The sequence below is a fragment of the Protopterus annectens genome, chromosome 8.part1, assembly GCF_019279795.1.
Source record: "Protopterus annectens isolate FY-2018-M chromosome 8.part1, PAN1.0, whole genome shotgun sequence".
Taxonomy (NCBI): Eukaryota; Metazoa; Chordata; order Ceratodontiformes; family Protopteridae; genus Protopterus; species Protopterus annectens.
Window position 1 is genome coordinate 437,053,983 of NC_056742.1, and position 72,089 is coordinate 437,126,071.

Genomic DNA, 72,089 nt, shown 5'->3' on the forward strand with positions numbered 1-72,089 from the left:
CAGATTCCAAGTTGATGTTTTGCACTATGCTATCCAACTCTTTCTGCACAAACTCTGGCCATGTGTTGACCACATGCTGGTATGTCTGGACATATCTAGAATATTGCCCTCTTTCACCTTTAGTAGCCTGACACACACATATATGTACTTTCCTATACAGTTATATTATGTAGCACAGTGTGGGCGACAGTAACCAGTGATACTTTATTATTCAGAGAAACTGCAACACTCACAATCCCCTACAATACCAGGGTGGACAGTACCAATGCAGGTTATATTTGTCTGTATTTCACAGCACAGTGCTCGTATCCAACGTACCTGTGGGAACAATGTTTGTTAGCACTACCTGACTGTTGCCACACAAGGTTCCAGATTACACATTAGTATTATGCACATACATTTCACTCTGTTACTGTATACACTCTGAACACAGCTTAACAGGTTGGGGTGTAAATGGGACATACATGGCTTCTTAATCACATAAGGTATTGGAGAGTTGCTAGTGTGCCAGGTTTGTTGTCATAGATGTGTGTCAATCAGTTGTATTTCCTGTTTGCTGCCTATATGTCTGGGATCATCCCACTGATTTCCCAGGGGGACAGGTTGATACGCATTAGAAATGGGCCACTTTAATAGACAGTCTGGACATATCTGTACAGTTGTGGTGTATAATTCTGTATGCCGACTTCTACCACTGGCAGGATTCAAACCGTGGCTGTGTGTGCTAATAAAGCAACAGTTCACATCTCAATTGCATGTGCTATTCGGGTTTTGTTGTCTGCATTGCCCCTGTTTACTGTCTATGTGTCTCTCAGTTGTACTAAATGCCTCTGGGGATTACACCTGTCATATACAGGCATTCCTACACATTCATGTTATGGTGCATGGTGTAGGTAACAGTTCTTAATACTACAGTACTATTACATGATTGCAAATCTACATTACCATATGATACCAGAATATATACATACAGTCCAGCAGTTAGACCTGCTTTGTCAGGGTATTACACTTTTATTGCCATACTAACAATATGAGACTCTTCCTGCCATATTCTCTAGTGTATGCAGTACTTGCATTGAACAATACAGGTTTTATACTAGCAATTACTTTGCTACAACTTTTATTTTTATTTCCTATGACAGTAAAAGCATGAGTATTACTAACCTGCCTCGTGTCGCAACTGCGCCAGGCTGCAGATGTGGGCCTCCTGGTTCGCAGCCCACTCCATTGCAGCTGTGGGGGATATAAGAGGAATATTTAGCCATACCTATCCATGATATACCTAAGTTGGCAATTGTTAAACAGGTAGTAGACTGATACTTACACATGGCTGGGACATCCCCTGATGCTCTTGCCTCTTGGAGCCACTCCTCCAAGAGGTTCCCCTTCCACAGCTTCAGGTTGACATAGTGGTGCCTGACCTGCTCACCAGTTCGGGGTATGCCAGTGGCACTGGTGAGGTCACGGGCAATACGGTCCCATGCTTCCGCCTTATATTGGGAGCCTAATTGATGCAATAGTGTTGAATACGACAACAAACAATGGTTGAACACTATTAAATGCCTGAAGGAAGATGCACACTCCACAAAGCTATAATACGTCCTGATTTAATAAGCAAAACACTCAACAAACGGACAGATAAAAACATCAAACAGATACAAAACGGATCAAGTGCTTTCATCCACCCAGCATGTGGACTTCATCAGAATCAATGAAACAATTAGCAATGCTAATTTATACATTTTGTGGCACCAAAACAATAAATCTCTTTAAAAGGATACTTCCCATATAGTACCTATATGTAGCATAGTGCATTTTCCTTTCCAATACACTAAATTTAATCTCTTCATAATCATACACTTTGCTACTGGATCATAAATATCCATTTACATAACAAAATGTATGAATGGTAAAACTATAAAAATATTAAAAATATACGTATTCATCCTATTGCAATAATTATTGGCGAATGCCTATGTACAAAACCATTAAGAATTATATAACCATAAAATTAATAACTTATGGGAATATTATTATATATACACGAATCAAACATAGAATGTGAATAAAGCATCATGTGTATACTTAAACATCACTAGACATAACACATTTATTGTACATATATCATCTACCCTTACCTAAGAGGGAATGGAAATTTTTATGGGGGGAGGAATTGAGGTGTAAAGACAAACTGGCAGAGGAACTGGAAATGGAGAGAAAACAGACAGGGATGGGGACAGAGGCATTTTTACAATTAAGAATGGAGGGAACATTATTAACAGAGAACTGTGACGAACTGAACAATAATAGTATAGAGCTCGATGCGACCTATAGCCTCACTGCCAACACGGCTGATAATAAAGATATTGTGGTTAGGAAGAATGAATTTAATATATTTAATTATACAGGATTGGAAATTAGTGATGAATTCTTTACACTTTTTTTCAAAGGGAATGAAATTTGTCCCTAGGAAAAAATTCTAGGCAGTAGATTGCATTACTGAAATAAAGAAATACCTCAGGAAGATAAACCTGGCTATACACTTTAACAATAAGTCAAACATAGGGGAGAAAACCAAACTAAAGAAAAAGAGTACGTATATACCACCCACTCACCCCAATGTAGCTATGTACGAGAAACTAGTTACTAAGGAAATATATTTATTAAAGAATGAAATCAATCCTAAAAGGGAGAATAGCAACTTAGACAAGGAAGAATTGATATTAATACAATGGTTAATTAATGATAAATCAGTAAGAATAATGAAGCTGGATAAAAGGGGTGGAGTCGTACTATATGACCAAAATGAATATAATAATAAGATGTTCGAAATATTAGTAGAGTCTGGAAATTATACATCTGTATCTCTGAATTAAATCAATATTGGATACAGGCAAATTGACATGTTCCTAGAGGAATTGTTATTAGATGGAAGGATTAATTTAGATATATATAAATTTTTGACTGTGGAACATCCCACACTGGCTACTATTGTGGGTGTTCCTAAAGTACATAAAAATCTAATTAATCCACCATTTTGACCAATAATTTCTGGTAGTCGATCAAAGACATTTCCCTTGGGAGTGGCCATAGATACATGGCTGAAACATATTTATAATAAAATACCCCATTTGATTAAAGATTTGTGGATTTTTTGGGGGGGAACTTGATACCACAATTGTGGAAAGAAGGATTGACATTTATTACAGTAGATGTTACTGATCTATTCTCCTGTATCCCCAAGGAGGATGATCTAGAAAGTTTTTATAACAGTATTAGACAGTATTCACACTTAGATTTGGAACATACTAATTTAATTATGGAGCTGATGTCAACTATTCTTGAGCACAACTACATATATTTCGAAGGGGAATACTACAGGCAGACCCAGGGAGTGGCTATGGGGGCTGCCTGTGCCCCAATATATGCAAATTTGGTCATGTTGGAATGGGAAACCGAGAAATTGTTTAAGAGTGAATATTTTAGGCTTATAAGACATTACATGAGATTCCTGGATGATATTTTTATATTATGGGATGGATCAGAAGTGGTAATAAAGGAATTCATTAGGTATTTAAATAGTACTAGTCACTACTTGAAATTTACTCACAATTTTAGTCGAGAGGGCATTGCTTACCTAGATACATTTGTTTCTAACAATAAAGAAGGTTTTAAATCCCGTATATACAGGAAAAACACTTTTTCAAATAATTACTTGGAGTAAACAAGCAATCACCCATTTAAGACCAAAAAAAGCATTTTTAAGGGAGAGTGCATTCGCGCTGCCCGAATGACTTCTATGTATAATGATATGTTAGATGAAATTGATTTCATAAGCAGCTTGTTCAGAAATAGGGGATATCCCTCTAAGTTAATGAATGAAATAAAGACATATGTAATAGGGGAATTGGGGAAAAAATGTCCCCAGTATTGGGCAAACCCCTAACAAGTAGTGTTATAAACAATGATTCTGTCATTGAATATAAACAAGCGTGCATTTTGGAATACACCCCCCAGGTTACACAAATTAAAGAAATTTTAAAACGGTATTGGAATATATTGACAGTAGATAGCGCACTGAAGGAAATAGTAGGGGATGCACCCATTTTTGTATACAAAATGGGAATAAATATGAAGTTTATTTTTGAAAGGAACAATAGGGTAGTAAGTATGAGTACACAGTATAAGGGAACCAGAAAATGTGGATGCTGTAGATATTGCCAGGTCATACTAGAAGATGAAGGGATCATCTTAGAGAACATTAATAGGACCCGAATTACCTTCAGGAGAGGTAACTGTAATACAAAAAGTATTATATATATGGCCAAATGTTCAGGGTGTACTAGTTTTTACATAGGAAAAACTGAACAAATGTTCAAGAGATGAATTTATGACCACCTATATGCTATTAAGAAAAAAGATAGTACAAATGCACTTTATCGGCATATAGAGGCCACAGACAACACTCATAATTTTAAATTTGCCATCCTAGAACAGATAAAAATGAACAGTAGAGGAGATAATATTAAAGTATATCTGGCTGAGAAAGAAGTGAGATGGCAAATTTTAACTGATGCTTCCACTTTACCCGGATTAAATGAATATATCACTATAAAACCTATCTTACAAAAGTTACAATAGGAGAATGGTACATATGTTGCTTACATGCAGTCTATATTAATTTCATTATGTGATTGTACACCAAATTAAAGGGTTTAGGATTTTACTTTTTTATTACTTTTTTATTATCTTTTATTGTTTTTATTATGACAGAAACATTTATGGTTTTAGGATATAGAAATGCAATTAGCATTTTTAAGTAAGGGTAGGAGATATATGTGCAATAATTTGTTATGTCTAGTGATGTTTAAGTATACACATGATGCTTTATTCAAATTCTATGTTTAATTCATGTATACATAATAATATTCCCATAGGTTATTAATTTTATGGTTATATAATTCTTAATGGTTTTGTACATAGGCATTCACCAATAATTATTGCAATAGGATGAATACATATATTTTTAATATTTTTATATTTTTACCATTCATACATTTTGTTATGCAAATGGATATTTATGATCCAGTAGCAAAGCGTATGATTATGAAGAGATTAAATTTAGTGTATTGGAATGGAATATGCACTATGCTACATATAGGTACTATATGGGAATTATCCCTTTAAAGATATTGATTGTTTTGCCGCCAAAAAATGTATAAATTAGCATTGCTAATTGTTTCATTGATTCTAATGAAGTCCACATGCTGGGTGGATGAAAGCGCTTGATCCGTTTTGTATCTGTTTGATGTTTTTATCTGTCTGTTTGTTGAGTGTTTTGCTTATTAAATCAGGATGTATTATAGCTTTGTGGAGTGTGTATCTTCCTTCAGGCATTTAATAGTGTTCAACTGTTATATTGGGAGCCCTGGTACTGGCTCTGCAGCAGTCTCTGTGCATGGTCTTTAACTAGGAGTCCAGCCATGACCTTGGACTCCTGCATCCACCAGCACTGGGCCCAGAAGTGCACTCCTTCTTCCCTTACTGCCATAGTGCCTGAAAGGGAAAGCTACAACCAGTTATGAGCTGTATTCCCACCTCTTGGGTTTATGTAGGGCCAATTTCCCGCACTTTTCCGTGATTGGCCGGTTTTGAAAAGGTTAAGTTATGGGCTAATCTGCTTACCTAAAGTTGGCATTGTTTAAAGGGGTATACCACTGGGCACAAAGATTTAGCTGGTCTACACATTGCTCACACCTCCTAAGCTGTCCTGTACAATGCTTGGTGTTGCCTACAGTAGACATTCATTATAATGCCTTTTTGGCATTGTGTTATTATTCATTACACCTTATATATATGCTAGCATCCCTGATTGATGTGTACGTACACTCTGTGAGGTCTTTGTGTTTTATTGGGGACTTCAACACTCTATTACAAGTACACCTCACTTCTTGGCTTGCTGCTGTACTCTAGTTCACATATTTATGTTATGCAGTTGGTTATGGCATATATGACTGTATACTGATGCCTTTCACAGGTTCAGTTTGGTTGTACTATGGTGAGGACATGTTTACTACTGCCTCATTCTTCTGTATTTTTATGATGGCTTGGTGGATAGCTACTGGGACTATGGTGTATAGAGTCCTAGGTTCAAGACCTGCATGGCTGTTTATTTTGTTGCTGGGCAGACAAAGGCCCGTTGGATACAGAGTGATTAAGGCACTTTAAAGCAGTTGTAAGCAGGTTTGTGCGGGTTTGCATGGAGCTAAGCACTGCTAAGTTCCTGTTACAGTGTCTTACACTCAGTTATCTTATATATTGCTTAACCTGTCTAGGCAGTACTTACCCCCATGCAAACAGGCTTAAATGTGCTTACTGCTGCTTAAAAGTGCTTACCCCACTTACCCCTGCATTAATTTCTTTAAAAGAAATGTAAAAGGGGTTGATAGGACAGTGGTGAAAAAAGGGGCACAAGAGGGAAAACAGAAGGGAAAATAGCCAGGGATGTACAGGAAGGGTGTAGGGAAGATCCATAGCTGCCCATATCTTTGACAGCAACAGCTGTGCATCAGGGGCAGCCCGTGCTATTGGACTGCTGGACTGCAGCCCCCCCAGCTGTAAAAAATAAAAAAAGAAAGAAAATAAAGATGAAAAAGAAAAAGAAAAAAATCACGGACTTACGCGCATGCGCGCTAGTCCGGACTGCTGCTGAGACAGTCTGGAGCATGCACAGACTGTCTCAACAGCACTCCGGATTAGGAAACACTTAACAACAGACATCCCAGAAGTCTATGCAGTTACAACTGCATAGACTGTTGCAGGAAATGGAGCCAACTCGGACTGCAATGTCGGCAGGCAGACTGGAGTCTCATCAGGAATGCGCGCGAAGGGATCATAAGGTCACAGGCATGGATTTAATGGCACAAAGGGATCACTCCAGATAAGTGTGTGTGTATGCCCCAGTTGCTATATACTGGTGGCTAGAACAAACTGATGGTGGTGTGGTAGGGAATACCTCAGGCTTGAACCCTGTACCTTGTATGCAGGTGTTAAGGACCTGAATTCCCTACCCACCACCATTTGTAAAAAAGTTGCAGATTTTTGCCTCATATTTGATCTGATCTGTTCCTCATAATATCTGTGGTTTCTAAATGTTGCAATGCGTGATATTTGATGGTGCAGTGGTAGCATTGTTGTTTTACAGCTGCAGGGTCTCAGGTTTGATTCTTGGCTGGAGTGCCTTCTCTGTGGGGTCTGCATCTTCTCTGTGTGTTTGCAGATTTTTGCCTCATATTTGATCTGATCTGTTCCTCATAATATCTGTGGTTTCTAAATACTGCAATGCTTGATATTTGATGGTGCAGTGGTAGCATTGTTGTCTCACAGCTGTAGATTCTCAGGTTTGATTCTTGGCTGGGGTGCCTTCTGTGTGGAATCTGCATCTTTTCCCTGTGCTTGTGTGGGTTTGCTTTTGTGTCCTCCCATGTTACAAAGACATGCCTGCATTATTTCTTCCTGGTCCTCTGCTGAAAATTGTTTTTTTGTTCCAAGTCAGACTGTCCTGATTAACAAATGTTAAATAAAATTGACAGGCATTTGAATTTCAGACTTCAGGTTTCTGAATGTTTAAATCCTTGCATATTTGATGGTGCAGTGGTAGCATTGTTGCCTCACAGCTATAGGTTTTCTGGTTTGATTCTTGGCTGGGGTGCCGTTTGTGTGGATTTGCTCTAGTGTCCTGCCATTTTACAAAGACATGTGTCTGCAGTATTTCTCCCTGGGCCTCTGCTGAAAATTGTTTTTGTTCCGTCAGAAGTAGAATTGACAGGCATTTGAATTTCAGACTTCATATTCTTCAGAAAATACATAGTAACACAACCTTTTATTCTAGCAATTTTCTAAGTTTATAAGATGAATATTTGAAATTTGTCCTTATTTTTGGGACTGTATTACCCCATTATTGGCTTTGTCCAGGTTTTTTGTGCTAACGTTGACAGCTATGGCAAGAACTGAATTCACTGAATATGTTTGAGGGCTGTATTCCCTCATTACTGGGTTTGTCCAGGTGTTTTGTGCTAACAGGTTGACAGCTATGGTGAGAACTGAATTCATTAAATGATAGCCATTTAAGTTTCAGTCTTCATCTCTTTCACAAAGCAGCTGATTTGGCATAGTGGTATGTTGCTTTGACTGTTTTGCACAGGGACCTTGGCAGTAAAATGTATGGTGGTAACACAGCATTTTTCTTTCACAAAGCAGCTGATTTGGCATAGTGGTATGTTGCTCTGACTCTTTTGCACAGGGACCTTGGCAGTAAAATGTATGGTGGTAACATAGCATTTTATTCTAGCAACTTTCCAAGATTATACAAGCAATGTTTAATGTGTCCCTGGTTTTTGGGCTTTTGGCCGCCCCCCCAATAAATTTGGCTTTTTCCAGATTTCTTGTGCTGTTAAGTTGAGACGCAGTTGAGTATTGAGTAGATTTTACAAGGAGCTGAGAGCTGCAGGGGAAGAGAAGTTTAGTGCTGCTTATGCTTAGTCAGTGTACATTGTTAATAGCACAACAGGTTGTGTACTTGCTTTTGATGCAGAAGGTTGTTGGTTCTACTCCCACAAGGGGTGGATACTGCTGTACTGAAGAAGTTAATATACTAACTATGAGCCTGTTATCAGTTTGCCATCCATTTCCTATTGCAATATTACTAGCTTATCATTCTTCAGAGATTGTGTATATTTACTGATAATGTTGGACTGTAGAATTGTGCATATTTACTGATAATGGTGGACTGTAGAAGATTGAGTAGACTTTTATGATGGAATTGTTCTGAAATGGACAGTTTTGTCATTATGGGTGCATGCATTTTATTTCATTGTTTACTGGAAAGATGTTCTGAATTGGGCAGTTTTGTCATTATTGGTGCATGCATTTTGCTTCATAGTTTTCTGGAAAAATGTTCAAAACAATAGGAAGGTGTATCAAAGAGCACATGTATGTTTCATATGCAAGGGGCCTATGATTTGAAAACAGCCCAGAATTAATCTTTATCTGCCACTGGTAAAATGTATTTTCTTTGAATGTGGGTTTCAATGCTGTTTCAATGAATGTGAGTTTCAAGGGCGGAGAAGTTTTAATGCTAAGTTTGTTTAGCAGATGTCTTTGTGTTTGTGCTGTAAAATGCAAAATAAAACTTTCAAATGAAGTCCAAATCATCACAGAAGTAATGGATCATTGGAATGGCTGCAGGGGGAGGCTCCATTCGACCATGATTTTGTGAGGGGGAAGGGCGGCAAACTTAAAGACAGCCCCAGCTGAACTATACCTCCCAACTGTCCATATTTTAAAAGAATTAATACATTTTTGCTTCTTATTTTTGGTTTGTTCCTCATAAAATTTGTGGTTTTCTGGCAAATCATTTAGGAATTAAGTCACTAAATAATGACACACTGAGTTTCAGACTTGATAACCTTCAGAAAAATGCATGCTAAAGTAAGACCTGTTCTATCAACTGTCTCAGTTTATACAAGAGCAATTTTTAGTACTGTTGATATGTTCCCCCAATATATTTGGCCTTGTCCAGATTTATTGCATTAACAGGTTGAGAGGTACATGCAAATAAATTATAAATTGCTTTATAGAATTAGGCATAGCCAAACCTCTCAACTGTCCCTGATTTTGGCTCAAAATGTTGCTGTTCCCCCTAATAATTCCTCCGCAAAATAGCAATTTTGGAAGAAAACATGGAGGATTTACAATTAAGAAATGACTGTAATAATCAGAGTTATAGAATACTTCTATTTCAGAAATGCATGTAGATTATTTTATTTTGTCAGCTGCTCAAGTTAGCAGTACTAATATTAGTGTCCCTTCTTTGACAGGTTCCCAGCTGTATTGTGTGGTTATTTTATATTTTTACATCACATTTTGGTCCATTTTTCATAAAATTGTGTTTTTTTTTGGCAAATTAGTGACAAATCATTAAAGACTGAAGTTAGAAAATAATGACAGACATTTGAGTTTCAGATTTCATACCATTCAGAAACGTCATACTAATGCAAGACCTATTCTATTATCTTTCTAAGTTTATAAGAGCAATATTTAAAAATTGTCCTTATTTTTGGGCCTTTGTCTGACTTCTTTGTATGGCTTTGTCCAGATTTCTTGCTTTGAGGTTGAGAGGTATGACAAATGTGTCAGGGCCATCACAGTCAGCCAGAGACATTTCAAATTGTGACATACTTGTTGCACCCCACTCCCCCGTGTAGTGACTCTGGATGTGTCGAAGCAAGGCAATGAGTAGTTATGCAGTGTAAATGTGCAGAGTATCCCCCCCATCCAAGGTAGACACAAGTACTAGAGTGGCTTTTCATCTGTCCTTGATTTTTGCAGAATGGTCTGGTTTCTGTCATATTTTTTTGTACTGTTGATTTATGCTTATTACTCAAAGTGCCTATTGCTCTGTGTTTAAGTAGCAATACTTTAATGACCATTAGGTAAGCTTGACTGAGATTGTAAGATGCAAGTAAGCTTTAATAAGCCTACTGTTAAAGAATTGCCAACATTGAAAGTCTTTCTGTTGTTGCCATGTAGAGAATACTTAACTAGATAATGTATAAGCCTTGGGTATTGAAATGCATATGACAGTATTTGTAATAAAGGACAGGATTACATTATTTTAAGAAGCTCATTACACTTGGAGACTTCCAGTCATCTCTGCAGGCTTTACCCATAAACTAAACAGAATGCCAATCATGTGGTCCATAACCTGTACAGTAATCCTTTTAAGCAATGTATCTTGAGCTTATTTCTTGTTTGCTTTTCATTTTTTATTTTGATCATGTTTTCCCCATGAAACAAATAGATAGTTGTCAGGCAGCAGGTCTTTTTTTGGATAAGAAACATTTTTACAAGTGGGGGCATCAGAGATTTCTACTTTCAGCATGTTACTTAGTACTTTAATAAAGCTGAAATATGAATTATAATTAGAACTGCAGTGCAAGAAGTGGTTTGAGTTGAGTGCTGCTTGTTTTTCTTATACTTGATTTTGACTGGCATTCCATTAATGTATTTAAAAAGTAATTTATTTTTTCATGCCACAACCTTTTTGTTTCTATCTAGATATTACGTAAGCTGTCATGCAGCCAATGCATTGAAATATTTTTATTCTTCTACACTTCATTTGTCTTGACTGGACTTTCATAATGACAGTTTGGCACCCAGGGCAGTGTATTTAGTTAGTTTTTGTGGTTTGAGCATAGCTCCTCCCCTTTCTAGTTGGCCACATCCCTTCCCATTGACCCCACCCATTCAGCTGTCTCCTGCAGCCCCCCTTTGATTTGAAGTCACCAGCCACCACTGCAGTGTGCATATACACTGGATTTGGAGGTAGATTTGGACACTTTAAACTCCTGGGTGGGGGTGAGAACAACAATAATAAGTTGTGATGCCAATTAGACCAGATTACATATGTCCAGTGGACATGAGTGCAAAATGAACAGCTATGTATGGTGCGAGATTTTTTTGTGGGAACAGATTGCCCTTTTTCTTCTTTTTCAGGTGAGAGGGCGATGTTGGGGAGGGGTAGTAGGTATATTTGGGGGGGGGAGGTAGGTTGGGTAAGTTAAAAGACAAGACAAACAAAATGCATACAGGGGCGGTATATGACACATGTGGGGGATACACACCTTGGACAGAGAGGTGTGTTTGGAAGTCGCAAGCCCATGAGCCCCAAAATGGAAACAGTGGGACTGAGGTCCCCACCCATGGGCAGTCACCACTGCACTTTAATGGCCCCAAAGGTGGCTGTGCTGGGGGCTGGGTAGGAGGGGCAGGCTCTGCCTCTAATTGCATCATGCGGCCCTGAAGCTGGCATAGCTGGTCTTGAAACTCCCTGTAGACCTCCCTACGCACCATGGCCTGAACTTGTATTTCAGTGGTTCAAGATATTGTTCACAAATATTGGCCTCTTTTGCTCACTTATGATTCCACTGCTAGAATTGTAGGTGAGACCCCACATTTTATATTTTGCAATACTGCTAACTTGAAACAGCTTTTATGTAAGGATAAGAGGAACAAGCATTCTATAGAGAGCAAAAGATTAGGTACCTATGCATGTAGGAAGTGCAAATTTTGTGATGATTTATGTACACAACAAATATTCAACTGTCCCAACACTTTGTTTAAATTTGAACCCAGGTCCTATGCTGATTGTGATACTAGTAATCTGGTGTACTTGGCTACGTGTGATACATGCTCATGTTATTACGTGGGCAAAACCACTCAGAGGCTGAAGGAATGTATAAGTAAACATCTATATGAAATATGCAAAAAGAATGAATTGAATGCTTTGGACAAGCATGTAATGATATTTCCTGAACATCGTTTTTTGTTTAGGGTTTTACAACAAGTGTACAATAACATCAGAGGGGGTGATACTAATAACTTCCTTGAACAGCAAGAACTTCACTGGATACTGAGGTTACAAGCACATAAATATCCAGGAATAAATAACAGTATCTCTTTTTAGCCTATATTGAAAGGACGCAGGCTGAGAAAAGTTTAAATTTGTGTTCTGTGTTTTTAATGCTCAATTGATACTTAATTAGTTTTAATTGTTATGAGCTGTTGATTGGTTATACTATTGTATTTAAACTGAAGGTTTTCATTTGATTTTAGAGGCTCTGATGAAGCGTACTTGATACGTGAAAGCACATGTCCTATTTTATGGTTTATGTCAGCATTAAAAGAGACTTTTTTTGTGGTGGCTGCCCTACTGGTATTTTGTTATCATAGTTATGTTATGTAGCAGGTTATACAACAGTACACTGTACATAGATTCCTCTTACATGTTCAGTTTGATTTTCCTATGGTGAGGATTTGTTTGTTGAAACCTCAATCATATGTACTGCTGTGATGGCTTAGTGGTTAACTACTGTGACTGTAGTGTACAGAGTCTTGGATTCAAGCCTTGCAGAGGCTGTTTATTTTGTTGCTGGGCAGAACATGGGCTGTTGGATACAGAGTGATTAAGGCACTTTAAAGCAGTTGTAAATGGGTTTGTACAGAGCAAAGCACTGCTAACTTCTGTTTACAGTTTCTTACACCCAGTTAGCTTCTACTTTGCTTAATCTGTGTAGGCAATACTTACCCCCGTGCAAACGCACTTAAACATGCTTACCTGTGCTTATATATGCTTACTACTGCTTATCTGTGCTTAAACATACTTACTAGTGCCTTATTCATTATGACACTGACACTTCACATGTGCATTTAATGCAGTACATCAGTTCATAAATATATGTTACTTCGTGGGTTTTGCAACAAAAGTATTGGTTATAACGTGTTTTGCCATGTGAAATAGACTGTGTGGCAGTGGGACTTGAACCAGGAATGCCTGTTCATTAAGCAAATGCTCTGCCTACTACACAATTGCTGTGCTGCTTCATTTGCATATATCTTCCTTGTTATCCTCTTTACCTGCTTTAACCATAGCTAAGCAATGGGCACACCCACGTACCTATGCTTAGCTATACTCGGATTTAAAAAAAAAATAAAGGGGTTTCTTCATTTGATTTTTATGTACTGTTACTGTTGTACACATGGGGGACTGTTGGTGGGGATATTCAGACACCTATGAACAGTCTTGCTCATTTATTTCCACTTTCTGTTGTTCTATATTGCAGAGGCATGTTTATTCTGAGAGCTCTGCTCTCAGACATGCCCCCTGCATTCATACATGCTCCATTTAAGCCTAGGAGGTCGGGCAGCGTGCCTTCATTAATATGCATGTTGCGCTGCTGTTCTGCTCCTAAACAGGCACTTCCGTGCAGGACTAAGCTAGTCCTGCATGGAAGATTAGTGAATCCGGGGGAGTATGTTTTTGTCAGTAGTATCACAGACTTCATCAGACAACAGATACAGCAATGTAACCCTTAATATATACCATTGTAGTAAACCTTAATTAAATAAATTACCTAATTATGTCCAATAAAAAGCATTGTTGAAAACCAGTGTATAAAAAACTGTAAAACTGCTTGCCAAATGCTATTAAACAAGTTAAATGTTCTGCACATTAAAACTTGAATATATACATACATAAATAAATATGTAGAAAATTTTAAAAACATTAAAAAATGTTAAAAAAGGACAACTGACGACTCCAACTGGCAGCTATAACTGGCTGTTAACTGACAACTACTGATTCAACTGTTTTAAGCAGGCTCTTTTATAGATTAGCTTAACTGTCACAACTGTTCCAGTTCTAATTTTCATTTCAGATTTTGAAAATCAACCAACAGCTCCTTACTGAAGTTCCTTCTTGTTTTTCAGCCTCTGGCAGTAACACATAGCAACTGCCAACATTCCAATGGCATAATTTGCAGATAAGTTGATCCTGAGACAGTCTGCATTTAGAATCTTCTTCACAAATATGTGCAGTTAGAAATGTAAAGGAATGCTGTTAAAGTCTTTAAAACATTCTGTACAGACAGATTAAAAAACAACCTGTAAAAACTTATTTACAATATCATAGCTAGTTATGCGGGCATATAATACACGTTAATCTGAAATTATGTACAAAAACTCTGCCAGACATGCTAGCACAAATGATAGTGTCTAATTTCTTCACACGGGTAAATTGCCATTTCTTTTTAATTTGATCAGAGACAGAAAACAAGTCCACCAGTCTATGGCTCATGCCAGGATAGTTATGCTTCCATAATGAAGTAACAGATTGAAAACTCCTGTGGATTTCAGATCAATTTCATTATTGAACACAGATGATAAAATTATAGTGAAAATGTTAGTGACTTGGTTAGATAGCATGTATACTGGGTGAATATATTTTGATAGGACAAAATTATTTTGTTAAAAAAGGCGAGAAATAGATAGCTGGTGGTTATTAATTAGCTTTCTAAGTAAATATCATTTTGGGAAGAAATCAGTGGGTGTATTGTTATTTGACATTAAAAAAACATTTGATTCTGTGAATTGTGATTTTCTTTGTGCTTTGCCAGAACATAGGGGATTTGAGAGACATTTTATAAGATGGATTAAAGCTATTCACTCATCACCTTGTTTTGTTATATGGGTGAATAGGGGGGTCTATATTATAACATCAAAGTTCTCTAAAATCGGATGTTATAATATCGAACCCATAATGTAGAATGCTGAACACAGCAAAGGTGCAGGACACCAAATTCTTTCCCAGGGAAAGAATTTGGTGGGCCGTTGCTGTGGCTTCGCTGTTTTCAGCATTCGATATATTGGAGCATTATGGGTCGGGTTCAGGTAAGTGTGTGATTGTGTGTAGGTTAGGATTAGGGGGCAGGTTAGGTGAGTTAGGGTTAGGGAGTGGGTCAGGTAAGTGTGCGGTTGTGTGGATGTTAGTGTTAGGGTGCGGGTTCAGGTAAGTGTGCGATTGCATGTAGGTTAGGGTTAGGGGCGGGTTAGGTGAGTTAGGGTTAGGGCATGGGTCAGGTAAGTGTGTGATTGTGTGTAGGTTAGGGTTAGGGGTGGGTTAGGTGAGTTAGGGTTAGGGCACGGGTGAGGTGAGTGTGTGATAGTGATGGACCGTAGGGTTAGGGTTGGGTTAAGGTAAGTGGATAGCTAGTACTGTATGTAAAGTTTAGTTTAGGTGTAGGATTTTAAGTGTATATGTGTGGATGGCTGTTTTTTGTGTGTGTTTGTGCTGTGTATATGTTTCTTGGAATAGCAAATTTTTTCCCATTCTGACTGTTCGATGTTTTCACACTTTGGTATTTAAGGTTCGATTTAATAACATTCGATGTTAGAGAACTTCGATGTTATGATATAGACCCAAATAGGGGTGGTACAGAGCAAAGACTGGTTTTAAAGGAGCTAGTCCCCTTTGTCAGAAGGATATTAACAACACTATCAGGGAAGGGAGAATGGGAAACATGGTATTTACTCCCTGCAGATGACTGTATTGTGATGGTGGAAAACATAAACACAGTGTTATTGCCAGTATTTGACATGCTTTCAAGACTTCCAACAAGTATTTGGGCTGGAGATTAATCATAATAACTCTAAACTGCTAAAGCCAGGCAGGGAAGAAGATAAAGGACGGTGCTGGTCAATACAAGAAGTCAAAGCACCTATATACTTAGGGCAGGTAATAGGACAAACATTTGAACAAACTATTGAACATAATGTCACTATGATTAAAAACAAGCTGGAAAATATTACTCATTCTTTTATGCTGAGGATTCCTTCCTTGACACAGACGATCAGTATCATTAGGAATATGGTTCTACCTCTTATTAGCTGCTTCATTTGTAATATCTGTACAAAGAGTAACAGTACTTCACACTCAAGTCTTCCAGAACTTCAGGAATGGATAGAGAACTTTATTTTAGATAAAATGAAACACAAGATTGCTAGCTCCCTGAAGACAATGGGCTGAGGATTGCCTCACATTCATAGCTATTCCTTGGCCTATGAGTTGGTACAGCTAATATACTGTGACAGGACAACAGGCCAGTTTATAGGTTCATAGATTAGTACTAGGCTAACTACCCTTGTGGGCAATCTCAAGCCTATTTAATTATCCCATGTGAGAATCAAACCCTGCACCTTGTGTTCATAAGGTAGACACCTTAACCATTATGCCATCCTCCCACCACTTAGCTTGGTGGACAATATCAAAGTTGAGAGAAGAGTGTAGAAACTAGATTGAATAATTTAGTGCAGCAATGACAAAGGGATATGGTAGAGCTAAGTGATCTGAAATGAGGAGGGGGACTAGGAATCAATACATGGGAGGAGATATATCTCCAAAAGCAATCAAAACCCTCAGATAAGAAAGTATAGATAAGTTGTTGAATTACAGAATGGGGTCAAGTGGTGTCTAGAGCTGGGATGATGATAAATGGCACTATATCATTTAAATTAATTCACAACTTGATGTCTGATCCTGGGATCCCTTGATCCCAGTCATTCACACACAATATTTTAGAGTCATATTATGGGTTCAGGAATGCTGCTAATAATGATACCAGGAATTAAGAGGCTCATCATGATAGACAGAAAAAAATTAACAGTAATAGGGGAAGAGGTATTTATCTAGATTTATATCAGAGAAGGTAGAATGGGAAATATTTAGGTTACAGATCAAATGGTGGAAGGAAGAAGCAGTCAATCTGACTGAGATTCGATAGAAGGAGGTTTGGGCTAACATGGATATTTTGGAGAGGTAGCTGAGGTAGGATCAACAAATGGATTCTACACTTTTAGTATGTCACCCATTGTATGTCATATCAATGGGGGAATGGCTAGAAATAAGTGTTGGAGATGTGGACAAGAACAATCAGGGAACAAACCGATGTTTTAAAGTTGTGCCATAGCTCAAATTAGTCAGAGACAGCTTAGGGGTATCTTAACAAAAATGGGCATGAAAAAGACTAGTTTAGGAAATTTTGGATTTAGTTCTTCAGACTTTTCATCACTCCTGGGGTAGTCAAACATTCAAATGTTAATGGTGATATCAGAGATTATCAAAATGCAACTAGCTAAGGGATAGAAGAGAGTGTACTAAGCGCAACATTGTCTAAAATTGAAGTTAGCATTTCCACCATGTGAAGTAACATTTTAAGGTATTTTAATTTGAGTCCTTAGGTAAAAAAAAAATCACCTAGTCAGAAAAAGACTTTCAATATCTTTTTATTCAAAGTATAATCCAATGTAAATTTCTTACATAAAGAAGGCAGAAGACCTCTATTTCTGGTGTTGGTATTTTATAAGTGTTTTAAAAATGTCTGGGTAAAGGCAAAGTGGAAAGGACCCCTTTATAAGCATAGACAGGTGGGAAAAGTGCAGATATTAAATTAAAGTGATATCTGACATTGTATGTTAATAGAATGTCACTGTACAATGCAAATTTTTCCAGCTTACAAATCATGTTTAAGTAAAGTGCTGTATTACTACGTACTTAGCTTTTCAATGGTTTTGAAAGAAATGTATCGGATATATAATTAACAAATTTTAATAAAAACAATCCTGTAAACTGTAATTCAAGAAGTATTACTTCTTATAATGGATCTCTAAAGGTAATCTAGTATGCCAGCCAGGCTGTCTTCCCTCCATCTCCTGCCTCATTGCACATAAACAGTATGTTGTACAGCAATGTGCAGACCAGTATGTTTCCAAAGCTGAGTTGGATTCTCTTCATCTTTGACAATCTGAACACACTGCAGAAATGCATTTCTTCTCACTTTGTGGAAGACCCATGGGTATCGCCCCTCTTCTGGGCCAATAATCAAGAAGGAGGACCTTCACTTGGAACAGAAATAGATACACATAGTATTTTAGATGCATCTCTCTTCACCAAGCACAACTTCCCATAACAGCACACAGGGAACACACTTAGTCTGGGGATTGGGTTTCCATCTCTCTATCCAGGCCCCAGTAAGAATTCCCACTGGCACAGCTGTAGAGTTGAGTCCTCAGCTGAGTGTCTCAAGCCAAGCCCTCCACCACCCACTCTGTGAAACCAGTGCTCTGTGTCTCTGCTCCAAGCAGCTGAAACATACACACTCTGAGATTTGATTTTCACACACACACACACACACACACACACACACACACACACACACACACACACACACACACACACACATACACACACACACCTGGTAAAGGCTGACACACATTTAGTAGCTATGCTCCTCTGCCCAGACTATAGATGGTAGACACTGCCACCAGGACACTTCGAAGTCAGCTACTCTAAGGCTCTTACAAGGGTACCCAGTTATACTGAATAAAATAAAATTAATAATAATACAAACGGTAGTGCTTAGCCAATGCAGCAAGGCTTTCAGGAGTGGCCACAGTGTCACCAAAAAATATATATATAAGTACTCTCAAAGGTTAAAATATTTTTTAAAAGACCAGCAACAACAAAAAGATCAAATATATTTAACAATAAATAATAAAAGAACATGAAAATACTAAATATCTATTTACAATACACACCAGAGTTTCATTCACAGGAAATATTAAAAATACCACAGATGGATAGATTCACACAGATACAGAAAGAACAGTACTTAAATAATCTCACTATATTTTCCTGACTGTTCTAAAGAGCTACTATTCCCTGGTTACTTACTAAAGCAAGGCAAGATGAAGTAGGTGAGTGGTGTTCTTGTAAGGTTTCAAAAACATACTGCTCTGAGACTCCTGTTTCATCCAGTATTAAAACATAATTTTAGTCCTGGATTACAGAATGACATTGCACACATCTGGTCACCTGAACCAGAATCTCACACATATGTGTTACCATACACACAGCTAGAGCATTGCTAAGATGTGTTATAGCATCTGGAAGCCATAAAACCATTTCAACACTTCCACCATTCCAGGGTAGTAATTAGTTCACTGCTAAGGATGATACAGCAGGATTCCTAGTGCTTGTTTTCACGGATATTCTATCTCTGGCTGCAATCAGAAATGTAAGATATAATCTTTATGGCCTACCAGATAATTTAATTTCAGGGCATTTTTCAAAGTTAGCTGGACTGAGATTAATCTCTTCTCTTCCAGTATCCTCTGTTACAATATATTCATTTTAATAGTTACCATACTGTGTGACATACAGGTATACTTAGTTTTCTGTGCAATAGGACCCACTGTCAGTACATAACACAAGCAACTTCGCAAATATATTTTCAACACAAGCACCTGTACAAATCAGTTTGGTATACAAATGCCATATAACTCTTTAAAAACTCCAGCTAGCTATGCTGGCCTATGTTATTCATAGGTTCATAGGTTCATAGGTTTATACTAGGCTATCTGCCCTAGGGCATTTATAAGCCTAGCCAGAGTGTGTGTGGCTTTCACCACCCCTTAGGATGAGAATACTATACCCATTAGTTTGCTGTGCCTCTGTCCAGCAGTGATACAGAGATGATTCCCGGGGTAAACCTACGATCTCCCATCCACTCGTCAAGATTTCTCTTGAACAGAGTCAGTGATGGGCTCTGCCTCACATGGACTGGGATTCTGTTCCATAGTGTAGGGAGTCTCTGGGTGATGAATCTGTCCCTCCAGCACATCCTATTTATATCCATGTTGAGGTTTAAGTCTCTTGCTCTCGTGGCTCTGGTGGATTTGGATTTTTTGAGGTGGAGCATGTCCATTAATTCCGGGTTGGACATGGCCTTGTATGTCAGGCACAGATCACCTCTGAGCAGATGGTATGCGACTGAACAGAGCTGGAGTTTCTTCAGTCGGGCATCATATGGCATATGTTTGAGCCCCTTTATCCTTTTGGTGAGGAACTTTTGGGGTCTTTCCAACTGCTGCAGGTGTCGGGTAAGGTACATTCCAAATGGGGCGTTGTACTCAATCATTGGTCTGATAAGTGAAGAATACAGGGTACAATGACCTCTCCTGATCTGGATGTGAATCCCTTCATGATCAGGTGGGCAATGTAGAAGGTCTTCCTAACCACTTTGGCAATGTGAGTGTCAAAAGAGAGGTTACTGTCAACTTGGGTCCCCAGGTCCCTGATAACTTCTTCCATGTTTAATGGATTACCACCTATGTGGTAATTAGGGGTTACCTTGTTTTTCCCAAAGGGTATGACTATACATTTTTTGCATTTAGCTTAAGGCCATGGCTCTGGCACCAGTTATCCATTTCTATGAGACCTCTCTGGAGGATGTCTGTGTCTGATGGAGTGTCAATTATGGTGCCCAGTTTGCAGTCATCTGCAAATTTTGTCAGCCACAATCCCCTATGTTTGCCTGCACTTCAGAAAAATAAATGCCAAACAAGAGGGGACCCAGGACTGAGCCCTGTGGGACACTGCTCGTGACCGGCTTAGAGTCTGACATGGCACCAGCAACTCTAACCCTGTGTGTTCTGTCCTTGAGCCAGTTTGCAACCCATCTTGTGACATATGGGTTTACATCTAAGCTGGTGAGCTTTTCTATGATGCTCAAGTGGGGTATTGTGTCAACGCTTTGCTAGGTCAAGGTAGGCTGTGTGAACTGCCTTACCCTCATCAATGGCCTTAGTGACTGTTTCAAAAGTCGACCAAGTTCAAGAGGCAGGATCTGCCCTTGACAAAGCCAAATTGGGTAGGATCCAGTGTCTGTAGGTCCCCAATGTCTTTATTTATGAATTTCATTATGATCCTCTCCATAGCTTTGCAGACAAGGCTCATCAAGCTTATGGGGCAGTAATTTCCAGGGTCCGTAGAAGCACCGCCTTTGTGGAGTGGGACCACAGTTGCCGTACGCCATTCTTTGGGTACGTATCCTGTAGTAAGGCTAAGATTAAACAGCAGCCTTATGTGTGGGTTTAGTTCCTCATTGAGTTCATGTAGCACACAGCCGGGGACACCGTCCGGTCCCATTGATGCTGTGTTTTTTGCTTTAGAGAGAGCAGCTCTCACCTGGGCATCTGAGATGTTTGGGAGGCTAGACTCTGGTGGGATAGATATTTCTCCTTTTGGGGGGGGGAGGGAGAAATTTGCACTGAACCTGTCTGCCAGTATGTTGGCAATGTCTGTGGGTTCAGTGATTTTTTTATCATTTTGGACTAATTCTGAGCATATCTGGGAGTTTCCACCCAGGTTTCTAACATAGCTAAAGAAGGCTTTATGATTGTCTTTTGTGTCATTAGCGATTTTTCTCTCAAAGTTGGCCTTGGATGATTTTATGAGTGATCGTAGTTTTTTGCTAGTATTGATCAGAGATGCCTTCCCTTTTAGGGATTTTGCTCTGTCATGTAGTAGCTTTCTCCTCTTATTGTAGAGTTTGTTTATGGCTGGGGTCCACCAGACCGGGCGCCTGCCTTTGGTGGAAAGGGTCATGATTTTATTAGGGATTGCTTGATCCATACATTCCTGGAGGTGCTCGTAGAAGGCATTTGTAAGGGTTTCAGCAGCGTGGGTTGTGGTTTCCACTGGCTCGGGGGCCTTGAAGGATACCACTCCAGTCTTAAGAAGTGTGAAGTTTGCTTTTGAGAAGTTCTTCACTGTGGTCTTTTTTGCTGGTGGTGGGGGCGGGATGTGGATCTCCAGTGAGATTAATTTATGGTCTGATCTCACCAATGAGGGATATACTTCCGGTGTGGAGCATTTTATCCCCATGTTTATGATGATCAGGTCTAGTATATTTTCTCCTCTTGTGGGAATGGTGACTAGTTGTTCCATAGCATTTGAGTTTATGAACTCAAGGAACCTTTGGGCTAGGGTGTTGGGGCTTGAGTAATGTTCCCAGTCTATGTTTGGGTAGTTGAAGTCACCCAATATGATGGTGTTTGGAGAGACATTCATACTCTCCAGTGCCTTCAGGAAGGCTGTGTGGGTTTCCTGAGTTTGAGAAGGTGGTCTGTAGCATGTTACAAACTGTAGGGCAGTTTTACCTATGGTTAATTGCACCTGGATGTTCTCCGATGCTTCGTGCGTTGCCACTAACCTGGAGGTGTGGGTATCCTTTATGAATATGGATACTCCCCCCTCCTTTTGTGGTTCGGTCTGGATTTTGGGGCCGGAACGCATGATATGAGGTATAACCTGATAGTGCTGGGGTGCTCTCAGGAGCCTTGAACCAGGTTTCAGTCACAGCACAGACATCGATGTTCTCCATACTGAGGAGGGCTTCGAGGGCATGCATCTTGAGGTTTAGACTTCTGGCATTGAGCAGTATTACCCTTAGTTTTTCTCCATTTTTGTTTTCTAGGGCGGTAGGTTTATCATTTGAGCCTTGCCTAAAAAGGCACTATGGGGTGGCAAGAGCCTTTGCCAATATCCGGAAGCCCAGGGTGACAGGTGCAAGCCATCCCTTGCAAAGCAGCATGGCTTGTCAAGCATGTCATCCCAGGCAGACAGACATTGGATCCCCTTAGAATGACACCAGTAATTAAGCCAATTATTAAAGCTGATCATTTTGTCTCTGTATTGTGGCATCATTCTTGGTGAGGGTAGGATACTGCTCAGGGTCAGGGTCATACCGGCCTGGGCTACATAATCTGAGAGCTCCTCTATGTCTCTTTTCATGTAGTCCAGGAGGTACGTCTCAGGTCATTCACACCGGCATGGACAATGACTGAGTCATACTTGTACTTGCTGTGGAGTGACCTGAGTGCTTGTGTTATGTGGCGGATTCTAGCACCTGACAGGCAGCTTACTGTGATCTTTTCCTTGTTCAGTCTGGTGAGTGGGACGTCAGTGTGTCTGACTATGGAGTCACCTATAACAAGTGTGTCTGGCATTGTGTTTGGCCTTAAGGGCTGTGACTGTTTAACACACTGACTTTGAGAACTATGTATTGCATGTCTTATGTCTTGAGGTGGCAGTTGCTTGGGTGTCTGCTTTGGAGGCCTCTGTAGTTTTGGTAGATTTTTGATCAGTGCCTCCGTGTATGTTTTTGTGTGTTCCACTGCCCTACTTCTCCTGCAATAGCTGGCAATACCTCAAGAGACAGCTTAGGGATATCGTAACAAAAATGGGCATTGGACAGACTAGTTTTGGGAATTTTAGGGTTAGTTCAGGCTTTTCATCAATGTTAGGGGATTCAAGCACTCACATGTTAATGGTGATGTCAGAGATTATCAAAATGCAACTAGTTAAGAAATAGAAGAGAGTGTACTACGTACATCATTGTCTAGAACTGAAGTTAGCATTTACACCATCTGAAGGAATGTTTTAAGGTATTTTAATCTGAGCCCCTAGGTAAAAAGTCACCTAGTCAGAAAAAGACATTCAATACCTTTTTAATCAAAGTATAATCCAATGTTAATTTATTATAGAAGGAAAGCACAAGGACTGTCTTTCTGATGTTGGTATTTTATAAGTGTTTTACGGTGTCTAGTGAAGGGCAATGTGGAAAGGACCCCTTTATAAGCATAGACAGCTGGGAAATGTGCAGCTATTAGATTAATGTGCTATATGACATTGTATGTTAATAGAATGTCACTATACAATGCAAACTTGTACAGCTTACAAATTATGTTTAAGTAAAGTGCTGGATTACTGTGTATTTAGCTTTTCAATGGTTTTGAAATAAATGTATAGGCTATATAATGGACAAATTTTAATAACAAAAACAAATCATCCTGTAAACTGTTATTCAAAAAGTATTACTTCTTATAGTGGATCTCTAAAGGTAATCTTGTATGCCATCCATGTCGCCTTCCCGCCATCTCCTGCCTCATTCCACATATACAGTATATTGCAGGGAAATGTACAAAATGGTGTTTCCAAAACTGGGATGGATTCTCTTCATCTCTGACAATCTGAACACACTACAGAAATGCATTTCTGCTCACTTTGTGGGAGACCCATGTATTATAAAGTAATTTTTATTTAGATATGAATTAACACTGAGTGTTCTCCAGATTGAAAAATACTTTTTGCTTTTCCTTTGTGATCGTGGAAATCCTATCCAGTGTTTCAATGACTGCATTCTAGTGAAATGTCTGTTTTCAGAGACATGATAGTTTTATTAACAACAAAAGAAAGGACTAGCAATCTTAAGTAACAAAAAGTGCCATGTCATCACCTCAGACATTTCTTAACATTGTTATTGATTCTACATGCATTTATTATCATTATTGTTTTTTTTCAATTTGAATAAATCATTATCCTTGCTAATTGTATCTTAGTGGATCCTACAAATTATTTCTTGCGACTACTATATTTAAAGGAGTCTTACTTTTGCTCTTGCTGTACAATACAATGAATATATTTTACCGACTCTGAGATAGCAGAATAGCAGGGCAAATTCCCTTACCCTGCATCACCATGATACCATACAAAAGGCTGCCAGCAAAAACTCCATTGAAAACAACATTCTCTGTTATTCACACCTTGAAAATGTATTTGCTCATATGAGCATTCTCCCTTCATTTTACCAGGTGTACATTTATCCAACAAATGCAGGAGTGTGATTTAATGCTGACAGTATGGATGGCTGAACGGGGGATATGTCAATGGTATGGAATGTTGATAAAGGTAAGTGGGCTTGGGGAGGTGAGACTGTGTGTGTGTGTGTGTGTGTGTGTGTGTGTGTGTGTGTGTGTGTGTGTGTGTTTGTGTGTGTGTGTGTGTGTGTGTGTGTGTGTGTGTGTGTGTGTGTGTGTGTGTGTGTGTGTGCATGTGTGTGTGTTTATTTGTGTGTGTGTGTACATGAATTAGGGTTAGAGGTGAGGATGAGTGAAGGATGGGTGTTGTGTGTTTGTGTGCAAGTTTGTGTATTTTAGGGTAAGGGTTAGGTTAGGAGTTAGATGTTGTGTTGTTTGTAGGTGTTTTTGAAAGTCTGTGTATCTGAGCCTGTTTTGTGTAGTGGTAATGTTACAGGATGGCTTTAATGATAGTAAGGTGCAGGGATGCGGATTACTGAGGTGTTGCAAGGGGGGAGCAGAGGCCTTGGATATAACACATGCATCTAATATACGGTGCCTGGAAGGTATAAAGGCTGAACTATACTGACCCGAATGTTCAGTTATCCTCAGTAGGATAATCAGTAGTGACAAGTAGGACATCTACTGTTCTGGCAATTTCTTACACAGCTGTACTTTTATCAAATTATTGTTATGAACTAAGTAGTACTTGGATATACCTGACACTGTGTGGGGCATTTACAAATGGGAATGGGATCTATTACTGAATTTATATCAAAATTACCCATTAAGTATCCTTATAACTGACTGTCTGAGTGCATATACAGTGAAACACATCAACTTCTGTCAGTTCAGTTTACAAGCAAACACACCACAAAAGTATTGTTTTTCACATGGGGCAAGCCATCTGCATCCCTCATTTGTAGTTAGCGCTTTAACCCATATCTCCTCTCACTCTAAAATAGCTGCAGCTAGGAGGCTGCCATCTCAGAGAACATAAATAGCATTCAAGTACCAAACACATTGCTCCCATATAAACTGAGCAACAGCTCACAAGCAATTACTCCATCAGGTAGTAAAGCTTGAGATTATGTGATATGAATGATTTTGTATTGGTCAACTGCATATAAGCTGGACCAGAATACCAAAAACATAAAGTGATCCATTAAGGTGGATTAGAAAGTTATGAGAGGTAAGGTAGTATTGTTCTACAGATCAATCTGTCCCTGTGGGGATATGTTCTATGTTAACATGAATGCAATATTTTACAATAATAATGCATTACAAAATAATGTGATACTAAGGAAATGCGCATGTACTAGACTGCATCTTTTGTATAATGTGATGACTGGAAGTGATTCAAGAGAGGAGAAAAACTGCAAAGGGATGATGTTTTATTTTGCCTCTGTTTACCTTCCCCTTCCCGAATGCTTATTATTGGATGAGCAGACACAAATTTGCACCAGCCCTGCTCAGTTTAAGAGATAAGGACTATTAAGTGCTTGAAAAGAGAGGCACAGGCTATTAAGTGTAGCTCCTTATAGGTGTATATAGCTGGTCATTCTGGGGACCTGATGATTGCTTGACCAGTATTGCTCTTATGTACCTATGACTAGTTATCTACTGATTAGTTATGGCCACCTGATCCCGTTGCCGTTTTCAAGAGTGACTCAGAACAACAGTATAATTAAATGACTTGTTTGTAGTCCCACAGTTTGCTCACAGAGAGTGTAGAAATCAAACCTAGCTTTACAGGGTTAAGCTCATTAACAACTCACCCTAAGCTAGTAATGCTAGACTGTCAGATACAAATAAAAACAAAATGCCATTAGGTGGAGAGGAAACAAAACAAGAATTTGTTGTCACTATATATACATTACAATACTACAAATATGCACGCAGTTTCATGTTCTCATGCAGATATTACTAGTACATGTTTGTTATATTATACCCACTTTGCACTTTTTGTATAAGAAAGGTCACTGCAGAGATGACGGAATGCACATAAGAATGTAATTGAACTGTGCGAGATAATGACTCAGATTATATGAAAAGTTAGATAAAGCACATTGTGTTCTACAGTTTGTATACCTGATCTTTGGATACAACTGATTTATGAGTCAGACATGGGTTCTGTTCTTGGGGAACAGTATGCTTTTTGGCTTACCATGACCTTACTGTACAGTTTTGTTTCATGAGGGTAGTCTCTGCTTAACATATGTGAATTACTTTTGTGAGGATTTGTTTCATGCTTACTCGCAATATATCCTTTGGGAATTATCTGTAGGTGTATGTTTGCAGTGAGTAAGTGAACAGCTTGCATTATACAAGGAAGTTTGCAAGAGGTCATGCCTTAGGGTTGTTATGGCTTTGCTTTGATAGTGGAACTGTTACCCCTTCTGCTATTGAACAGCAAGATTTAGCAAAATAAAGATGATAACTAGATTTTTTGCAAACAATATTTTCCACCTGCAGACTGTATTTACACAGACTCCCCCCACTGTTTGGAGACTGATTACATAGTTTATGCAACAAAGCTCTGTGCAAATACTGATAGGTACAACTTTGTTTCTTTTTTTATTTAAAATTATTATTCCTGCTGACTGGGTAGCATGCTAGCGGCTTAAAGAAATAACCATAACAGTAATAACAATAGTAATAAAAAGTTGTAATGAAACATAACAGAACTATCTTAGCAAAATTAAAAATTACTGAAATGGTCAGCAGAGAACAGCAGTACAAAGGGGTCCTTCACATTAGCTAGCTTGACACAGTCTCATCTAACAGTAAGAAGGTATAGAAATATAAGTAATTAATGAACAGATCAGCTGAAATTCAACCAAGGAAAAATGCAACGTTAAAAAAAAGTTATTTAAAACAAAATGTTATGGATGGACATCTATAGAACACTCTCAGTAATTCTAACTTTAATACTTTCCCAAATCCCCAGTTATATACTAGTGTCTTAGTTACCATTCAAAAGGTACAGTATTCAGAGCCTTTGCCTAAGGCAATATTAACATTTCTTTGGGTATGTTTTTTTTCTCTTGAAATTGCCTGCCATGTACTAAAGATGTCACCTTGGGGCTAACGCTTTGAATGTAGTGAGCAGGGTGAAGAAGATAAATGCGATATATCAAGCACTGTTAATTTTCCCTCAGGCAAGCAAGAAAAGAAATATGTTGGAAAGTTGGCTTGGCAAGGAAAATACAGAATGCATTAATGTCATTTCAGTGCTGAATTCCAACTCTCAGCACTGTAAAAAAATTCAAGAAGGATGCAACACTGAGGGATGGTAAACAATGCAAATCCTGATATAAAGGTGTTATAAAACAGCGACAAATATCTGTATCTACAAATCCTTCAAGATCATGTGTTTGGAAAGATCTAAGCAATGCAATTTGATTTGCATGAAATTAACAAATTAGCTCATTCAAATATTTTAGCACATAGCAAAATGCCATTATATTTCACAGAGATTTGTAAGCAGTTCTATTTTGGCAGGTCTTGGACAAATGTCATGACATTGTAATTTGTTTCTTTTACCATGGGACTTGCCAAGGGAAATTTCAAAATCTATGTTATATTGCATGTATGGTGTTTCTGAAACACAGCTCTCTGGAGGACAGGTGAGTCTTCCACAATTTCATATAAAGTGTATGGGCCTTTATCATGTTATGCTGCCTTGGTAAACTATATTTTTTTCCTAAATTATTATTTGAGCTCTTCTATAATCTCTGTGTATACTGTCAGTGCTCTGTTACTCTAAACAAAATAACATTTAATAATAAAACTACAGAATACAGAACAGTTGCTGTTCTCTTTATATACATTAGAACACTTCATTACCAGACACTAGCAAGACTCTGTAAGATTAGAACCTGCAACAGGGTACATTTGATGCTGAAGTACAATATTTATTACATAACATGAGGGGCGCAGCAATTCTGCAGTAAGTCACCTACATGTAAAATATTCAGGCACACCAAAGTCAGGGATATTAAATGGCACTGTTACATTATGTCATAGGTTCATAGGTTCATAGGTAGGTACTAGGCTATCTGCCCCAAGGCATTTATAAGCCTAGCCAGAATGTGTTGGCTTTCGCCGCCCCCTCAGATTAGTTCCCTGTGCCTCTGTCCAGCAGAGCCACTGAAGTGATCCCCGAGGTAAACTTTTTGTTTCCCGTCCACTCATCAAGATTTCTTTTGAAGTGTGTTAGCGAGGAGCTCTGCCTAATGTAAATTGGGATCTTGCTCCAAAGCATGGGAAGTCTCTGGGACAGGAATTTATCCCTTCAGCACATCCTATTTATTGTTGTGGTGAGGTTTCGATCCCTAGAGTGTGTGGCTCGAGGGGATAAGGTTTTCTTTAGGTGGAGCATGTCTATCAATTCTGGGTTGGATATGGCCTTGTATGTCAGGCAGAGATCACCTCTGAGTAGGCGGTATGCAACCGAGTACAGCTGTAGTTTCTTCAGTCAAGCTGCATAGGCCATCTGTTTGAGGCCAGTGATCTTCTTGGTGAGGTACTTCTGTGGTCTATCCAGCTGTTGCAGGTGTCTTGTAAGGTACATCCCAAATGGGGCATTGTACTCTATGATGGGTCTGATGAGTGATGAGTAGAGGGACACAATGACCTCTTTTGATCTGGATGCAAACCCTTGATTTTAGGTCACTTATGGGTACATACTGTCCTAGTAACATTTTTTACAATAACTTTACCCAAACTGAGAAAGATGCATTACAGGGGTTGAAATTTGCAAACATTCGTATTATGAAACCAGATAAAGTGGGTGGGCTGGTCTTCATGAACAGGGAAGATTATGTATTGAACATGGAGTCATTACTTGACAGTGAAGCTTACATGCAAGTGTCTCTCAATGAGATGACTGGAGCTTACTGTAGGATCACTGGGTTCATCAAAGATTTGTTCATTGAAGGCCGTATTGATTTGGACCTTATGAATTATTTGGAAATCATTTATCCAATTACCCCGACCCTTTTTGGGTTACCAAAAATACACAAAAATTTGCAAAAACCACCCTTTCGTCCCATCATTGATGGGAGACAATCTATCACATATGGGTGTGCCAAATTTGTTGATTGTAAACTTAAGGAGGCCTTGAAAAATGAGGTGCAGATTTGCAAAGACTCATGGGATTTTTTGCAAACGATTAATAACTTCCCTTTTGACGAGGCCCTTAATTTTTTTACAATTGATGTTTGCGACCTTTATACATCTATTCCACAAGAACTTGGATGTGAATGGGTGAGATACTTCCTTTTAGAAAAACAGGTAGAAGGACAAAGTATTAATTTAATTATATACTTATTGGAACTAGTCCTTAATAATAATTACTTTTTGTTCAACAAACAATTTTACCTCCAGAAAACGGGTGTAGCCGTGGGGTCCCCCTGTGAAGCAACTTTTGCTAATACTGTTATGGCTTTTTGGGAAAAGCATTATTTGTTCGTTGACACCATCTTTCAGGAGATGACTGCATGGTACACCCCTTACTTGGATGATATATTCATTTTGTGGAGAGGAGATATCGCCTCTGCCACTACCTTTGTTGAACAAATTACTAAATACACCAATTTTTTGAAATTTACATGGGAATTCCAAACAGAATGGATTTCATTCTTGGATGTGGAACTTACAAAGAATATTAAGAAAAATAGTTTTACTTCCAAGATTTTTAGGAAATCCACATATTCTAATGCATTTTTGCACTTCTCCAGTTGCCATCCTTACCACCAGAAAAGGGGTGTGGTGAAAGGACAACTCGTTAGGGCTGCCAGGATGGTGACTTTGGAAGATGACTTTTTTCAAGAATGTATGTTATTAAAAGATATGTTCATGAAACCTGGGTACCCACCTAGTTTGGTGGTTGACCCTATTGAAGAGGTGAAGAATAAAAGGGCAAGTGGTTTATTTAAACCAATTTTACAGTTAAAAGAGAATGAAACAACTATTGAATCTAGAGTGGACTTGTCAGATGATTTGATCACCTCTTTTGATTGCCCACTTTTACATGACTTTAATAATGTAAAGAGCTTTGAGAAAGTGGGTTCATTTGCATCTAGTTTTATTACCATGTTTTCTTTGGATGCTCCATCTTTAAAAACTATTATTTTCAAAAATTGGTGTTATTTATCAGAAGATCAATCAATTAGTAAACACATTAATGAACATCCTCAAGTGGTTTTTCGTAAGGGATGTAATTTGAAAGCACTTTTGGAAAATAATAATTCCAATGCACCGCACATAAAGGGATGTTCAAATGTGAAAATTGTCATTGGTGCAAGTATATAAAAGTGAGCAACTCATTTACAGTAAAAGGAAAAAAGTTTTACATCAATGGGAAGTTTAATTGTAACACTAGGGGGGTGGTCTACCTTAGTTTGTGCTCTAAATGCCAGGCTTTTTATATAGGGAAAACTGATAGACCACTGAAAAACAGAATTTATGAACACTACTATGCAATTAACAAAGGAAACACTACCAATGCCCTAGCTAGGCACATTTTATCATTCCCTGAGCATGAATTTTTATTCATGGCTATTGAAAAAGTATCCGAGAATGAAAGAGGGGGACCGACTAGCCTAAAACTTGAAGAAAAAGAAGTTTTATGGCAGTTGAAATTAAATGCTTTGGTCCCACCAGGTTTAAATGATGTAATCTCTATCAGGAGCACTTTAAAACTTAAAGCTTTATTAAGATAAAAAATATACTGAATTTCACGAGAAAATAATTTAACATAGTATCTATGAATAGATTTATGCAGTTTACACTTTACATTTTATGTTCTTTTATTTTAAATTGAGGTAAGGTTGTTTCAGGAAATGATGATTCAGGAAATGATGTTTCAGAAAATGATGTCATGTTTTTTAAAGTATTTAAGGGTTGATTTTTTGTTTGTGAATTGCCTGAAGAAGTTTACATATTTTTAGTAAACGAAAGCGTGAACATACAGTTTTTGTTTCCTAGCGTGGTGCTTTTTCCATGTTTTATTTTTTATTAGTTTGTTGAATTATTTAGTTTGCAAACCCTTTTGTGATTAGGAGGGCCACATAGAAGGATTTTCTAACCACTTTGGCAATGTGATTATCAAATGTGAGATTACTATCTACTTGGGTCCCCAGATCCCTTATTATGTCTTCTGTATTTAGGGGACAACCACCTATGTGGTAGTTTGTGAGCACTTTGTTTTTTCCAAAGGGGATGACTATGCACTTTTTGGCATTTAGCTTGAGGTGATGATTTTGACACCAGGCATCCGTTTCAGTGAGACCCCTTTGGAGGATGTTTGTGTCAGCTGGAGAGTCAATTATAGTCCCTAGTTTGCAGTCGTCTGCAAACATGGTCAGCCATAGTCCTCCTGTGCTTGCCTGTACCTCTGAGAAGTATATGCTGAACAGGAGGGGTCCTAGGACTAAGCCCTGGAGAACGCCACTTGGAACCGGTTTAGAGTCGGACCTAGCTCCCGCAACTCTCACCATGTGAGTTCTGTCTGTGAGCCAGTTGGCAACCCATAAAAACTCATACTAGCTCAATATCAGGGAAATTAAATGTCACTGTTACATTACATCATACTCATGCAATGTCAGCGGTATTAAATGTCACTGTTACATTACATCATACTCATGCAATGTCAGGGATATTAAATGTCACTGTTACATTACATCATACTCATGCAATGTCAGGGGTATTAAATGGCAATGTTACATTACATCATACTCAATCCACATCAGGAATATTAAATGGCAGTGTTACACTACATCATTTTCATACAACATGAGGGATATTAAATGTTACTGTTAAATTACATCATGCTCATGCAATGTCAGGGGAATTAAATGGAACTGTTACACTACATCATTTTAATACATCATCAGGGATATTAAATGTCACTGTTACATTACATCATACTCATGCAATGTCAGGAATATTAAATGTCACTGTTACATTACATCATACTCATGCAGTATCAAGGATATTAAATGTCACTGTTACATTACGTCATACTCATGTAATGTCAGGGTTGTTAAATGTCACTGTTACATTACATCATACTCATGCAATGTCAGGGATATTAAATGTCACTGTTACATTACATCATGCTCATGCAATGACAGGGATATTAAATGTCACAGTTACATTACATCATACTCATGCAATGTCAAGGAAATTAAATTTCACAGTTACATTACATCATACTCATGCAATGTCAGGGATATTAAATGTCACAGTTACATTACATCATACTCATGCAATGTGAGGGATATTAAATGTCACTGTTACATTACATCATACTCATGCAATGTCAGGGATATTAAATGTCATTGTTACATTACATCACACTCATGCAATGTCAGAGGTATTAAATGTCACTGCTACATTACATCATATTCATGCAATGTGAGGGATATTAAATGTCACTGTTACATTACATCATACTCATGGAATGTCAGGGATATTAAATGTCACTTTTACATTACACCATACTCATGCAATGTCAGGGGTATTAAATGTCACTGTTACATTACATCATATTCATGCAATGTCAGGGATATTAAATGTCACTGTTACATTACATCATACTCATGCAATGTCAGGGATATTAAATATCACTGTTACATTACATCATACTCATGCAATGTCAGGGGTATTAAATGTCACTGTTACATTAAATCATATTCATGCAATGCCAGGGATATTAAATGTCACTGTTATATTGCATCATACTCATGCAATGTCAGGGATAATAAATGTCACTGTTAAATTACTTCATACTCATGCAATGTTAAGGGTATTAAATTTCACTGTTACATTACATCATAATCATGCAATGTCAGGGGTATTAAATGTCACTGTTACATTACATCATACTCATGCAATGTCAGGGATATTAAATGTCACAGTTACATTACATCATACTCATGCAATGTCAAGGAAATTAAATTTCACAGTTACATTACATCATACTCATGCAATGTCAGGGATATTAAATGTCACTGTTACATTACATCATACTCATGCAATGTCAGGGATATTAAATGTCACTGTTACATTACATCATACTCATGCAATGTCAAGGGTATTAAATGTCACTGTTACATTACATCATACTCATGCAATGTCAGGGATATTAAATGTCACAGCTACATTACATCAAACTCATGCAATGTCAAGGAAATTAAATTTCACAGTTACATTACATCATACTCATGCAATGTCACGGGTTTTAAATGTCACTATTACATTACATCATACTCATGCAATGTCAGGGGTTTTAAATGTCACTGTTACATTACATCATACTCATGCAATGTCAGGGATATTAAATGTCACTGTTACATTACATCATACTCATGCAATGTCAGGGATATTAAATGTCATTGTTACATTACATCATACTCATGCAATGTCAGGGGTATTAAATGTCACTGTTACATTACATCATATTCATGCAATGTCAGGGATATTAAATGTCACTGTTACATTACATCATACTCATGGAATGTCAGGGATATTAAATGTCACTTTTACATTACACCATACTCATGCAATGTCAGGGGTATTAAATGTCACTGTTACATTACATCATATTCATGCACTGTCAGGGATATTAAATGTCACTGTTACATTACATCATACTCATGCAATGTCAGGGATATTAAATGTCACTGTTACATTACATCATACTCACACAATGTCAGGGGTATTAAATGTCACTGTTACATTAAATCATATTCATGCAATGTCAGGGATATTAAATGTCACTGTTATATTGCATCATACTCATGCAATGTCAGGGATAATAAATGCCACTGTTAAATTACTTCATACTCATGCAATGTTAGGGGTATTAAATTTCACTGTTACATTACATCATATCATGCAATGTCAGGGATATTAAATGTCACTGTTACATTACATCATACTCATGCAATGTCAGGGGTATTAAATGTCACTGTTACATTACATCACACTCATGCAATGTCAGGGGTATTAAATGTCACTGTTACATTACATCATATTCATGCAATGTCAGGGATATTAAATGTCACTGTTACATTACATCACACTCATGCAATGTCAGGGATATTAAATGTCACTTTTACATTACACCATACTCATGCAATGTCAGGGGTATTAAATGTCACTGTTACATTACATCATACTCATGCAATGCCAGGGATATTAAATGTCACAGTTACATTACATCATACTCATGCAATGTCAGGGATATTAAATGTCACTGTTACATTACATCATACTCATGCAATGTCCGGTTTATTAAATGTCAGTGTTACATTACATCATACTCATGCAATGTCAAGGATATTAAATGTCACTTTTACATTACATCACACTCATGCAATGTTTGGGATTTTAAATGTCACTGTTAAATTACATCATACTCATGCAATGTCAGGCTTATTAAATGTTATTGTTACAATACATCATACTCATGCAATGTCAGGGGTATTAAATGTCACTGTTTCATTACATCATACTCATGCAACTTCTGGGGTTTAAATGTCACTGTTACATTACAGCATACTCATGCAATGTCAGGGGTATTAAATGTCACTGTTACATTACCTCATTCTCATGCAATGTCAGGGAAATTAAATGTCACTGTAACATGACATCATACTCATGCAATGTCCGGGATATTAAATGTCACTGTTACATTACATCATACATATGCAATGTCAGATATATTAAATGTCACTGTTACATTACATCATACTCATGCAATGTCAGGGGTATTAAATGTCACTGTTACATTACATCATAATCATGCAATGTCAGGGATATTAAATGTCACTGTTACATTACATCATACTCATGCAATGTCAGGAGTATTAAATGTCACTGTTACATTACATCATACTCATGCAATGTGAGGGGTATTAAATGTCACTGTTACATTACATCACACTCATGCAATGTCAGGGGTATTAAATGTCACTGTTACATTACATCATATTCATGCAATGTCAGGGATATTAAATGTCACTGTTACATTACATCACACTCATGCAATGTCAGGGATATTAAATGTCACTTTTACATTGCACCATACTCATACAAAGTCAGGGGTATTAAATGTCACTGTTACATTACATCATACTCATGCAATGCCAGGGATATTAAATGTCACAGTTACATTACATCATACTCATGCAATGTCAGGGATATTAAATGTCACTGTTACATTGCATCATACTCATGCAATGTCCGGGTTGTTAAATGTCACTGTTACATTACATCATACTCATGCAATGTCAGGCTTATTAAATGTTATTGTTACAATACATCATACTCATGCATTTTCAGGGGTATTAAATGTCTCTGTTGCATTACATCATACTCATGCAACTTCAGGGGTTTTAAATGTCACTGTTACATTACATCATACTCATGCAATGTCAGGGATATTAAATGTCACTGTTGCATTACCTCATACTCATGCAATGTCAGGGATATTAAATGTCACTGTAACATGACATCATACTCATGCAATGTCCGGGATATTAAATGTCACTGTTACATTACATCATACTTATGCAATGTCAGATATATTAAATGTCACTGTTACATTACATCATACTCATGCAATGTCAGGGGTATTAAATGTCACTGTTACATTACATCATACTCATGCAATGTCAGGGATATTAAATGTCACTGTTACATTACATCATACTCATGCAATATCAGGGTATTAAAAGTCACTGTTATATTACATCATACTCGTGCAATGTCATAGGCATTAAATTTCACTGTTACATTACATCATACTCATGCAATATCAGGCATAGTAAATGTCACTGTTACATTACATCATACTCATGCAATGTCAGGGGTATTAAATGTCACTGCTACATTACATCATACTCATGCAATTTCAAGGGTATTAAATGTCACTGTTATATTACATCATACTCATGCAATGTCAGGGATATTAAATTTCACTGTTACATTACATCCTGCTCATGCAATGTCAGGGATATTAAATTTCCAGGTGCGGCTCGTCCTATCGGACTGCCAGACTGCAGCTCTCCCACCTAGAAAAAAACAAAAAAATCTGTAAAACAAAAAAAAAAACTATTCACGAGTCTCGATCCTCTGCGCATGCACAGACAACTCAGACTGCCTTTATCAGCAGTCCGGATATGGAGAAAGTGGTTCCCTTCAATCATTGCTGTGAGATACCAGGAATCTGTGCGGTGATGACCGCACAGAACAGAGGAGCTCCGGACTGCTTCAGCTGCAGTCAGAACCATTGAGGAGGAGGAGGAGGACTTAGCTGCTTTCCCGGGACTGTATTGCGTGGGCTTCGTGTAGGTGTTTGGATTGTGGGCTTGCATTACCTCGGTCGCAGAAGTTTGGGCTTGTAGGTGATCTGCAGAAGAAAGGGTGTGTGTGTGTGAAATGCCCCAGTTACTATGTACTGGTGGCTAGAAATAACAAATGGTGGTGGGTAGAGATACTCAGGCTTGAACCCTGTACCTTGTATGCAGGTTTTAAGGACCTGAATTCCCTACCGACCACCATTTGTAAAAACAATTGCAGATTTTTGTCTCATATTTGATCTGATCTGTTCCTCATAATATCTGTGGTTTCTAAATGTTGCAATGCTTGATATTTAATGGTGCAGTGGTAGTATTGTTGCCTCACAGCTGCAGTTTCTCAGGTTTGATGGTTGGCTGGGTTGCCTTCTGTGTGGGATCTGCATCTTCTTCCTGTGTTTGTGTGGGTTTGCTTTTGTGTCCTCCCATGTTACAAAGACATGTCTGCATTATTTCTTCCTGGGCCTTTGCTGAAAATTGTTTTTCTTTTGGTTCCAAGTCAGATTGTCCTGAAATGTTAAGTATAATTGACAGGCATTTGAATTTCAGACTTCAGGTTTCTGAATATTTAGTTCCTTATATATTTGATGGTGTGGTGGTAGCATTGTTGCCTCACAGCTATAGGATTTCTGGTCTGATTTTTGGCTGGGGTGCCTTCTTTGTGGAGTCTGCATCTTATCCCTGTGTTTGTGTGGATTTCCTCAGGTGTCCTGCTATTTTACAAAGACTTGTCTGCAGTATTTCTCCATGGGCCTCTGCTGAAAATTGTTTTTGTTCCATCAGAAGTAAAATTGACATGCATTTGAATTTCAGACTTCATATTCTTCAGAAAATACATAGTAACACAACCTTTTATTCTAGCAATTTTCTAAGTTTATAAGATGAATATTTTAAAATTTTCCTTATCTTTGGGACTGTATTACCCCATTATTGACTTTGTCCAGGTTTTTTGTGCTAAGGTTGACAGCTATGGCAAGAACTGAATTCACTGAATATGTTTGAGGGCTGTATTCCCTCATTACGGGGTTTATCCAGGTGTTTTTTGCTAAGAGGTTGACAGCTGTGGTGAGAACTGAATTCATTAAGTGATAGCCATTTAAGTTTCAGTCTTCCTCTCTTTCACAATGCAGCTGATTTGGCGTTGTGGTATGCTGCTCTGACTATTTTGCACAGGGACCCTGGCAGTAAAATGTATGGTGGTAACACAGCATTTTTTTTCACAAAGCAGGTGATTTGGCATAGTGGTATGCTGCTCTGACTGTTTTGCACAGGGACATTGGTAGTAAAATGTATGGTGGTAACACAGCATTTTATTCTAGCAACTTTCCAAGATTATACAAGCAATGTTTAGTGTGTCCCTGTTTTTTGGCCTTTTGACCCCCCCCCCCAATAAATTTGGCTTTTTCGAGATTTCTTGTGCTGCGAAGTTGAGATGCAGCTGAGTATTGAATAGATTTTTCAAGGAGATGACAGCTGTAGGGGAAGAGAAGTTTAGTGCTGCTTATGCTAAGTTAGCTTGCATTGTTAATAGCACAACAGGTTGTGTACTTGCTTTTGATGCAGAAGGTTGTTGGTTCTACTCCCACAAGGGGTGAATGCTGGCATACTGAAAAAGTTAAGATACTAACTATGAGCCTGTTATCAGTTTGCCATCCTTTTCCTATTGCAATATTACTAGCTTATCATTTTTAATGTAATATAGGGAATTTATTCCTCAGGGGCATCAGACACTTTATTTTTGATGAAACCATGAAATATAAAGGTGTTTGCTAGCAGCAACATCTTCATTAGTTACAGATTTATTTAATGTGGAATTATTTAGATGACTTTTTTACTTCTTCAGAGATTGTGCATATTTACCGATAATGGTGGACTGTAGAATTGTGCATATTTACTGATAATGGCGGACTGTAGAATTGTGCATATTTACTGATAATGGTGGACTGTAGAAGTTTGAGTAGACTTTTATGATGGAAATGTTCTGAACTTGTCAGTTTTGTCATTATGGGTGCATGTGTTTTCTTTCCTTGTTTACTGGAAATATGTTCTGAATTGGGCAGTTTTGTCATTATTGGTGCATGCGTTTTGTTTCACTGTTTACTGGAAAAATGTTCAAAACAATAGGAAAGTGTATCAATGAGCACATGCATGTTTCATATGCAAGGGGCCTATGGTTTGAAAACAGCCCAGAATTAATCTTTATCTGACACTGGTAAAATGTATTTTCTTTGAATGTGGGTTTCAATGCTGTTTCAATGAATGTGAGTTTCAAGGGCAGAGAAGTTTAATGCTAAGTTTGTTCAGCAGATGTCTTAGTGTTTGTGCTGTAAAATGCAAAATAAAACTTTCAAATGAAGTCCAAATCATCATAGAAGTAAATCAGTATGCACATTAGTGTTTATGTTAAATGGAGTGAAATAGCCAAGTAATGGATCATTGGAATGGCTGCAGGGGAAGGCTCCATTCCACCATGATTTTGTGAGTGGGAAGGGTGGCAAACTTAAAGACAGCCCCAGCTGAACTATACCTCCCAACTGTCCATATTTTCAAAGAATGAATAAATTTTTGCTTCTTATTTTTGGTTTGTTCCTCATACAGTTTGTGGTTTTCTGGCAAATCATTTAGGAATTAAGTCACTAAATAATGATACACTGAATTTCAGACTTCATAACCTTCAGAAAAATGCATGCTAAAGTAAGACCTGTTCTATCAACTGTCTCAGTTTATACAAGAGCAATTTTTAGTACTGTTTATATGTTCCCCCAATATATTTGGCCTTGTCCAGATTTATTGCATTAACAGGTTGAGAGGTACATGCAAATAAATTGCTTTATAGAATTAGGCATAGCAAAACCTCTCAACTGTCCCTGATTTTGGCTCAAAATGTTGCTCTTCCCCCTAATAATCCCTCCGGAAAATAACAATTTTGGAAGAAAACTGGGAGGGTTTACAATTAAGAAATAACTGTAATAATCTTAGTTATAGATTACTTTTATTTCAGAAAAGCATGTAGATTCTTTTATTTTGTCAGCTGCTCAAGTTAGCTGTACTAATATTAAAGTGTCCCTTTTTTGACAGGTTCCCAGCTGTATTGTGTGGCTATTTTATATTTTTACATCACATTTTTGGTCCATTTTTCATAAAATTGTGTTTTTTTGGCAAATTAGTGACAAATCATTAAAGACTGAAGGTAGAAAATAATGACAGACATTTGAGTTTCAGATTTCATACCATTCAGAAAATTCATAGTAATGCAAGACCTATTCTATTATCTTTCTAAGTTTATAAGAGCAATATTTTAAAAATTGTCCTTATTTTTGGGCCTTTGTACCACTTCTTTGTATGGCTTTGTCCAGATTTCTTGCTCTGAGGTTGAGAGGTATGACAAATGTGTCAGGGCCATCACAGTCAGCCAGAGACATTTCAAATTGTGACATACTTGTTGCAACCCACTCCCCCATGTAGTGACTCTGGATGTGTCGAAGCAAGGCAATGAGTATTTATGCAGTGTAAATGTGCAGAGTATCCCCCCATCCATGGTAGACACAAGTACTAGAGTGGCTTTTCATCTGTCCTTGATTTTTGCAGAATGGTCTGGTTTCTGTCATATTTTTTGAACTGTTGATTTATGCTTATTACTCAAAGTGCCTGTTGGTCTGTGTTTAAGTAGCAATACTTTAATGACCATCAGGTAAACTTGGCTGAGATCGTAAGATGCAAGGAAGCTTTAGTAAGCATACTGTTAAAGAATTGCCAACATTGAAAGCCATTCTGTTGTTGCCATGTAGAGAATACTTAACTAGATAATGTATAAGCCTTGGGTAATGAAATGCATATGACAGTATTTGTAATAAAGGACAGGATTACATTATTTTAAGAAGCTCATTACACTTGGAGACTTCCAGTCATCTCTGCAGGCTTTACCCGTAAACTAAACTGAATGCCAATCGTGTGGTCCATAACCTGTACAGTAATCATTTTAAGCAATGTATCTTGAGCTTATTTCTTGTTTGCTTTTCATTTTTTACTTTGATCGTGTTTTCCCCATGAAACAAGTAGATAGTTTTCAGGCAGCAGGTCTTTTTTTGGATAAGAAACATTTTTACAAGTGGAGGCATCAGAGATTTCTACTTTCAGCATGTTACTTGGTACTTTAATAAAGCTGAATATATATTATAATTAGAAATGCAATGCAAGAAGTAGTTTATATTGAGTGCTGCATGTTTCTCTTATAAGTGATTTTGACTGGCATTCCATTAATGTATTTAAAAAATAATTTATTTTTTCATGCCTCACAACCTTTTTATTTCCAACTAAATACTGAGTAAGCTGTCATGCAGCCATTGCATTGAAATATTTGTATTCTTCTACACTTCATTTTGTCCTGATTGGACTCTCATAATTACGGTTTGTCACCGAGGGCAGTGTATTTGGTCAGTTTTTGTAGTTTTGAGCATAGCCCCTCCCCTTTCTAGTTAGCTGCACCCCATCCAATTGACCCCACCCATTCAGCTGTCTCCCTGCAGCCCCCATTTGATTAGAAGCCACCAGCCGCCACTGTAAATGTCACTGTTACATTACATTTCTCATGCAATGTCAGGGGTATTAAATGGAACTGTTACATTACATCATACTCATGCAATGTCAGGGATATTAAATGTCACTGTTACATTACATCATACTCATGCAATGTCAGGGATATTAAATGTCACTGTTACATTACATCATACTCATGCAATGTCAGGGGTATTAAATGTCACTGTTACATTACATCATACTCATGCAATATCAGGGTATTAAATGTCACTGTTACATTACATCATACTCATGCAATGTCAGGGATATTAAATGTCACTGTTACATTACATCATACTCATGCAATGTCAGGGATATTAAATGTCACTGTTACATTACATCATACTCATGCAATGTCAGGGATATTAAATGTCACTGTTACATTACATCATACTCATGCAATGTCAGGGATATTAAATGTCACTGTTACATTACATCATACTCATGCAATGTCAGGGATATTAAATGTCACTGTTACATTACATCATACTCATGCAATGTCAGGGATATTAAATGTCACTGTTACATTACATCATACTCATGCAATGTCAGGGATATTAAATGTCACTGTTACATTACATCATACTCATGCAATGTCAGGATATTAAATGTCACTGTTACATTACATCATACTCATGCAATGTCAGGGATATTAAATGTCACTGTTACATTACATCATACTCATGCAATGTCAGGGATATTAAATGTCACTGTTACATTACATCATACTCATGCAATGTCAGGGATATTAAATGTCACTGTTACATTACATCATACTCATGCAATGTCAGGGGTATTAAATGTCACTGTTACATTACATCATACTCATGCAATGTCAGGGATATTAAATGTCACTGTTACATTACATCATACTCATGCAATGTCAGGGATATTAAATGTCACTGTTACATTACATCATACTCATGCAATGTCAGGGATATTAAATGTCACTGTTACATTACATCATACTCATGCAATGTCAGGGATATTAAATGTCACTGTTACATTACATCATACTCATGCAATGTCAGGGGTATTAAATGTCACTGTTACATTACATCATACTCATGCAATGTCAGGGATATTAAATGTCACTGTTACATTACATCATACTCATGCAATGTCAGGGTTATTAAATGTCACTGTTACATTACATCATACTCATGCAATGTCAGGGATATTAAATGTCACTGTTACATTACATCATACTCATGCAATGTCAGGGATATTAAATGTCACTGTTACATTACATCATACTCATGCAATGTCAGGGATATTAAATGTCACTGTTACATTACATCATACTCATGCAATGTCAGGGATATTAAATGTCACTGTTACATTACATCATACTCATGCAATGTCAGGGATATTAAATGTCACTGTTACATTACATCATACTCATGCAATGTCAGGGATATTAAATGTCACTGTTACATTACATCATACTCATGCAATGTCAGGGATATTAAATGTCACTGTTACATTACATCATACTCATGCAATATCAGGGTATTAAATGTCACTGTTACATTACATCATACTCATGCAATGTCAGGGATATTAAATGTCACTGTTACATTACATCATACTCATGCAATGTCAGGGGTATTAAATGTCACTGTTACATTACATCATACTCATGCAATGTCAGGGATATTAAATGTCACTGTTACATTACATCATACTCATGCAATGTCAGGGATATTAAATGTCACTGTTACATTACATCATACTCATGCAATGTCAGGATATTAAATGTCACTGTTACATTACATCATACTCATGCAATGTCAGGGATATTAAATGTCACTGTTACATTACATCATACTCATGCAATGTCAGGGATATTAAATGTCACTGTTACATTACATCATACTCATGCAATGTCAGGGATATTAAATGTCACTGTTACATTACATCATACTCATGCAATGTCAGGGATATTAAATGTCACTGTTACATTACATCATACTCATGCAATGTCAGGGATATTAAATGTCACTGTTACATTACATCATACTCATGCAATGTCAGGGATATTAAATGTCACTGTTACATTACATCATACTCATGCAATGTCAGGGATATTAAATGTCACTGTTACATTACATCATACTCATGCAATGTCAGGGATATTAAATGTCACTGTTACATTACATCATACTCATGCAATGTCAGGGATATTAAATGTCACTGTTACATTACATCATACTCATGCAATGTCAGGGATATTAAATGTCACTGTTACATTACATCATACTCATGCAATGTCAGGGATATTAAATGTCACTGTTACATTACATCATACTCATGCAATGTCAGGGGTATTAAATGTCACTGTTACATTACATCATACTCATGCAATGTCAGGGATATTAAATGTCACTGTTACATTACATCATACTCATGCAATGTCAGGGATATTAAATGTCACTGTTACATTACATCATACTCATGCAATGTCAGGGATATTAAATGTCACTGTTACATTACATCATACTCATGCAATGTCAGGGGTATTAAATGTCACTGTTACATTACATCATACTCATGCAATGTCAGGGATATTAAATGTCACTGTTACATTACATCATACTCATGCAATGTCAGGGATATTAAATGTCACTGTTACATTACATCATACTCATGCAATATCAGGGTATTAAATGTCACTGTTACATTACATCATACTCATGCAATGTCAGGGATATTAAATGTCACTGTTACATTACATCATACTCATGCAATGTCAGGGATATTAAATGTCACTGTTACATTACATCATACTCATGCAATGTCAGGGATATTAAATGTCACTGTTACATTACATCATACTCATGCAATGTCAGGGATATTAAATGTCACTGTTACATTACATCATACTCATGCAATGTCAGGGATATTAAATGTCACTGTTACATTACATCATACTCATGCAATGTCAGGGATATTAAATGTCACTGTTACATTACATCATACTCATGCAATGTCAGGGATATTAAATGTCACTGTTACATTACATCATACTCATGCAATGTCAGGGATATTAAATGTCACTGTTACATTACATCATACTCATGCAATGTCAGGGATATTAAATGTCACTGTTACATTACATCATACTCATGCAATGTCAGGGATATTAAATGTCACTGTTACATTACATCATACTCATGCAATGTCAGGGATATTAAATGTCACTGTTACATTACATCATACTCATGCAATGTCAGGGGTATTAAATGTCACTGTTACATTACATCATACTCATGCAATGTCAGGGATATTAAATGTCACTGTTACATTACATCATACTTATGCAATGTCAGGGATATTAAGTGTCACTGTCACATTACTTCAATTATTTATTTTATTTATTTTACATTTGTTGACTGGGCTAGTCCAACTGGATACATGTCCATTTTCAGTAGAGGCCCGAGGAGTTAAGCTCAAAGCTAGGACAATGAAATTAACAATGCAATTAACATGAGATAGATAAAAAAAGCCATTTACAGTATGTATAACAGATTATCATACTCATGCAATGTCAGGGGTATTAAATGTCACTGTTACATTACATCATACTCATGCAATGTCAGGGATATTAAATGTCACTGTTACATTACATCATACTCATGCAATGTCAGGGGTATTAAATGTCACTGTTACATTACATCATACTCATGCAATGTCAGGGATATTAAATGTCACTGTTACATTACATCATACTCATGCAATGTCAGGGATATTACTTGTCACTGTTACATTACATCATGCTCATGCAATGTCAGGAATATTAAATGTCACTGTTACATTACATCATACTCATGCAATGTCAGGGATATTAAATGTCACTGTTACATTACATCATACTCATGCAATGTCAGGGATATTAAATGTCACTGTTACATTACATCATACTCATGCAATGTCAGGGATATTAAATGTCACTGTTACATTACATCATACTCATGCAATGTCAGGGATATTAAATGTCACTGTTACATTACATCATACTCATGCAATGTCAGGGATATTAAATGTCACTGTTACATTACATCATACTCATGCAATGTCAGGGATATTAAATGTCACTGTTACATTACATCATACTCATGCAATGTCAGGGATATTAAATGTCACTGTTACATTACATCATACTCATGCAATGTCAGGAGTATTAAATGTCACTGTTACATTACATCATACTCATGCAATGTCAGGGGTATTAAATGTCACTGTTACATTACATCATACTCATGCAATGTCAGAGGTATTAAATGTCACTGTTACATTACATCATACTCATGCAATGTCAGGGATATTAAATGTCACTGTTACATTACATCATACTCATGCAATGTCAGGGGTATTAAATGTCACTGTTACATTACATCATACTCATGCAATGTCAGGGGTATTAAATGTCACTGTTACATTACATCATGCTCATGCAATGTCAGGGATATTAAATGTCACTGTTACATTACATCATACTCATGCAATGTCAGGGATATTAAATGTCACTGTTACATTACATCATACTCATGCAATATCAGGGTATTAAATGTCACTGTTACATTACATCATACTCATGCAATGTCAGGGGTATTAAATGTCACTGTTACATTACATCATACTCATGCAATGTCAGGGGTATTAAATGTCACTGTTACATTACATCATACTCATGCAACATCAGGGATATTAAATGTCACTGTTACATTACATCATACTCATGCAATGTCAGGGATATTAAATGTCACTGTTACATTACATCATACTCATGCAATGTCAGGGGTATTAAATGTCACTGTTACATTACATCATACTCATGCAATGTCAATGATATTAAATGTCACTGTTACATTACATCATACTCATGCAATGTCAGGGGTATTAAATGTCACTGTTACATTACATCATACTCATGCAATGTCAGGGATATTAAATGTCACTGTTACATTACATCATACTCATGCAATGTCAGAGGTATTAAATGGAACTGTTAAACTACATCACTTTCATACAACATCACGGATATTAAATGTCACTGTTACATTACATCATACTCATGCAATGTCAGGGATATTAAATGTCACTGTTACATTACATCATACTCATGCAATGTCAGGGGTATTAAATGTCACTGTTACATTACATCATACTCATGCAATGTCAGGGATATTAAATGTCACTGTTACATTACATCATACTCATGCAATATCAGGGTATTAAATGTCACTGTTACATTACATCATACTCATGCAATATCAGGGTATTAAATGTCACTGTTACATTACATCATACTCATGCAATGTCAGGGATATTAAATGTCACTGTTACATTACATCATACTCATGCAATGTCAGGGATATTAAATGTCACTTTTACATGACATCATACTCATCTAATGTCAGGGATATTAAATGTCACTGTTACATTACATCATACTCATGCAATGTCAGGGGTATTAAATGTCACTGTTACATTACATCATACTCATGCAATGTCAGTGGTATTAAATGTCACTGTTACATTACATCATACTCATGCAATGTCAGGGATATTAAATGTCACTGTTACATTACATCATACTCATGCAATGTCAGGGGTATTAAATGTCACTGTTACATTACATCATACTCATGCAATATCAGGGATATTAAATGTCACTGTTACATTACATCATACTCATGCAATGTCAGGGATATTAAATGTCACTGTTACATTACATCATACTCATGCAATGTCAGGGATATTAAATGTCACTGTTACATTACATCATACTCATGTAATATCAAGGATATTAAATTTGCCTGTTACATTCCATCATGCTCATGCAATGTCAAGTTATTAAATGTCACTGTTACATTACATCATACTCGTGCAATGTCAGGGGTATTCATAGGTTCATAGGTTCATAAGTTGGTACTAGGCTGTCAGCCCTAGGGCCTATACAAGCCTAGCCATAACAATTCTCTGGCTATTTCTTCCCACACTATTTATTTCCCTGGTCCCCTGTCTAGCAGGGTGACTGACCTGATCCCCGGGGTGAATTTCCTTTCTCCCATCCAATCGTCAAGGTTCCTTTTGAAGAGGACCAAAGAGGCACTCTGCTTGACATGTATGGGCAATCTATTTCAGAGTCTGGGGAGTCTCTGGGTCAGGAACCTATCCCTCCAGCATGTTTTGTTTATTGTGATGACAAGGTTTAGATCCCTGGAGCGTGTGGCTCTGTATTAAATGTCACTGTTACATTACATCATGCTTATGCAATGTCAGGGGTATTAAATGTCACTGTTACATTACATCATACTCATGCAATGTCAGGGATATTAAATGTCACTGTTACATTACATCATACTCATGCAATGTCAGGGGTATTAAATGTCACTGTTACATTACATCATGCTCATGCAATGTCAGGGATATTAAATGTCACTGTTACATTACATCATCCTCATGCAATGTCAGGGATATTAAATGTCACTGTTACATTACATCATACTCATGCAATGTCAGGGGTATTAAATGTCACTGTTACATTACATCATACTCATGCAATGTCAGGGATATTAAATGTCACTGTTACATTACATCATACTCATGCAATGTCAGGGATATTAAATGTCACTGTTACATTACATCATACTCATGCAATGTCAGGGATATTAAATGTCACTGTTACATTACATCATACTCATGCAATGTCAGGGATATTAAATGTCACTGTTACATTACATCATACTCATGCAATGTCAGGGGTATTAAATGTCACTGTTACATTACATCATACTCATGCAATGTCAGGGGTATTAAATGGAACTGTTAAACTACATCATTTTCATACAACATCAGGGATATTAAATGTCACTGTTACATTACATCATACTCATGCAATGTCAGGGATATTAAATGTCACTGTTACATTACATCATACTCATGCAATGTCAGGGGTATTAAATGTCACTGTTACATTACATCATACTCATGCAACGTCAGGGATATTAAATGTCACTGTTACATTACATCATGCTCATGCAATGTCAGGGATATTAAATGGAACTGTTACACTACATCATGCTCATGTTCCAACCACATGCTGACACCTAGATTAACCCTTTTGCAGATGCCTTTCATTTGCTTCTACTTCTTCTTTACTTTGTGTATGAACTGGATATCTTCTCTACTTGCCAGCCATCAGCCTTCTCCCCATGAACTGCATCCATTTGTTCCCTATCAATGACCACTTGTCCACTGATTCAGGCCTGAACCAGCTGAGGGAGCTGTTATCCAGGCAGGTGTGAAAACAGCCAGTTCCTTGGTTTTCAGATTATCAGCATTCTCCCCAATGCCCTTTTACAGCAACTAGTTTTACAATCCAGAACTATAGACTGTCACAGCTGGCAGCTCAAAGACCCATAGAGAAGATATTAGTATCACTACTGGGACTCCTTTGTAGCCCTAAAGCCCATTTATGATAGTAGCTGACAGGGTTGGCCTTAGCTCAAGTGGTGACCTAGGCAAAAGGGTTCCACAGCACCCCCACACCACCTGGTGCCGCCATCCTGGTCTATTTACACTATCCAGTTTACTGGAAAAGTGACCCTGCTAGAGCGGTGCCCAAGGCAGCCGCCTAGTTGGCCTTTGCCTAAGGCCAGCTATGCTAGCTGATGAGATGGCACATTCCCCTCAGATAATGGAAGATCAAAAGTCTGTGGCTGGTTCCATTTCCATATCAGTTGCTTGGATTAATTTTTAAGCCTCATTACCTTCCCACATAAGGTGCTTGGAATCATTTTAAAGCCTCAACAACATAGCAGATAGCATGTCAGTTTTGTTATCTCAAGGTTGTGAGATGGACTGTCACATGGCGAACCTGCTACTTTAGTCTAGGAATTAGCACAGAGGATAAAGATTATGATATATGAACAAGCTGTTATCTGTAATGTAGGGTTAATTCCCTCAATTTCCATAGGCCTACTGTGTGAGTTAGAAAGTCACTTAAAAAGATCTGGGCAAACTGTGCTGGGCTTCTCAATGCTACCCTAAGCTTCATGTATATCTACCTCTGAGCTATATTGACTCATCACTCCCCCAACACTGCCACTGCTCAGGTTATCCAAGAACCTACAGGGAAACCTTCATTAATATGAGGAGATGTGCATTTGTCTGTTAAACCCAAACACCTTCTCTGCTGGTAGACATGATTACTTTTGCAACCTTAAGAGCCCTCTCCATTTGCATGTGTATGTACATGTCCCCATGCATCCACAGGGAGAGCTAATTTCATTAACTTGAGATTGCCTGGCACATGTCCCTGGTTCCTGGCTGCATCTTCTTCACCTATAAGCTTCTGCTTTCAAATCTGGTAGTCACTTTGACCACCACTCCTTCTAAACAGAATGGGTGAGCTGGTGTCCACACTCAGTCCTATCCTCCTCTTTCTGGCCCCTCTAGCATTCAAGCTGCTACTTGAGACATAGTGAGAGTTTAACAGGACGTTGATATCTGATTTTTAATTTCTTCATGATAGCAGGTATTTGTAGGATGTTTTGGTTATTGCAGTCAGTGTGGCGAGATGTGAGTATGCAGTCTCTTAGCTGTATGCTTGTGGTCACCTGCCACCAGACAATACTTTTGGTCATGACCCTACTCCTCTTTCATGTTACAGCTATGCATTATCTTAGCATCAACAGGCAATGTAATACACTGGTGAGATCATTTGTCATATAAATGTGAAACCACACAAATATCTTTCTACAGTACTTATTTTCTGAATGTATAAAACACTGTCATTGCTTGTAGAGTTGCACTAGGCTAATGTACATTGCTTGTGCTATTGTAAGTGTTGCACATTGAGACTTGCAATAAATCAATATTAACAAAACTTCTTCCAACTCTTGTCAGTGTCAGTATCTCAACAGGTATTACAATTGTCTTTGATACTGAAAAATCAGAAGACAATGGGTTCTATTCCAACACACATGCATGCACACAAGCACACACACACACACACACACACACACACACACACACACACACACACACACACACACACACACACACACACACACACACACACAGGGGTGTAGCTAGGATTTTCAAATTTGCACTCACAGCTATCAAACTGCTACTCCCCCCCTCCCCAGCCAAGCTACAGCCATTCTCATAATTCACGGTTCGCTCTTTTAGTGTCAATGAAGAGGCATTCGCTGTAATGCCTCTTCAGTAATATAATATAGATTCACTCAAACTCGGTTCCTTGAATTGAAAATGAACCTGAAAGTCAGTTCTTTGAAAAATGCAGCATGGTAGTTGAGTTAGATGATTCATGCTTTTGTTTTTTGTAACTAAGGTACAGGTTTTGAGCTTCAGTAAATTACTAACCACCTGCTACCCCTAACTAGGATGTTTCATTCACACACACACCCCTACCTACCTCTTAGTGCAAGAAATATGGACAAAGCCTAAAATAAACAGGGACAGATATTAAATAATGCTCTCTTGAACATAGAAAGTTGCTAGAATAACAGTATCTGTGCTAGTATGAGAAAGTTGCTAGAATAACAGGATTTGTGCTAGTATGAATTTTTCTAAAGGACATGAAGTCTGAAACTCAAATGTCTGTCATTATTTAGCAACTTCAGCCTTCAATGATTTTCTAGAAAATCAAAAACCTTATGAGGAACAGACAAAAAATATGGGGCAAAAATCTGGACATTCTGCAAAATTAGGACAGTTGAGAGGTATGCTACCTACCTACCTCACACACACACACACACACACACACACACACACACACACACACACACACACACACACACACACACACACAAATACCTCTCAACCTCTTAGAGCAACAAACTCATAAATAAAACTGAGGCAAAGACCCAAAAATAAGAACATTTTTTAAAATATTGCTCTTATAAACTTAGAAAGATAATAGAATAGTAGTAGGTCTTGCATTAGTATGAATTTTCTGAAACGTATGAAATCTGAAACTCAAATATCTTCCATTAATTTCTAACTTCAGCCTTTAATGACTTGCCACTAATTTGCCAGAAAACCGCAATTTTATGAAAAACGAACCAAAAATGTGATACAAAAATATAAAATTGCCAGACAATACAGCTGGGAACCTGTCAAAGAAGGGACACCATTTTAATATGAACACTGTTAACTTGAGCAGCTGACAAAATTAGAGAATCTACATGCATTTCTGAACTAAAAGTAATGTATAACTCTGATCATTGCAGTTATTTATAATAGTAAACCCTCCATGTTTTCTTCCAAAATTGCTATTTTGTGGAGAGATTATTAGGGGGTGAGCAACATTTTGAGCCAAAATTGGGGACAGTTGAAAGGTTTGGATATTCCTAATTCTATAAAGTGATTTATTTGCACATACCTCTCAACCTCTTAATGCAGGAAATCTGGACAAGGCCAAATATATTGGGGGAACATACAAACAGTACTAAAAATTGATCTTGTATAAACTTAAGACAGTTGATAGAATATCAGGTCTTGCTTTAGCATGCATTTTTCTGAAGATTATGACATCTGAAACTTAACGTTGGTCATTATTTAGTGACTTCATTCCTAAATGATTTGCCAGAAAAGTTTTATTTTACATTTTACAGCACGGACACCAATAAATATCTGCTAAACAAAGCAATGCAGTCTCACAATGAAACGAGACTTAGCATTAAAACTTCTCTGCCCTTGAAACTCACATTCATTGAAACAGCATTGAAACCCACATTCAAAGAAAATACATTTTGCCAGTGGCAGATAAAGATTAACTTTGGGCTGTTTTCAAATCATATTATATCATATGATTATCATATCATATTTTTGCACATGAAACATGCACATGCTCTTTGATACACCTTCGTGATTGTATTAAATTATATTCCTTGTACAATACAGTATAGTTGTTAGAGCGTTTTAAATTTATTGTTTTGAACATTTTTCCAGTAAACAATGAAACAAAATGCATGCACCAATAATGACAAAACAGCCCAATTCATAACATTTCCATCATAAAAGTCTACTCAAACTTCTACAGTCCACCAGTATCAGTAAATATGCACAATCTCTGAACTAGTAAAAGCCATCTACATAATTCCACATTAAAGAAATCTGTAACTAATGAAGAGGCTGCTGCTAGCAAACAACTTTATATTTCATGGTTTCATCTCCAAATAAAGTGCCTGTTGCCCTTGAGGAATAAATTGCCTATGTTGCATTAAAAACAAGGATACGCTAGTAATATTGCAATAGGGAATGGATGGCAAACTGATAACAGGTTCATAGTTACTACTAGATATCTTCGCCAAAACGGTCTACAGCATCCACCCTCCCTTTACAACACAGTACAGTATCAGCAATGCATCTACCTACTGTGGAAGAAGAACCCACAGCCTTCTGCATCAAAAGCAAGTACACTACCTGTTGTGCTATTAACAGTACAAGTCAACTCAGCATACGCAGCACTAAACTTTAGTTCCCCTGCAGCTCTCAGCTCCTTGTAAAATGTCAACACTCAGCTGTATCTCTGAACTTTGCAGCTCAAGAAATCTGGAAAAAGCCAACATTTATTGGGGGGGACAAAAGCCCAAAAACCAGAGGCACATTTTAAACATTGCTTGTATAATTTTGGAAAGTTGCTAGAATAAAACGCTGTGTTATCATGATGCATGTTTTGAACCCAGAACCACATGCATTACAGTCAGTGCAACATACCACTATGCTAAATCAGCAGTTTGAAAAATAGGAAAACTGAAACTTAATGGCTATAATTTAGATAGCCCTCAACCTCTTAGCACAAAAAAACAGGACAAACAAAGCCAATAATGAGGGAATACAAATTCAGTTCTCACTTCACACCTTAGCACAAAAAACCTGGACAAACAACAAAAACAATAATGGGGGAAATACAACTTCAGTTCTCACTTCTCACCATAGCTCACAACTGTTAGAAAAACAAATCTGAATGAAGTTCAGAAATGGTGGTGGTTAGGGACTTTAGGCTCTTCTTACCCTGAAGCAAAGGTACAGGGTTTGAGCCTAAACACCTATAGCTAGCAGGTGTATTATGTGGGGGGCATTTTCACACAGACAGACACACACACAATAATCTGTTTGTGATCACACACACACCTTACCTGATAGTCTGTTTGTGATCACCACAACAATAATCCATTTTCGATTGTCTTCCACTCACTCACTACTGCACATTTCCCACTCGCAGCCAGCCGGACATGACATGAGCTCAATTCTGACTGGCTGGTATGCTCCTTAAAGCAGCCAATGCTCTTTAAAAAAGAAAAAAAATGTTTTTTTTTTTTTTTTTTTTAAAGCTACCCCCTCTTCTACAGAAGCTGTACTGAAATCAGTACAGTGCGTATGCCTCCCGATGTCCCTGGACACACACATACACACTCTCTTATTAGATAACATTTTCCATGTTGACCCCACACTGCTGCAAAAGTGGAGTGTTGTACTCCTGAGCCGTCATGTTTTGGATGAGACATTAAACTACTGTTCCATCTGCCTGAACTGATGGTAACCAAAATGGATGTAAAAGATCCCATGCTATTTATTAAAAAGAATATGGTTGTAATTGTTTTAGTAAAAAAAAAAATTTTGGCAATTTAACACAATTCCTGTACACATAAGGAAACAACATACTAACTGCATAACAAAAGCGTAAAAATCTCATGTTACATCATTAAACATTCTATTTCCCAAACTATGTGAAGACTGCAATACATCCAATGTAAATCTTTCTCTTTTTTCCATACAGATTTACACCTACCCACACAGTTTATCTAAAATAACATTTCATCCTGTGAAAGAATTCCTCTTAACTCCTTAACAAGCTAAATTAATATGGAATTCAATGATATTCATTGAGCTTAACCCAGAAATAAGGCACTCACACAAAACTATTTGAATTATAGGGCATTCAGGTAATACATGCAAACAGAAGTGTACCTGGTTCATTTAGCCCCTGATATGATGAACCAGCTCCCCACCCCCAAAGAGCAAAAAAGACTTCACTGTAACTGTATAAGCCATAACTGATAGGCTTATTACAGTTATATCTATGTGCCCCACCAAAAAAAAGGATGTTCCTTTGTTCCTTCTAGTAGCTCACCTTGGATTTCTTCTTTTAAACTGTAGGAAACTGTTTGCTACAATTTACATCTGTCTGCATGAAGAGATTCAGCACTCATGTTTTAGTTAAAAAAAAATTCTTAAAGCAACCCATGGAGCACAATGGCAGTCATATTTTAGTTTTTTTTTGTTTGTTTTACTTCTAAACTGTAGCAAGCTGTTTCTACAAATGTAGCATACAGTTGCTATAGTTTATACCTTGCCTGGCTGCATGGAGCACTGCAGCTGTCAGATTTTAGTTAAAAAAATTATTTTTTTTTTACTTTGAAATTATGACAAACTGCTTGCTACAATATAGCAAGATGTTGCTACCGTTTAAACCACACACAGAGCATTACAGTGCCCAGGTCTGACCACAAATGCAGTACTGGCTTTTAAAAGCTGGTATTAAATTAAATAGTGGTGGGGTGATTGCAACCCCAACACTTTTTGTGACCAGGGCAGTAGCAGGGCATGCAAAACTATTTTCCCTTTTCTACAAAAACAGTTTGAGTAGTGTGATTAAAGTGCTTGATATTTGAGAAATAAAAGTGCAAGACTGGAATTCAAAGGCATTAAGCTCAGAGTTGTATCACAAATTGGCAGGCAAGTACAAGCAAGGTGTATGGCGTGAGCAATAGACATAGTGTAGTCACACAAGGGAAAAACAGTGCTGTGCAAATGGATGCAAATCACTGCACAATGATATGGGAATGAAGAGTACAGCACAAATAAGGACCAGAAATTATGCAAATGATGACATCAAACATATAAGCGTTACTTAGAAACTTATAAAACAGGTACACAGGCGAAGGGAGGTGATAGGAGCAGCTGCAATTATTACTGATCAACATGTGTAAGGGGCCTGTAATGTAGCCAATGACAGTATGAGCTATGGCCATCCATGCCACTGCAGAAGTTGTCATCGATGCCTTACTTACCATCACCTCATAGACCAGCAGGTAGTACACCTCTATCATGTGGATAGGAAGTCATAAATGACCTAGTCAAACTGAGTCATTCATAACTGGAATCTCTGGGGGGGGTGCATGGCTTAATCCTAATGGACACAAAAGTATGAGAAATATTAACTATTTTAGCTACAGCAACCTTTTAGTGACCTACAGGGGACATGTTTGGGAGACAACAGAGGTCAGTTTTATGCATTCTGCATGATTTCCTTGACATCATACTGCAATATGTGGAAGAGAGTAGTCAGTTCCCCAAAAGGTCAGAAGAGAAAACTACCACAATGTTGGCATTTTACAGCATAGCCTATTTCCCTGAGGACTTGGTAGCCACCTGTTGCAGACACATTGTCAAGAAATGCCTACATGGTACACAGGGACTAAGATACAGCAACAGGAAAGGCTTCTAGTCCCTAAACTGCAAAGTGGTGTGCAATGCCTAGGACAGTGTATGTGTGTATATGTATATATATATATATATATATATATATATATATATATATATATATATATATATATATATATATCTACATACACATATATATATATGTTCACCAACTAGGCACCCCATGATTTACAAATATGGTACACATCTAACCTATATCAATGTTTTATGCAGGGGTCTTCCCATAGGGTCACCTGGCCAGTAGGTTTACACATAGGCTGGAAGCAGAAAACATTAGACACATTTAGCATGCAATCACGAAGCAGGCCACAGATAATGATGTGACTGTAATATGTAAACACATGATGACAGATATGTCTTGGAGCAATGGATTATGACCCTATGTGCACCCCACCAGACTATGACAGAGGTGGAATACAAAGCGGTGCTGCAATATGCACCTAACACCTGCATCAAAATTGTTATGGCATACATTGTATTGGGTAATATGTCTTTGCATAAACTGGTAGTGCAACAAGGAAACATCCCAGCTGGGTTCACCTTAACAATACAACCAGCAGTAGAAGAGAAGGATGTAATCTGAGGATTAACAGGCAGAACCAGTGGTACCACATGCAAGTCAGAAGCAGATACACTCTTGTCACAGCAGTGGCAAAGTGGTGGTATAATTTCCACAACTAGAAGCTATGACACAACACAGAATAAAATGACACATTATTATTATTATTATTATTATTATTATTATTATTATTATTATTATTATTATTATTATTATTATTATTATTATTATCATTATTATTATCATTATTATTATTATTAATATACCCAGGTTATACAAGGTAGTACAAGGATTGGACATGCCGTTCCTCAAACATAACCATATCCATGCAGGTTATGGAGTGAAGGAGGCACAGTCCACGAGGGATATTCTAGTAGAACTGTGGGGCCATTTGCAAGCAGCCTGGTGAGAAGTCATAAGGACTGAGCTTGTGGAGAATCTGTACTCACAGCCATGATACTGGCAATAACCAGGGAGGCAGGATATGAAGCTATCCATCCATCTATCCATTCATGCCCAAGTTGCATTTGACTCCTCTTGCAAAGCTGTGAATACCTGGCACCAAGTAGAGAATAATGGTAGATTGTCAGGCCTTTCTAGCACACATGATTTGATTACAGTGCTGTGACACATTACCAGATGTGTTATATTTATTAACTATTTCCTCCACATATACACACACACACACACACACACACACACACACACACACACACACACACACACACACACACACACACACACACACACACACACACACACACACACGCACACACACACACACACACACACACACACACACACACACACACACACACATACACACACACACACACACACACACACACACACACACACACACACACACACAATTTAGATTCACCATTCTATCTCTGCATGCCTTTGGGAGGTGAAAGAAAGAGTACTTAAGAAATCCCAAGTGAATGCAGGCCAGACATGTAGGCACAACACAGAAGACATCCCAGCCAAGAAAAGCTCACAAAGCATGTTTGTAACTACTGAAGACACTTACTATCCAACATAACATCCTTCTCATGGGAGGCTTTACCCCTGTATAGACTGGGAATCCCACATGGCCTGAAGTCTACAAGTACAGTGATTCCTACACTTCATAAATACAAGCACGCTTGACCAAACAGTGAATGCACCCACTAGAGCCTTGAACACACTGAACCTCATTCTCAGAAATATGGGAGAATGCTGCAAAACTGCGTGTCTCATCCTCCTTGGTAAGATCTGAACATAAAGCCATCTTTGAAATCAAACTCAACTCTGAAATCCTGTTAGAACCAGTAACAGTTAGGAACTATTCCATGGCAAATTACCTGTTACCAAGTGATGGTTTTCAAAATTCAGTGCCCATCCATACCCCAAGAGCACAACAGCCTATGTTGAATTGCTCTCAGGAACTCTGTAAAACCATTTCAGTGGCTGCATAGAGGCTGCTGTATCTACCATTAGTAAGACTAGAACTAGTACCAGAAACAAACCACCCTGCTGACATCCAATATTAAATAGGATATACAACAAAAGAGAAAGAATTAAAGCAAAAATCAGGAAGAGTAGTTCCATAAAAATAAAATCTATCTCATCAAAGTAAGTAGGCAACTGAGAGGGCTAATTAAGTCAAGGAAAGCAGCTTTGAGGTTAAGCTATACTCCTATGTGAAAGATGACCATAATGCCTTCTACAGCTATATCAGAAATGTCATTGGCAGCACACAGCAATGTACTGAACTGGTGGTAATGTTGCCACATTCAATGAGCCTGGCAATATATTGAACTTGTTAGCTGATAAATCCAGTTCCAACTTTTCCCTCATCTCACCCCCAGCTAGAACCTGATAAAGTTTTTGGTCTTAATTAAAATAAATGAAAACACTCAATAACTTTAATTTGCAGTGTGTGTCTTGACCTTTATAGTCTTCTGTGTTGGAATTTGTTGGTCTTAGTTTTTGCTGACACGGCTGCTGTTTTTGAGCTATGGGAGTTCTTGCAGTCCAGGTAAGTTTAGTGAAGATGTAGGACTAGAGAGGTGTGTGTGTGTGTGTGTGTGTGTGTGTGTGTGTGTGTGTGTGTGTGTGTGTGTGTGTGTGTGTGTGTGTGTGTGTGTGTGTGTGTGTTTGTATAAATGAATGTGCACATGTCTGAAGGAGAATGAATGAGGCCAAATGAATGAGAGTGTGTCAGTGTATCTTCCTGGGTGGATACATTAAGAGGGGTTAGGTAAGAAATCCTGAATCAGGTTGTATGTTTGTTTGCTGAACTGTGCATCAGAGAATGTGTGAGTGTTTCTATGAGTGTAAGCAAGTATGGTGATCCAGTATGTGTCAGCATGAAATGAGATGTTTGGCAACCATATTTTGCATTGTTTGGCAATGCCTGGCATCTTTCATTCTGATATATCTACATACTAGCAAAAGCTTTTCATGCATCTATTCTACCCTTTTTAGGCAAGGTCCAGCTGATAATCTTTCCGACCTAACTCCTAAAACAAACCAACCATTTATTTATTATTTATTTATTTATTATTTGACAATTGTTTACCTGGAAAGTCCAACTGGGTGGGTGCCCATTTTCAGTGGAGGACCTGGGAGAAAAGCTCCAGAGACAATTAGCATGTTACATTAGCTTATTACAGAGCAACAATGAATGTTTTCACATGCAATAAAGAATATAAAATAATGGATAACACATCATTTTGCATATATTAGATGAAACATGCCTACTCATTAATAACAGACACTAGATATTATTAAGGAGACTATATACATGAGACAGGTGGTCTTTACAAATATATGATTCATTTCAGTATGATTCTGCTTGATAGTTAAATAATCTGTTTATTATAATGTACTTAGTATGCATGTGTTATAGTACAGGGTTGAGAGAGGAGGGAATCACAGGAGAGGGAAAGTAGAACGCAGAAACGTGTGTGTTTATTAGTAAAGTATGGGGTATGGATAGGGAAGAGACAAAAGAGAGAAAGAAAAGTTAGGGGACTATATAGTTATAATAGCAGTGTAAGGTATAGTAAAAGAGGCAAGGAATTATTGATTGTATAAAACATAATAGCAAGATGGAGGGTAATGCTAATACAGTTACAAATTAAGGAGCAATTTGATTAATCTGATTTAGAGCATGGGCAAACTGTACAGCGACACCCTGAATGGAGAATGAATGTTTTCCAGCAGGGTATTAATTTACAAGTAATGCCCACTGAAAAACAAGTCTGACACTTCACAGCAGCATATCAAGCTGTTGTAGAGTTCAGACTGAGAAATTTTAATGTCTGCCATTATTTTATGCTCACTCAGCAGTGTTTTTGCTGTTTAGGGAGTGTAAAAAGTGACAAAAAAATTGTGTGTGTGTGTGTGTGTGTGTGTGTGTGTGTGTATGTGTGTGTGTTTGTCTGTTTGTGTGTATGCATGCATGTCAGTGAAAGTGAGAGTGATTGAGCTGTTATTTTACAATCGTGAAGCAGTGCTTTTGCTGTTTAGTGAGTGTAAAATAAAAAAAGACAAAATTTAAAATAAAGCATGCATGTGAGAGTGTATGCATGTATGACAGAAGAGAGAGACTGATCAAGCGATATAGAAAAAAGTGTGTGTATATGTGTGTTTATGTGATTGTCTGGCTGTGTGAGTGAATGCGTGCATGAAAGCAGAAGAGACTGTGTGTGTGTGTGTGTGTGTGTGTGTGTGTGTGTGTGTGTGTGTGTGTGTGTGTGTGTGTGTGTGTGTGTGTGTGTGTGTGTGTGTACATGTGAGTGAGAGACAGAGACAGTAAGGTTTGAAAGTGATCTAGCAAGCCCCTGTCAGCAGCAGCAGTTTTGTGTACCTCTCAACCTTTGTCATAGTTCTGAACCTATTAGCCCAAGAAATCTGGACAAAGCCTGACATAATTGGGGAACAAATGCTAAGAAATAGGGATACATTTTAAAAATTGCTCTTCTTAAAAACTTAGAAAGTCGCTAGAATAACAGGATTTGTGTTAGCATGTATTTTCTGAAGGATATGAAATCTGAAGCTCAATTGCATGTTATTATTTAGTGACTTTAATCTTTAGGTCACTCCAGTGGTTTGTCAAAAAACACATTTTTTTATGAGGAACAGACCAAAAATATGAAGCAAAAATCTGGACATTCTGCAAAAATATGTACAGTTGAGAGGTATGCTCTTAGATCAAGGTATCTGAATAAGCCTAAAATAAATGGGACAAAGACTCAAAATAGGAATATATTTTAAATGATTTGTGTTAGCATGTATTCTCTGAAGAAGAGGTGAGTGTGAGATCTCCCACTGGCAGCAGCAAAGAGCTTTTGTATACCTCTGCACACTTCAGCTGAAGAAATCTGGATAAAGCCTAAAACAAAAGAGGAGCAGAGGCTCAAAAATAAGAACAGATTTTAATTATTGCTCTTATAAAATTACAAATCTTGCTTAAATAAAAGGATTTGTGTTAGCATGAATTTTCTGAAGGAAATAAAACTCTGGAACTCAAATGTATATCGTTATTTAGTAACTTCTGTCTCCAATTACTGGCAATAAACCAAACGTTTTCGGAGTAAAAGACCAAAAAAAATGTAAATAGCTGGATTTTTTTAAGCGTTATATTTTGGATGTAAAATGGTTCCTCCATCACCATTAACATACACAACATTTACATCAAAAATATAAATAGTATTTAAAAAAATAAATAAAATACAATAATTTTACAGAGAGCCCATTCTTTAAGTGCAATAATGTCCTCCAGGGTGCGTGTGTTAAATGTGTAATTAATGTCCTTCCAGGAGTGTAGATGCCCTCCACCTGCGGCGTTGAGCCTCATAACACCCCGGGAGGGCATTAATTGCACATTAACACACACCCTGTCAGGCATAGAACATGTGCAAAGCCATGCATTTTTTTAGATAGATTAAGAGAGTGCATGCAGGATTTGATGGGTGTGTCTATCCTTATAGATGTGGGCATAGTGCTCCCTATTTTAGCCATGGAGTTAGAATTCGGAGAATACCCTGCTAATTTAGTTGTTATATGAACTATGAGTTGTACTTGGTTATCTGATCATGGGGGACATTTAGGGAACTGTTTTTGTAATATAGAATTTAAGGCTGGGCAGGTGGCTGGGTAATGAATGATTTGATGTGTGGTGATTAGCTGAATATATTTTAGGTAGATGGATAGTTTTAGCCAGTTAAGTGTTTTCAATGCAGTGCAGTGGTGGATACGGCAGTGAGAATTTAATGCAAATCTGGCTATTTTATTTTAACATTGTTAAAGTTTTGAGTAAGTGAGATTTGAAGATTAGTGAAGATGGGCCATAAAGACGAGATGGCAGAAGATAACTATTTGCAAGGGTGTATCTGTATGTGGACATGAGGACATTTCTCGTTCTTTTGGACCATATGAAGGTGGTTCTACTTAACTCTAGAAGTCTAAATAAACTGCCAGTCCCTGAGGCCATCCTGCATTTGAAGCACATTCCTGTATGTTTTGGCACAGAAAGCAAGTTTAAGGGTGCAGAGAGCACTCCCTCAATAAATGTGTTTTGTTTTTACCACTTCTTTAAACATGATAAGAACTGTGGTGGCATATTGAAATTTCATAGAGATCAAATTATCTAAAGGCAGCTTCCTAGAGACTCAAAGGCAGAGGTTATAGATATTTAAATCACACTAAATAATATCATCTCTGAGTTTATATCGTACAACAGAACCACCCTCCCCACATGTCTTCAGAAAATCAGACAACATTCCTGTACATGCTGGATGAACTTCCCGTAAGTATGAGCACTGTTATCCTAGGTGATTTTAACTAGCCAGTGATTAGCAGGAGGACTATACCACTACCATAGGCTAATCTCAAAAATTCTTTGATTTTATAAACAAAACTCCCTGGGCCAGATTGTTATTGAGCTTACTACAGAACAGAATATACTTGACCTGGTCTTTATGTACTTAGCATCTGTATGTACCATACCCAAGGTATCTCCCCTCACTGGTCAAATCAGCCCACAAACTAGCAAACTTCTCCATCAAAATCTCGAAACCATTAGAAACTAATATCAAATAATTTGTGGGCTTCACATGTACAAATCGTATATAATTCCATTGTTATGTCCTACATTCAAGTATAATGGCACTAACCAATATTTTAATACTGTAAAAAGTTATACAGAAAACATCTGCTTGCACCTGGAGGATGCATTAAATTATGAAGTTCTAACTAAAACAAGCAAATGTTGAGGTTAAAGAGCAAAATATTGTGGTGGTCCTCAAGTATTAATTAACTGATAGACTGTGTAAATATCAAAACAAATTATACCCAAATTAAGGAGAATATTAATCAGCTAGATGAGAAATTGAAAAAAGGGCATAAAGGCATGAACTCAGACTACCTGTAGGAGCAAAGGACCACAACAGCTCTTTCTTTATTTATGTCAGAAACATAAGACATAACACCTAACATTGCTACAAGCTTATTCATAATGAAACCAACTACTCCAATCCAATGGATATTGCAAGCATACTGCCAACTTCAACCAAAATATATTTATTCTAAACCTACTTATCCTTGATGGAATCAATCTGCTAACCATCACAAAAGACATTGAAATTAATGTATTCTCCAGAACAAAAAATATCTTATGCATAAGTCCTGACAACATACTCGGTTGTGTAATTGATTGCAGTAAACAAGCACTTGCTGACACACTCCACAACATCTTCATCCTGAGTGTAGCAACTGGTTTTGTCCTGCAGAAGCACACACTCCACAAGGGAGCACCACAACAGACGCCAGGAATTACAGACCCGTCAGCCTAACAAATCCTATATGCAAAGTCATGGACTCTATTATAACTGGCCTAATTAGTTATCTATGGTATCAAAAATCTTATTAGACGTAGTAGAAATCCCAAATATTAAATTCTATTAAAAACATTGGCATATAGTTGAAAATGTTTATATAGATCTTTCTTCACTCCATATAGAATGGCCAAAATAAATAAAAACAGCACCATTAAATGGTGGATGTGTACCAAGATTTGTAATGCAGATTGCATGCATATATTTTAAACTGTCCTTTTTTAAAACAGTTTTGGAATTCCGTAGATTTCCTGAAAGCTTTATGGTTTGATTATTTTCCTTTAACTAGGTTTTTAGCTCTATTTAATAGAAATAAGAAGTTGCATAATGAGAATCTTTAGCTGCTCTGAACCATTTTGGCTGTAGCAAGGGAAAGTATCACTAATCTGAGGGGGTATTTTACAGCAACACAGTTAAGGCTCTTATACATAGCACAAGCAGAAAACTATAATTCAAAGTGAAAAGGAATGATGCTGACACAGAGGAAGCTCAAGAAATAAGAAGAGTTTGGGATTTTGGATGCAGGCTCTTAAGGAGAATAGCCCAAATCATACACTGTATTATATTCATAAAATAGTTGGGAGTATTCTAAAAACTAAACCAGCAGGAGAATGGAGAAAAGAGATTTTGCCAATAGGGATGACTGTGGTCAGAGATGCAGAAAATAGGCAAGAGGGGGCTGGAATATTTTTGGGAAAACTGGCAAAGGAACCAAGGTACTGGGACAAATAACTAGAAAGGGAAAGGTAAAGAATGGGAAGAGGCCAAAAATGTATTTGGATTGCAGGTTAGAGACTGCCTTTCCTATTGAGGACTGTTATCAGAATATAGGCAAAGAGAAAGAAATAGGGGCTCCTAATGAAAGACCAGCACTGGTAGAGTTTTTAATAGAATCTAGAACAGAAGCTGCCATTAAAAAAGGAATAATTAGTAAGGCATATAAAATATTGCATGATAATTATAAGAATCAATCAGATGAGCTTAGAAAGGATTGGGAAGAGAGATTGGATAAGTATCACTAAGCATTGGAGATCATTTTCACTGCCATAGTAGCCTTAACGGAGACAAAAATAAAGGAAAGTAGGTTATTTCCTAAGGCACTTCTCAAGAATCCTTGGACAAAAGTATTATCACTAATTGATTTATTTCAGCAGAATTCTTCCTCCTGAATTTGTTTCTCAAAATGTTTATTTTTTTATGTAACATACATTACTACTTACTATGCTGAACTTTACTCCCAGAACACCACAATTTGTTTTAGTTAATATCTCACAGGCATGTTGTATATATTGTATATAGTTTTCCTCCTTGGGAAAAAAAATGCTTATTTTCTTTTCTTTACGGTTGTATTGTTGCTATTTGCAACTGTTTTAAGCGTACTTATGTTTATATTAAAAAAAGGCAGCTCTTATATAATGAGTCTTGTAATTTTTTTTGAGAAAGTTTATCACTCTTGTTGTTCATACAGAATTTTGATGTAGCTAATCCATTTGATGTCATGCCACATTTAATAAAATAAGCAAATTGAAGGAGCTGCAAATTTACCCAAATCTTGCTAGGTGGATAGCCAACTGGTTTAGAGGCAGGACACAACTGAGAGAATGAGTGAGACCAATGGAGTCCATAAGGGATCTGTGCTGGGACCTCTACTGTTTAGCATCTCCTTCCAGATCTCCTCTTATCAAATGAGGATATGTAGTCAACAAGGTGTGTGGATGACTGTAAATTGGAATTCTTTGTCACTAAGTCCACATCTAACATACATGCACTCCAGCATGAGCTTACACTTATATATACTGTCTGCATTTAAAAAGTAGATGGGGAACTGAATGTGTGTTTAGAAATGCCCCCGGTATGATTGGCCTGACCCTCCTTGAAATGACAAGCAATGGCCTTGAGGCTCAGTTGCTTTGTAATTCCTATGATCCTATGAGATAACCTATACCATTATGGTCCTACGTATTTGCTTTAGACAGAAAAATGTTTCCAGTGGTGTCCCACAGGGCACTGTCCTGGGTCTTCTCCTCTTTGGCATATCTTTCTGTGACTTAAAAGGTAATGTCAAGGGAGAATGGCTGACCAATTTTGCTGATTACATACAGGTGGTGAATCATCACATCATAGTCTGATACTCAAATTCTCCAGCAATGGCTGAACCAAATAACTGCTTTGTGCATTAATCATGGGCTTACAATGAAAACACGGAGATGTAGCATAGTTTCTTTGATCACTGATTCTTAACCATATAGATAATTTTCACTTACATTTGACAGTGTCATCAGAAACCTGGTATATATGTTGATAACAGACTCTCCTTTAATCACCATGTCTGTGGTGGCTAGAAAATTCTTCTGCTTTGTGAAATGTATCTTTTGTGGTATATTTCAAGGTTCAAAGAAGTCAAAGTCCCATTTTATTCATCACTTATTAGGCCCATCATTGAATATAGTACATCATTTGTCATGCATCTCACTAAGTACCCATTCCAGTTTCAGAGGCCTCATTGTTTCCTCAGGAAAAGATTTTGGGTCTGTGTACTTTTAAACTAAAATTTTTGTCTTCTCTACACACTCCAGAGTGGTGATTTCTGCTTATCCTTACATGCTATTAGCTAGTCAGCATAATCCTTCTTCTAAATCAAACCAGTGCTAAGCAAACACCAGCTTTAAAGACCTAGATGTGTACTGTCACATCAATAATATCAAATGGAGTGACAGACACCTAATGCAGAGTATGTCCATTTCTGGAATGGACTTCTTCAGCACCCTTAAAACAAGTCTGTAATACTGGCTGGATGATCAAAATTTTTCATTGGGGATATTCAGAGAAAGTTTGTTTAATCGGGCCATTGTTTGTCTCTCATGGTATTAGGTGATGTAGCCAAGCTTCTCAATGGTTTTCTTTGTCCTTAAGCTTAGTAAACACTTAAGAAAAGGAAGGAAGTGTGTGTTGCAGGATGTATCCCCTATGGGAGATATATGTATCTGTGTGATTATGCGTTGGCCATTCCCAAAACACATATGGCTGTGCAGTGTCTGTATACACATCTGTTATACTGTCTACATACTAATCAGCAATCAGACTCAAGCACCATTCGCTGCTTATGTGGAGTAGTGTAACAGAATGAACATGCTCATTACATTATAGATTTCTTATAAGAGACTGCTTACTTACAGATGCATGGCTCTGAAAATGGATCATGCACAGAGGAGTACATTGGCCAAGATCCACATGGACATCATTTCTTTGCATAATGCACAATGTTTACAAACCTGACCACATCAGATTATGTCTGATAAAACTGATCTTTCATTGTACCTACACAGTCACATGTTCAACTACATAACAGAAACTAGAGAAATTCAATTTTTTTTTTATATAATAATACATACTGACTATATATCCTCAGTACATTAAATGTTGCAGGATGCACAGACTGTACATATCAATACATTATTAAAAACTGTGCTCATGATCTTGTCCAATTAAACTATGTCTACAGTGCATTATGTAAGCACAGCATATAAATAAAATGTGGAGTATATTTAAATGCAGGGTTACATTTCTTCTAAAAAACAATGCAGCTCAAATGTTAACTTAAAATGTATGTCAATGTCTTACTCAATCCTCGTCCTCACTGTTAGCATGTACTTGTTAACAAATACACACTATTAAATATGGCATACTCAGTAAAATTCAATTTAGTGTTCATGTTATTGTGCTTATTTTTTTTCTGAAACAAATATGCAGTATTAATTTAGACAAGTTAGACATCAAACATATATAAATTCTGATTCCACATTCTGAAAATGAATTTTACAAAATCAAGTTTCTTCTTACTGCATAAAAGGCATAAATATAGCACAGTATCCATTAGATTTATTATGCTGCAATTCCCAATGCCACAATTTCTGCCTGAGGCGAAGTATATTACATTTCATCATGGTTTCATTCTTTCCCACAGATGAGAAATGGGAATACTGTTGCAGTTATGTAGCATGCATGTGTTAAATCTGATCTCTAATAAAATCAAATACATCACAGCTCGGTGTACTTCAGTGCAGTGTCACAAAACAAAACACCATCTGTTGCTATGAACAGACCATCTTATTGAAATACAAAAATCAAACTACTTCGTGTGAGCTTTGTTCACTTAATAACTGAAGAAATTAACACTCTGCTTATCAAGTCAAAAGAATAATTATCCTTCTAAGTCATAAACTGTCTCGGAAAGTCATTCGAGACAAAAAGGCTAACATTATTTATAAAATTGTACAAATAAAAAAAGATTTAATGAATATGAACATAGGAGACATCAGAAAATAAAGCTGTCTGTGAAGTGTATATAGAAAGAAGCCAGTCTGATGGATTTTACATAGCAATGGATATTTAGGGAGAGAAGCAAAACAGCGATTCTTTGGTTCTATAGGAAAAACAAGAGTTAAATAACAGGATTTAAATGATAATTACATAAAATGCTATTGTATGTCTTGTACACTTTTGAATTATTTCTGGGATCCTATTTCTTTAATCACAGATCCTTGAACAGAAAATATAAAATTTAGGCATATGGAATCTCCTTGTATTTATCATTCTGGAAAATGAATGCAAAACTTAAATACATTCAGCAACATACTAATTTGATTTCACATTCTTTAACTACCAAGAGCATATGCAATGAACGTATTTTTCTGCTTAGCATTGTCTTCTGTAAATATCAGTGTCAAGCATTTTAATATTTAGCTGCACTCCTCTGAATCTACCTGTCACTCTCTGTGTGTGTGTGTGTGTGTGTGTGTGTGTGTGTGTGTGTGTGTGTGTGGGTGTGTGTGTGTGTGTCTATTGTCTATTATCCTGCCAGTCTGAATTTGCTCAGTCAGGCACTTGTGCCTGTTACTCATCTGTTCATCTGCCACATTAATGTGAATGTTTTGTAGCTGAGTCATTGTGTCATTTGATAGATTTAGATTTTTAAATCAAGCTGCACTCTGATTAGAATAATGGTTTGTAAATTAGGGAATATAGAAGAAAAAGTAGTGTTGCTTTGTATGAAGAATTTTTTTTTTAATCTGCTTTGACATTTCTAGTGGCCATTGATATAAAAACAGAAATGAAAAGTGTGGCTGAAGTGAGCTAGTTTTAATAAAAATACTAAAATTATCAGATGTTTTAGATTATATTGACTGCATTAATGCCAGATAGCTACCTACTATTTCCTGTTCTAAATACAGGTGGTGATGCATTAATCAACAGAGTAGTGTCCTATCAGTGAATAAGTCAATGCATTAATCAACACACTAGTATCCTTTCACTAAATACTATATAAATATATTACTGAGTATATTATATAACAATATATATTAGATGATATTATAAATATATATTATACTGGTTCTACCTTACATAGTCGACAGTGCAGAACACCGACAACGCAATCATCAACAGTGCATAAACACGACACTTCACATGCCCGACAACGAAATAACCGACGGTTCACAAACACGAAACCTCATACGCTGCACACACCACAATAACAATAATCAACAAACAAAACACATCCCCTGTCCAAAAACCACACACACAACACAAGCACACCAAAACCTTACAAACCCACACTAAACCTCACATACACAACTATCTGCAACCCTAACCCAAACCCTAACCCTAAGGTCCGTCATTATCGTACACTCAGCTAACCCGCGCCCTAACCCTAAGTCACTTAACCCGCCCCTAACCCAAAGACTTTCACTACTGCACACTTACCTAACCCGCGCCCTAACCCTAACTCACTTAACCCGCCCCTAACCCAAAGACTTTCACTACCACACACTTACCTAACCCGCGCCCTAACCCTAACTCACTTAACCCACCCCTATCCCCACAGACCGTCAATATCCACACTTACCTTACTCGCACCCTAACGTCCGTCACTACCGCGTACTTACACAGCCTTTTCTCATGCCGGTATCCTCGGCGTCAGTGTTTTCATCCATCGGTCTTCTGCATTTTCGATCTTCTGGCGATCGCAATTGCGTTGTCAATGTTCTGCACTGTCGACTATGTAAGGTAGAACCATTATACTATATATATCTATATATTAAAAAAAAAATAATAAATATATATATATATATATATATATATATATATATATATATATTATATTATATTATATTATAAATATATTGCTGAGTGCTTGTTGGTGTTAGATATTGTATAAGTGATAGGAACAATGACCTGTGCATGGTAAGGGGGTTATTCTATTCTTAAGGTCACATTGAAGCATGGCCCAAAATCACAAATTCCTTGCAACTGTTGGGGTGTGATAAAACTGGTCTTTTGAATATCCCTGAATGTATTAATACATTGCATGTTATCACATTTCTTAATTTAAATAAGTAACTTAAACAGCATATCTATATTTATATCTATATCTGTATCTATATCTGTATATCTATAGGTATTTTATTTTTTTATTTTGCGTATTTCAATGTTAAATAGATCCGCTGCTGAAAGTGACATATTTTTCAAACACTGAAAGACAAAATTTCTGTGACAAATCTATATGTTAGATACAGGACATATATTAATAAGCTACCCAAACTGGTTTGCATATCATGTGAGATACAGATATTGCAGATCATGCAGCTGAATGTAGACATCATGGAGTTTTTAATCTATTTATGGTCTTCTGACATTCAGTGGTGTCAGAGAACAGAAAGCAGGGAAAATATCTACTAGAGCTGAAGAAATATATTTGCAGAACTGAAAGACTACGTTTGCTATATTTGCTTTTAAGAGCTTCTGCATTTGTAACTACAGATGTATAGTTCTTATGGAAAGTATGGTTTAGTTAAGCCATCCTAGAATACTTCTGCTGCAAGAAGTAAGTGCGATCCAGAAATCTGATTTATTTTTTCACTGGAAGTAGATGAACAATTTGAATGGGTTTGGTGTGCTGCATTTTAGCATGTTGCCAGGGGAAGCTGCTGTAAAGGTATTTATCCCTTTTGCTTTCTTTGATAACAAGAAAGACAAAACATGAGCACTTAGAAAACAAGCAGTAATTATTGCCAGCAGTGAAGTAATTTGATGAATCAGAAGTGATGTTTTAATGGACACACTTCTAATATAAACAAGTCTGGCCTAATCAAAATCGGTATGCAGAGTAAGTGTAGTAGCACACAGTAATTAGAATTAACAGAGAAAAATAAATTGTTTAAGATAAAGTATGTCATACAATAAAACAAAAATGAGAAAAACAGTCAGGATGTGTTATAAAAGTCATGGATATGAAAGAGAAAGCCATAGAAGAATGTAATATAACAAAGAAAATATGCTTGATGGAGGCCACAGTGATCACAATTAAGACTCGTAGTAGGAGTCTACTAAATAGTATGTAAGCTGGTCATACAGGGTAACTTCTTACCATTCGCTACTTAGCTCTGATACCCCTGACAGTGGCAGTAATAAAAAAAAGAGAGAACTTTTGCAATGATGTTGTGCTCCTGCATCCCAGAGAAGGGACTCTGCCCCTGAACTCCTAAGCTCTGCATATACCATCTCCCAGTTTGCATCAATTCAGAGGAAAGAAAAAAATGATGTTGTGGCAATAATTCATGCTTCCGGAAAAGTACCTGTAGCTCTCAGAAGTAAAGCACAAGATGAACTGAAGGGAATTGAGTGTCCTGGCATGATTACAAAGCAGTTAGAGCCATTTGCATAGGTGAATACAAAGGTCACTCCTGCCAAAAAAAAGACAAGAATAACATTTACACTGATCCACAGTACATGAATAGAGTAAGTAAAAGACAAAATGACCCTGTGCTTACATTTCAGATAGTGGTGAGAAGAATGACACGTGATGTTTTTCCTTAATTGTTAATGGAAACCAAGATTTGTGTGAGATAGGGATAAATTAACATAACTCAAAACTGCATATTTTAATATGCCTTTAAGAAGGTATAGATTTCTTAGACTGCAGTTTAGTATTCTGTCAGCATCTGAGGGCTTCTTCTTTTTTTTTTCAAATAGTTTTTTTTATTTTCCAAATAATATAATGTTTAACAATACAATCATCAATAAACAAGTATTCTAAACCTTTATATACACTATGTACAATTGACCTGAACAAAAGAGGAGAAAAATTAATAAAATATATGAAATTAGTAACAAAAAATTAAAATAGTCAATTAATAAAGTACAAAGTTGCATATTAATTATTTAGGGTTCATTTTTAATTTCTCAATAAGAGTTAAATTTTTCTCCTAAGGATTCTTTGTC